The 57,893-nt window shown below is 47.0% G+C and overlaps 1 protein-coding gene across 1 annotated transcript; it reads left to right on the top strand.

Annotated features, from left to right (window-relative positions):
• Positions 1 to 15,781: 15,781 nt before the first annotated feature.
• On the top strand, positions 15,782 to 38,383 carry COMMD7 (COMM domain containing 7). The gene is made up of 9 exons (XM_037043856.1): positions 15,782 to 15,976; positions 23,105 to 23,158; positions 23,258 to 23,360; positions 35,118 to 35,174; positions 35,254 to 35,291; positions 35,758 to 35,848; positions 36,164 to 36,213; positions 37,033 to 37,081; positions 37,616 to 38,383. The coding sequence occupies exons 1-9, from the start codon at positions 15,893 to 15,895 to the stop codon at positions 37,690 to 37,692; spliced, it is 603 nt and encodes a 200-aa protein (XP_036899751.1). The 5' UTR covers positions 15,782 to 15,892; the 3' UTR covers positions 37,693 to 38,383.
• Positions 38,384 to 57,893: the final 19,510 nt, after the last annotated feature.

Genomic DNA, 57,893 nt, shown 5'->3' with positions numbered 1-57,893 from the left:
GATTTTGTTTTTCTGTAATTGAAAAAAAATTTTAAAGGAAAGATGTTTGCTTTTATGTCTGCACCCCCTAAGATGTTGCTTCTTTATTTTTAAAAGGGCATATAGGGGCCCTGGCTGGTGTAGCTCAGTGGATTGAGCACAGGCCTGCGAACCAGAGGATCACAGTTCAATTCTCCATCAGGGCACATGCCTGGGTTGCAGGCTGGTTCCCTGCAGGCCAACTCCCAGCAGGGGACACTCGAAAGGCAACCATATATTGATGTTTCTCTCCCTCTCTCCTTCCCCTCTAAAGATAAATAAATAAATAAATAAATAAATAAATAAATAAAAGGGCATATAGGGCTTACTACATGCACACAAAGGCAGCAGAGAATGTGGAAAGTTAGAAAGAACTTCTGTTTCTAGGTTGATTTCAGATCTTCCTCTGGTTGCGTACAAGTGCAGCAAGTGCAAATTTTTCTTAAAATTTTACTGTAGCATCACGATCATTGTAATCGTGATGGAATCCACATTTATAAAAAAAACAAAAATACTGTCATTAAAGGTCATTTATTTCATCATCCAAAAATTTTTTTTTAAAATAAGAGAATGTCCTTGCTCTTGGGAAATTAACACTGAAGTATTTAGGGGTAAAGGGACACAATATCACCAATTTGCTCTTAAATGGCTCAGAATCAATAAGACGTGTATGTGTGGGAGAGGGAGAATACAAAGTAAATGGGGAGAAAAGTACATAAATTAAGAATCTGGTTAAAAAGACATTCATGAACCCTGGCTGGTGTAGCTCAATGGATTGAGCGCGGGCCTGCGAACCAGACAATCACGGTTCGATTCCCAGTCAGGGCACAAGCCTGGGTTGCAGGCCAGTTCCCAGCAGGGGACTCATGAGAGGCCACCATACATTGATATTTCTCTCCTTCTCTCCTTCCCTTCCCCTCTAAAGATAAATAAATAAAATCTTTCTTAAAATTGCCCCGGCTGGTGTAGCTCAGTGGACTGAGCGAGGGCTGCGAACCAAAGGGTCGCCAGTTCAATTCCCAGTCGGGGCACATGCCTGGGTTGCAGGCCAGTTCCCCACTGGGGGACACATGAGGGGCAACCACACACTGATGTTTCTCTAACTCTCTCCCTCCCTTCTCCTCTGTCTAAAAATAAATAAAATATTTTTTAAAAATCTTTCTTAAAATAAAAGATATTTATGAGTTCCTTGTACTAGTCTTAACAGCTTATCCAAAAAATTAGAGATCATACTGAGTAAAAAGGTGCCCCTCCCTAAAAAAAATAATGTGGAGATGTTTTTGTTCTTCTTGTTTTATTTTTTAAGGCTCACTAGTATCACTTTATTCAGGAGTAATTGTTTAATTAAGTACAATACGGGGCCAACAGTGAAAACGAGCTGTACATAAAACTGTGTACGCCGGCTACATTTTCCAGAAGAGATTCAGTTATTATAGAAGAAAGAGCAACAAGGAGGGTGTCTAAATGACCACAGTGTTTCAAGCAAATGTCCCCACACTCAAGTGAAGACGGCCCCAGGGGGAGGTGGTCCTGTTAGCAGGAACAGGAGGAGACAGTGCCAGTGCTCAAGTGATGCATGGCCCCGCTGAACCCCTGGAGTGCCCCGCGCTCGTTCTCAGGGGCCTCACTGAATTGGGTATACTCCTTCCCCAGCCCTCTTGATAATTAATCAATACACTGATGGACTTACACCTGTGTTGTGATTAAATATTGTATTTGTGTTGGAATATACCATCATGTTTACAGTTCTTAGAGCAGCTGTAGATTTTTTCTAAAAGATTTTATTTATTTGTTTTTAGAGGAGGGGGAGGGAAAGAGAAAGAGAGGGAGAGAAACACCCATGTGTGGTCACCTTTTACGCCCTGCCACCACTAGGGACCTGGCCTACAACCCAGGCATGTGCCCTGACTGGGAATAGAACTGGCCACCCTCTGGTTCACAGGCCCGCGCTCAATCCACTGAGCCACACCAGCCAGGGCAGTATAGACTTTTACTAACACATCCAAAGGGCTTAGCACACTGCCTGGTTCATAAAAGGTATCTCTCATATGGTAGGTATTTTAGGAGCCAGTGACTTCATGTCTCTGTGCCTCCATTTCTTCATCTGTAAAATGGAGGTAATAGCACCTACTTCGGAAGAGAATTACATGAGTTGATACATGTAAGGCATTTTGAACAGTTCCTGGTATGTGGAAAATAGCCTAAAAGTGCTGGTTAAATTAAAAATATACAGTGTTGCCCCGACTGGTGTGGCTCAGTGGATTGAGCGCTAGCCTGAGAACCAAAAGATTTGCTGGTTCAATCCCCTGTCAGGGCACAAGCCTGGGTTGTGGGCCGGGTCCCCTGCTGGGGCGTGTAAGAGGCAACTGATGGATGTATCTCTTGCACATCAATGTTTCTCTCCTTCTCTTTCTCCCTTCCTTAAAAAAAAAGTAAAATCTTTAAAATATACATATAATAAGATATATAATATATAAAAAGTATATGCATAACATGTATACATTAAAACACACATACACACACATTGTTGTCGAAAAACGAGCCGCTCTGCTCTCCTGCCTGCCCCAGCTTTTGGCAGGTTTGGAGAGGTGTGCTCTCCCTACCTCTCCAGGTCGCACAACCCTGTGCCTTGGGCTCCCAGCTGCTAAAGTGAGCCCGTTCACCTCTAGGTCTACAAGCAGTGTCTAGTAGCACTTTATGGCTGAGGACACGGCTCAGCAATGGGAGACTGCAGTTTGCCTGAAAGCTGCGGCGGGTTGGTGGTAAAGCTGGGTTTAGATTCTCGGCTCCCGCGCCACCTCCCCCACCCCCCAGTGTGCTATGCTAAGGAGTTTGAGCCCCAGTCATCTCCCCATCTAATTGGAATGATAATAATAATCGAAATGCCTACTTCCCAGAATGACTGAGGGATTCACAGAGCCCAAGTGTGTGAAAAACCCTCATTGTGAAGTACTCAGTCTTCATCACGTGTCATTAGGGCCCATGTTCATTTGCAAAGTAGGTTCCTCACCTTTCATTTTCAACAGGAATACCCAAACTTCTTTCTGGCCCAGCTGACCAGTAGATGGAATTCTTTTCTGCCTTTTTTTTTACATTTTAATTAATTAATTAATTAATTAATTAATTTTTAATCCTCACCCAAGGACATGCTTATTGATTTTAGAGAGAGGGGAAGGAAGGGAGAGGGGCACTGTTGTAAGAGAGATATATGGATTGGTTGCCTTGATGGGGAACCAAATGCAACCCAGGCGCATGCCCTGACCAGGAATCCAACCCGTGACCTTTCAGCTTACTGGACGATGCCCAACCAACCGAACCACACTGGCTAGAGTTTGACTTATTGATGAGAGAGAGAGGTGGGGGTGGCAGGGGGCACTGATTTGCTGTTCCATTCATTTATACACTCATTGATTGGTTCCTGTACGTGTCCTGACCTGGGATGGAACCCACAACTTTGGGGTATTGAGACCATGCTCTAAAAAACTGAGCTACTCCACCAGGGCTCTTTTCTGCTTTTTTTAAAATTCAACAGTGGCCCATTAAAATATTTGCTTTAAATACGTCTGCCTCAACAAGTGTACAGAGTCTAGCCAGGTGTTATTCATTAGTTATTATTAAAATATGTATGTTAGTAGTAGCTATTGAAAGGATACCATGTGCCAGGGACCAAGGCTGAGTGTTTTACAGATATTATTTCTTAAGGCATTCTTCCTAATGAAGTAGGAAGGAGTGTTATTTTCATTTTACACATGGGGAAACTTAAGCCCACAAGGGTAGAGTAATTGTCCAAAGTCATACTACTAGTAAGTGTGCCCATTGCTGGGATTAAAAATCAAGCTGTGATCTTAACCACTTTGCTATCTCATAAAGTGCTTAGCACTTCGCCTGGTAAGTGCTCATTAAATATGAGCTGTTGTTAGTATCATTATCACTGAAAGGGAGAAAGTTCCTGTGTCAGAACCTGAGGCCCAGGAAGGAGCAGTAGATTGCCCAGGGTCACACAGGAAGTCACCAGAGGGCAGGATTTTGGACCATAAATCTCCCAAATTCCTAGAGCGCTTTGCTAACTGCACGGCCCCACCCACTTTCCTCTGCTCGGCCCACCTGCCTCATCTTCTGGGAAAACTCTGTCCTGAGGCTTAGCTCCTGGCCTCTCCCATCTCTTCCTCCTTTGCCCTCCTCCAAAAAAGAGAAGTCCCTGGGGTGGGGATGGGGATGGGGGTAGGAAGGGACACCCTTCCTCCTCGTGCTGGCATCCCACTCTCCGTCACCTGCAAAACCAGTATGGAACTTCTTTCCTTATTGCCCTCACTGAAGAGGATGCCTTGGTGGAGGAGGGGTGTAGATTTTTCATGTTTTCTTAATTGATTGATTTGGGAGAGAAGAGAGAGTTACCGACTGGTTGTTCCACTTACTCATGCACTCATTGGTCGATTCTTATATGTGTGCTGCTGGGAAATCAAACCCACAACCTTGGTGCATCAGGACGATGCTCTTAACCAACTGAACTACTGGCCAGGGCATATTGACTTTCTTAAACCACATGCCAGGCATTGTGATGAAGACTGGGGAGGAAGCAGAGAAAAAAAAAAACCATACTCAGTCCTGGTTCTTCCTTCTGGGAGCCTACAATTGAGTAAAGATAATAGATATTAATTTTTTAAAGATTTTATTTATTTATTTTTAGACAGAGCGGGAAGAAGGCAGAAAGAGAAGATGAGAAACATCAATGTGCGGTTGCCTCTCGCGCACCCACAACTGGGGACTTGGCCCCCAACCCAGGCACATGCCCTGACTAGGAATTGAACCGGCGACCCTTTGCTTCACAGGCTGGCGCTCAAGCCACTGAGCCACACTGGCCAGGGCAGAAATAGACATTAATTTAGTTTACCTCATGAAGAATTGTGAGATTGCAATTGTGTTAAATGCTAGGAAGAGAAGGGTATGGTATCATAAGAGAGAGGAAAGCTTGATCACGTTGCAGGGCCTGAGAAAACGTTCCTGAGACAGTGATGGTCCAGGAGAGGTCCGAGGGGAGGCAGCAGTTAAACAGGCTGAGGGGTGAGGGGAAACGTGTTCTGGGCAGTTGGAACAGCGCTTGCTAAAGACCTGTGAGACCAGTAGCACTGCCCACATGAGACCCGAGAGGAGGCCCATGTGACTGGGCCGCACAGCTGGAAAGGACGCTGGAATCTGGTGAAGGAGGCAGGGGCCAGTTGTTCTGACCTTAAGAAGCTGAGTCATTGGAGGGTTCCCAGCAGGCAGGTTGGTAAGGTGATCAGATGGGAGTAAAGCATTTAGCCCCCAGGGTCTGGCGCAGCAGCGGTGGCTAGCATCAGGCAGGAGAGCCCTCCCTTCGTTCCGCAGCAGTCTCTGTCTGTAGATAACATCTCACCCCTATTTCTCCAGATATCCAATGAATGAATGCTTGAGGTATTTATTGTTGCTATTAGTAAAAGTAATAATAATATTACTCCTAATTTGCCTCTCCTGAATTTCCCAGGAAAATCATTTAAAAAGATGTAAGGTATGATTAAGGAAACCCAGCCTTCCTGCCCATTGTCCTTATGAGAAGAGCCACCCCCCCCCCCACATACACAAAATAGAGTGTGTGATGTCTTTGTCGCTTAGGGCTCAGCCTGAGCCACTGATTATTTTCTCCATCCTAAGCCTTCAAACAGATAGCATGCCTTACTCTTTAGAGAAATGTCCTATGGCCCCTCCAAACTTGGTGATCGTAAAATGTGGTACCACTTTAATTCCTCTGATAAGTTGCTCCTTGTAGGAAGCTATTTGAAAAAGTCTTGCTTTTACCACCCGTTACCTGGACTGGCAACCTCACCTGTCTTAGCTTCACTTTCTCCATCTGTAAAATGAGGTCTGGGGAGGGTTGAAAGGGCTTGTGCACGTCTTCATGCACACTAGCAAGATCTCAGCCTAGAGTTCTCCCCGAGGCACCATTAACTGGGACAGGGGTGGTGATGGTGACAGGGAAATACAGGTGTCCAGTAACCTGCTTCCTCCACCGTCAAATGAGGCACATGATACAGTGTGGAACGGGGCTCAAAATCTTAGTTTTATTCTTGACTCCTTTCTCTCATGCTTCTACATCAGAGCCATCAGCAAATCTGATAATTCTTCCTTCAAATTAGATCCAAAATCTAATCCCCGGCACCCTTCTGTTTCCACCACCCTGGTGCCAGCTATCACCTTCCTCACTCTACGAAAGTACCGCACCAGCCTCCTTATCGGGCTCATGGCTTCCGTCCTTGCCCCCTAGGGTCTCCTCTTCCATTGCAGCCAGAAGAGTCTTTGCAACCTTTCAGCTGTGCCTGTCTCTATTGAAAGCCTTCCTGGGATTCCCCACCTCACTCAGAGCAAAAGCCAAAGTCCTTCTAATGGCCCCCAATAATCCCCATGATCTTTAGTCATTCCCCCCCCCACCATCCTCAGCTCTCACCACACCAGCCCCTTTGCTTTTACTTGAATACACCAAGCACAGTCCAGTCTTACGGGGGTTGCAATTACTGTTTCCTCTGCCTGGAATTCTTCCTGAAGAAGGCATGTCTTATTTCTTCACTTACTTCATGTTTTTGCTCAAATTAAAGATGTCTTCTCACCTCCCTATTAAAATAACAAGCCTTGTCCTGGCCAGGTAGCTCAGTTGGTTAGGTAGCTCAGATCATGCAGGTTCAACCTCTGGTCATGGAGCATATAAGAATCAACCAATGGCCCTAGTCAAGCAGTTTAGTTAGTTAGAGTGTCCTCTGGCTATGCCGAGGTTGCAGGTTTGATTCCCAGTTATGGCACATACAAGCATCAACCAGTGAGTGCTTAAATAAGTGGAACAACAAATAAATGCTTCCTGCCCTGGCTGGTGTAGCTCAGTGGATTGAGCGCGGGCCTGAGAAACAGACGATCGCAGTTTGATTCCCAGTCAGGGCACATGCCTGGGTTGCAGGCCAGTTCCCAGCAGGGGCCAGTTCCCAGCACGGGACGCATGAGAAACAACCATACATTGATATTTCTCTTCCTTTCTCCTTCCCTTCCCTTCCCTTCTGAAGATAAGTAAATAAAATATTTTAAAAAATAATAATAATAATAAATAAAATAGCAAACCTTCACCTTCCAGTACTCCCCATCTTCCCTTCACTTATCTTCATCTGATACTTATTTCCTTACTTATTATTGTCTACCTGACTAGAATATGCTCTGTGAGGGACAGCTGATTTATCTGTTTGACCACTGCTATATGTTGTTCTCTGAGCACCTAGAATAGGGCCTAGCTCATAGTAGGTGCTCAATAAATATTTATTGATGAGTCAGGGAACATATCTAACACACTTATCTTCTCCAAGGCTTGGATTCCTTCCTTAAAAGGGGGCTTCCAATGTTTTCTTCGTTGTGTTGGTATGAAAGCTACATGGTAAATGGGACTGCATGTTTTCGAATGCTGCCCTGATGTTGAAGGTGAAGGGGTCCTATGGCTTAGAGCATTGGCTTCTGACATCTGCGTGACCTTAGGAAGGTCACTCAGATTCCCTGGCCCTACTAGTATCTGCTTCAGAAGTTTATTGCAAATTTTAAAGAAAAAGCCACGTGGAAAGTGCTCAACACAAAGTTTGACCTGTAGTGATAACTACTGTCATTTTTGTTGAGGGACTGGAAAGGAAGGATTCTACTTCCCAGATTTGCTGTGGATCCAAACACCGCCTCCTCTTTTGTTTGGGATAAAACAGAGGGGATGGGCCCCCTCATCCAGACCTGTCCTTATCTTCTCTGGGCAGGCCTTCTCCCTCAAAGCTTCAGGAAGTCCAAATACACAGTTTTCTGATAACCCTGCCTGCAGACTGGGCTTTGGAAAGTGATACAGGAGTTCCCCGCCTTTACTCCTCGGGGGTACATTCCAACACCCCCAGTAGGCGCCTGAAATCTCCGATAGTACTGACCTCCATTTTGGTATATTTTTTTCCTAGACATACACACTTGTGGTAAAGTTTAATGTATAAGAGATTAACCACACTAACAATAAAGTAGAACAATTATAATACTATACTATAATAAAAGTTATGTGAATGCAGTCTCCCTCTCTCAAAATATCATGTTCTGAACTCAGACTTCTTCTTGGGATAATGTGAGATGATAAAATGCCAAAACTATTCCTGAGTCTTGCAGTAAACGGCTTGGGGTCACTCGTTTCAGGGTATCTCTTGCTAAAGTCTGCACACATGCTCACATGCTTTCTGGCACAATACATTGCCATCCATAGAAACACGTTTTCTTTCTTCTTTTTAATTATTTTATTGTTGTTCAATTACAGTTGTCTGCGTTTAATCCTCACCACTCTCCCCCACCCCACCCCAGCCAAACCCTCCTCCCTCCCTTGCTTCTACCCACCCTTGGCTTTGTCCACGTGTCCTTTGTAGTTGCTCCTGAAACACGTTTTCTGTTTATGTCTTCCACCTACAACTGTAATGTCTTTTCCGCCTTAACTAAGCATTTATTATGTGGTGTGGCTATAACTTTTGAAGTTTGAGGTGCAATAGCAAAACTAGTACAAATTTCTTTTTCCTTATTCACAATTTCACAGATAGAAGCAACCTCTCAGCATATGACTTTTTCACTCCTTATTAAGTCAAGAACTTTGACCTTTTCGAAAAAAAAAATCAAGTTCTTTATGGCTACTCTTTGGCATGTCCTAGTGACCGGCATTGCTCCTCTTGTGCTTTGGGGCCATTCTTAAGTAAAATAAGCGTCCCTGGAACAGGAGCATGGCGGGGGTGCCTACTAAGTGACTAAGGGGTGGGAAGCACGCACAGCCTAGAGACTCTCGTGAAAGAGATGATTCACACGCCCTGGGTAGGATGGTGCAAGATTTTATCAGGCTGCTCAGAATGGTGCACAATTCAAAACTGACGCATTGCTTACTAGAGTTTTCCATTTTGCGTTTTCAGGCCATGGTTGACCGTGGGTAAGTGAAACTGCAGAAAGCAAAGCCACGGATAAGTGGGAACTACTGTATTGGGTTCTGCTGACCTGGGGAGTGATGGGAGAAAGCAGGGTGACATGCCCAAGATCCCAGGGCTTCCTTCTTGACCGTTGTATTCTTTTGTCCAGGGCGGCACGATTCTGCTCAACTTTCATTCATCTCTCAGGTCTCCTTACACCTGGCTTCCTCTCCTGCCCCACCCCCCAGTAGGTTCGAACCTACTCACAACCCCCACTCTCCTTCCTGGCCTTTATCACTCTGTGATATCTTTGAGGGGCTTCAAATATAGTCTGCCCCCCACCCAGATGGTGAGCTGCATGGGGGAGGTGCAGTCGTCTGAGTCGTTCACTGCCGTGTCCCCAGCACCTGGCAAGGGGCCTGGCACATAGGAGCTGCTCAGTAAATATCCGCTGCTTGAATGAATGAAGGGACTCCTTAATCTTTAAGACGATAAAAAGAGTCTACGAGAGAAAGTTCTCCAGCTAACTCCTCCAAGGTTACACTCCCAGGTTGCGTCCACAGCACCCAGCAGCGATTTGCATTGCAGCCTTAATCAGGGCCAGGCCGGCATTCCTGAGGAGAAAAACAAAGCAGACAATAGAGATCTGAGCCCTTATTTTCTTAGGCAAAGGAGTCCTAACTTGAATTTGAAATAAGGGGCGAGATTCCCAAAAGTTTGGAGACATTATCACCTCCGCCCTCAAAACTAGGAACTACCAAAAGGCTCTTTAAAGAGCAAATTTCTAGAGAGGAACATTTAAATTTCCACTGGAGTTTGGACCAAAGATCTGAAAAAGGCTTAAACTTTACTCCAGGAATTACACATCTCAAATTTGTCTCAAGGAAAAAAAATCTTGAGGTTTGGAAAAATAGTTTTAAGCAGGAAAGTAAGTTCATCAGCATATCCTATGTAAAAACCAGCATCGGAACTCTCCTAGAAATTCAGCCATAGGAATTTGTTTGTATTCATTTACCTGTATAAGGATAAAAAAACTAAAAATGGCATTGCCTCCTCTTCCTTGGCTTCCAGGGAGCTCAGAGTCGGCTTGACAACTAATCAATAATCTTACCACAGCTCCGAGTGTTGCTGAGTTTGCGCCCAACCTGGTCCCGATTTCCTATTTCTATTTTTTTAACTCCTTTTTGTTAAAAGTGTCTCATTTCCTCTGCCTTAACAGCCTCCCAGCAGGGGAGTTTTTATCTGGTTCACTGCTTTGTCTCAGCACCCAGCACGATGTGGTGGTGCATAGTAGGTGTTCTATGCAGACATGTTACTTGAACCCTGGCTTGGGTGGATCCGCTGGTTAGAGCATCATGCTGAGCCATCCAAGTTGAAGGTTCAACCAATGACTGCATAAATAAGTGGAACAACAAAGAAATCTTTCTCTCGTTTCCTTCCTCTCTCAAATCAATTTAAAATAATTTTTTTAATTACAAAAAAACACAAAACCCCAGGCATGTGACATAGGTTGACTTCCAATCTTGGTTGACTTCCAATCTTGGGCAATTTGCCAACTCCCATCCAAATGGAAGGTACTGACCTAGCAGTTCCATTCTGAGACCTAGGAACGTCATTCATGAGATATCTGTATGTGTAGGCATGTACTGTCTACCACTGTTTGTAATCGTGAAAACGTGGGCAAACCTTAAGTAATTAAATCAGATAGGACTTATCCATGCAATGAAACACCACTCAGCTGTGAAAAGAACGGGCAAGTCTGTAAATGCTGAAAGGAAGGAGCCCCAAGACAGACTGGGGGAAAAGGCAAGATGCTATGAATGGTGCAGACAGTCCATGTATGAGTCCGTAGTTCAATGATAATAATAATGATATGGAGAAAGAGGTCTAACAGGTCCAGAGTGATCCTGAGAGCAGATCTAGAGGTGCTGTCAGTCCTGCTCCCAACTGGCAAACGTCTGGGTAGCACCTCCCTGAGACCTGTCTCCCTTCCTACAAAAAAACAAGGATGAGCGTTAGGACCTCCTGGTGGGCTTACTGAGGGGATTAAGGGAGGAAAAATGCATGTAAATGGCCCACACTTCTCCCAGAGCGGGCACACAAAGATACATTCATAAAGGTAAAAAATGATTTCCCTTGTGAGAGCATGGGAACGAAGATCATTGAACTTTTCTTAACCCCCTTTTAAAAGTTGTTTTGTAAATACATTCAAATTTACAAAAGAGTGACAGGGAAAAATGTAAAGAATAACTGTATACTGTTTACCCAGAGTCACCAGTTGTTAACGTGGGCCGTGTTGGTACTGTTCCCTTGCCTTTTTTTTAAAAAATATTTAATTTATTTATTTATCTTTAGAGGGGAAGGAGAGAGGGAGAGAAACATCAATGTATGGTTGTCTTTTGTGCGTCCCCTGCTGGGAGTTGGCCTGCAGGGAACCGGCCTGCAACCCAGGCATGTGCCCTGACTGGGAATCGAACCATGATCCTCTGGCTCGCAGGCCCGCGCTCAATCCACTGAGCGACACCAGCCAGGCCCTTGCCTTTTTCATAAAACATTTGGTCTCCCTTTACCTTAAATACTTCCAGCATGTACTTCTTAAGAACGGAGACATTCTCTTACATAACCAGGTATGATTATCAAATTCAGGAATGAAACACGGATACAACATTCTTGTCCAATTTGTCATTGTATTCAAACTTCATCAATTGTCCCAACAATGGCCTTTTTGAAAACGATGGTTTCACAAAACACAGTAAAATTTACCATCTTAACAATTTCTAAGTGTACAGCTTAGTAAAGTATATGCACACTGTTGTGCCAATAATATCTTTTTATAGCAATTGTGTATCTCCATCCAAGGTCACACATTACATTTAGTTAACTTGTCTTGTTTAGTTTCTTTTAATTGGGAAAATTTCCCCAGACTTTCTTTGTTGATAACATCCATGTCATGGGTGTCTTGAAAAGTCTAGGCTACCTGTCATTTTGTATTTTTGTTACGTGCCTTTATAATAAAGGCGCTATAATACAGAAGGTGTGATTAGGATAATAACTGGAAACATGCAAATGTCCACAGTCATTTTCTTTCCAGTTTTTGGTAGTAGAAGAGGACCTGGACTTTGCCCCTTCTGTTAAAATGCCCCTGGGCGACATGGGGGATCCCTCCGCGGCTCTGCTGTTGCCCTGGTGTGAGACCGTACTATATCAGCGGAGCGCATGAGGCCTGTGCAATGAGAGAAACTGAGCGAAGTGTACAGAGATCTCATTGTATGACTTCTTACAACCGTCTGCGAATCTACAGTTATCTCAACATAAAAAGTTCGTCTTTAAAAAACGTCCTTTGGCGTTTTAGAGCGCGAAGGGCCAACCTTTCTCCTCGGGAGAACGTGGCCCCTTGGTGAAATTCCCAGCAGGAATTCTCTTGCCTGAGAAAGAACTTCTTAATGAACTTCTTTCACTTGCAGGGTTGGGGGAGGGGGTCTCCTTTATTTTCCACATGGACATTTTAAAGTGAATGAAGGGAGCAGGGTCCCTCATTAAGGCTGAAATGGGAGCTGCTGGGGGCAGGGGTTCTTTAGAAGGGAGGCCTGGTCCCAGGTCTGCATTTCCTGCTCCAAAGTTATCACATTAACAGTAATTACTGCTCCTTCCTCTGTCCGAGAACGGATTGTGAAGGAGAATGTCGGAAAGACTATTTTTTACCTATTATCTTTTGATAGTTTCGAAGTTCTTGATAAAACTGAAAAATCGTAAAGGCCTAAATAGGCAATCATGGGAATTAGATACGGGCATTCAGTAGAATTAATATATATTTAATTGATTGATTTTTAGGGGGAGAGGGAGAAATGTCAATTCATTGTTCCACTTAGTCATGCATTCGTTGGCTACTTCTTGTATGTGTCCTGAATGGAGATCAAACTCAAAACCTTGGAGTATTAGGATGACGCGCTAATGAACTGAGTTACCACCTGGCCAGTCCATGGAATATCATGCTGTATTTTATGATGATTTTTTGTACCATTTATAAATTAAGCCAAGAATAGTGATGTCTGAGATTTTGAGGACTTCTTTCAGAGCACTTGGACTTCTTCTTGGGGCTAAGGGGATGTGGGTTGTTGGCAGGATCACCCTGCCTGCTGGTCCCTGTTCAGGGTGAAATGCTAATTTCTGGCTGTTCTCAGAGACATCAGTTATGGTCCTGCCTCCCCCTACCTGGAAATTTTGTGCTATTTGGAACCCAGAAACTCTGAACATAGTATTCCTCAACCCTTCTAGGAATTTTACCCAAAGAAATGATCAGATGTGAGGGAAAATATTGTGTAAAGGGGATGCTTTTTACCATGTTCTGTTGAAAAATCAGAATAATAACAAGCATTTTTTAGCACCCTGAGCCAGTTGCTGTTTTCAGTGTTTTACAAGCATTATCTCATTTCATCTTTTCAAGTAGGTTCTATTATTATCTCCGTTTTTACAACTGAAAAAAGAAATGGAGCCCTGGCCAGGTTGCTCAGTTGGTCATAGCATCATCCCCACAAGCCAGGGTTGTGGGTTCAATCCCCAGTCAGGGCACATACAAGAGTTACCCAATGAATACATAAATAAGTGGGACAATAAATTGATTTTTTCTCTCTCTCTCTTCCCCTTTCCTCTTTCTCTCACTCAAAATCAATAAATTAAAAAGAAAAAAGAAAAAAGAATTTTAAAAAAAGAAATGGAGGCACAGAAAATTTAGTTATTTGCCCAAGACAAAATTGCCCCCCACTGCCTTAGTAAGTGGGGGAGCCAAATGTGTAAACAACAGCAATAACTCAATGTGATAAGCATTAAAATAGAAATAATATGAACAATAGGTAAGCAATGCAAACTATTAACATACATGGGGTGTATTTGAGTGTTTAAAAAAAAACCCTGCACGTGGTAGGCATTTAAAAATGGTTATTATTTGTACTTCAAACGTGAATGTAGCCAACAATCACCTGGCGACCTCATTGAAAACGCAGATCCTGAGTCAGCAGGTCTAGGTTAGGCCTGAGAGTCCGCATGTCTAACAGACTCCCAGGTGATGTCCCTGCTGCTAGCTCAAGGACCACACTTTGAGGAACAGAACTTAATAGCTGGGGAGAGCCCTGATTATGTAAAAGCAAAACAAATCACAAGACACCCCAATGAATGGCTTGTCGTATGGAAAAAGACTGGAAGACAGTATCATTACTGTCTCACTACAGTGCTGGCCTTCAGTTTCAAGGGAATTTCTTTCCTGTTCTCTATTTTCTGTCACATAAGCTAATCACATCCCACAAATATTTATAAAGTGCCTCAGCACCCGTCACTGTAGGAGCAGAAATAAAGGAAATCCAGTGGTTTCCTCAAGGATGTTAGAAAAAAAAAGCCAAAGTAATTTAAAGAAACACACTTAAAATGAATACATCTCATTGTATATAAATTATACTTCAACAACGTGATTTAATGCTTAAAGATATGAATAAATATAATTTCCTGTCTGAGATCTTTTTTAAAAGATTAGAAATATTTTAAAATAAAAATTCCTGGATGGTGAATCAAGAAGTCCGAGTTCAATCCCTGTCCGTCTGTAACCCAAAGGTTTACTTGTACCTTGAACTTGGACAAGTGCCCTGGACACATTTTCAAAGTACTTTGTACTTCTTGGCACCAGTTAATGATTTTACACACACATGAATTTCACATGTGTGTGTCTGCCTTCTTGACTAAACTCTCTTCCACCAGGCCAGGCACTGCATCTAATTTTGTCACTGTGATGTCCCAGCACCTATCCTGGCATCCTCCCCATAGTAGGCACTCAGTATTATCTGTTGAATGAATAAATGAATGAAATAATGATTAAAGGTGAGGAGCTTGGCCTATGGATAGAAGATATTTTCTTCAGACCCTTCCAGAGGGATTTTTCCAGAAGGGTAAAGGAGAAAGCTTGGCAGAGAAATCAAGCCAATCCTGCTCATACTCTCTGGCCCCATTTCCTCTAGGCAAAACCTCCATATTCTCAAGCCTGGGCACAGGGTTAGGTGAAGGTCTCAGAGGTCAGGTCCTACATTGCAGGGAGCCTGTCTCCGTTTCTTAATGGGGACCTGGGGAACTCGAGGGGTCCTTTGGAAGAGAACTGGGTCGGGGGAAGTGTTTACGGGCTGCAGTGACTATCAACTATCCCAACAACCTCCCCTTACCAGCTGACCACTGCCCTTCCTGGCACTACCACAGCCCTTGCACTTCTTTCGGTCAGACCCTCCACTCCAGAAGTTCCCAAAGTGTCGTTCCTAGGGAGTTGCTGGAAATGCAAATTCTCAGGCTGCATCCAGGGCCTTTCTAACCAGACACTGGGGGTGGGACCCAGTAATGGGCCTTGGAGTAAGCTCCCCAGAAGGTGCTGATGAAAGCTCGAGTTTGAGACCAACTGCTCTACTCTGATGTAGGCCCTCCCAGGGACACTCGGCCTGACTGAACAACGATGATAAATGACAGCACCTAGCCACTGACTGAGTGTCGGGCTATGTTGCACACAGTTTAGAACTAGCCACCCCAGAGATCATTTGTAGGGATAATGAAACTGAAGTTCGGAAAGGCCAAGCTGCACCCAGAAGTCACCCAGCGGGAGACCAGGTAGAGGATCCCGCGTTCCTCTGGGACCGGCCCTGGGCACAGCGGCCGCGCATGTCCGTGGGGTCCCTAGGGCGTCCCGCCGGGAAGCCCCACCCACACACCCGGGCATTCCTGCGTGTCCGGGGCTCCTCGGGAGTGCCCCGCCCCGCTCTCGCGCTGGCAGGGGGAGGAGCGCGGCGGCGGCGGCGGCGGCCCGTGGCGAAAGTGCGGCTGCGGAAGCGCGGCGAGACGGGCGGAGGAGGAAGCGAGGGAGACGGCGGGAGCCGCGGGAGCCGCGGGGCCGGGACGACACCATGGGCCGCCTGCACTGCACGCAGGACCCTGTGCCAGAGGCGGTGGGCGGCGACATGCAGCAGCTGAACCAGCTGAGCGCGCAGGTGGGCCTGGCGGCCTGGGCGCGCCCGGCGATCGGGTCGTGGAGCCGCGGGGCAGCGGCCGGAGGTGGTGCCGGGAGGGCTGAGCAGGAAGCTGAGAGGTTGGGCGGAGGGCCACCTGGGGTCGAGCAGTGCTTGGGGGGACCAGACCTAGCGGCGTCCCGTGCGCCATATGGGTTGGGGAGGGGGGCGGTTCTGGGAGGGCCCGAGCGGAATTGGGGTCTGAGGCGACTTTGGGGAGGTCGAAGGTTGTCGGAGGCCTAAGGGCAAGTCGAGAGGTCTCTCGCAGGGTTTGGATCTCAGAGGTGGGGCTGGGGGACTGGCGGGATCAAGCAGTTTGAGGGGTCTCAGACGAGGGACTGAGGAGCGACTTGATGAGACTGGGGGCAGTTTGGGGAACTAAGTAGGGGGCTGAAGGCTTTGGGAGGCCGAGGAACTGTGGGGAGCAGTGGGACTTGGTGGGCCGGGCAGGGCTGAGACCTTTAGTACGGAGGCCGAGGGTCTGGGCATCCCGAGGATAGCCTAGAGTGGGGCTAGGGAGTAGGGGGTCCTATGTGGGCTTACGTAATAGCCAGGCCAGAGAGATACTCTGTGGGCCCGAGGGCAGAGTCTGGGGCGAGGCTGGCGATGACATCCCACCCGCCCACACCTCCAGTTAAGGAAAATGCAGCCCTCCTAGCCCTTAAAGAAAGACACCGTATATTCTCTGTACAGGGTAAGGCCCGGTCTTCATGAAGTTGAGCTGGCAAAGCTGTTTTGTCCCCTTCCAGGCCACAGGTGCCAACCAGTCCGCCTTGGAGGCTTTCTGTCCCTGTACTGGTTGGGATGCCCCTTGATGCCCCCAAGGCAGACAAAATAGATAGCTGAAAGTGACGCCTCTCACCCCCGCCCCGCAGAGTTCTTTCCCGCGCTGGGTTGTAACTTCCCAGTAGCTGGGGCCCTCCCTTTCATTGAAGCATCCCCCACGACCCTCTGTGTTCTCATTAAGTAATGGGGATAGCGATGATAATGACAGCCATCTTCTCAGGCTGCAGCGTCCAATAGAAATAAATTGCAAGCCACATGTCTAACTTTACATTTTCTAACTGCCACATTTAAAAATTAAAAAGGAATGGGAAGTTAATGTTTTCTCTAGCCGCCTATATCAATATATTATTTCAACATGTAATCCACATAAAAAGATCAGTAAGATATTTTACTTTGTGGTACTAAGTTTTCTGGTTCTGGTATGTATTTTATATTTATAGCAGGTCCCAGATTAGCCCTTTTCAAGTGCCGTAGCTACACGTGGCTAGTGGCTACTGTACTAGACAGCACAGTTCTAAGTGCTTTTATGTATATTAATGCATTAATGCAACCACCCTCCCAGGTGAGTACTATTATTAATCCCATTTTACAAATGAGGAAACAATCACAGAGCAGTGAAATGAAAGCAGCTCTGATTTATTGGGCATGTGCCATATGCCAGGCACTGTCCTGAGTTCTTTATGTGCAACAACCTTAAAGGTTAGGTGCTAACTTTATTCCCATTTTACAGAGAAGAAAAATGGTTCAGGGAAATAAAGGGACTGGGTTAAAGCCAGGCAGCCTGGAAGTGATGGAGCCAGGAGTTCAGGACCAGATGTCTGAATTTCAGGTCCTAGGGAATTAAACACACTAGAACAGAGCTTTGTAGATGATCTCCTTGAACGAGGTAGCTTACATATTTCTTGTTTATGTGTAGGCATTTTCTGGAAGACTTCCGTTTGGAGAATAAAAAAGATTCCGCTGCAGAAAAACTTTAAGCATCCACCTGAAACTAATGTAATATTACATGCCAACCGTATTTGAATTAAAAATAATAATTACTGGTCCTGGCTGGTGTAGCTCAGCAGATTGAGCGTGGGCCTGTGAATCAAACAACCACGGTTCTATTCCCAGTCAGGGCACATGTCTGGGGTTGCAGGCCAGTTCCCAGCAGGGGATGCATGAGAGGCAACCAAACATTGATGTTTTGCTCCCTCTCTCCTTCTCTTCCCCTCCCCTCTACAGATAAATAAATAACATCTTGAAAATACTACTAATAATAACTTTACCCTACTGGATTGTATGATCCTTAAGGTTACCTCCAACTTGGAAAATACCAACCATTTCCTTTAAGATCAGAACTTGACCCATTTTCTTACCTTGAAACACATTCTAAACCTTTACCTTTGTTTTTAACATGGAAAGCTTTTTCCTGATAAGCAACTTACCCTGGGTCACCTTGGCTCCCTTTTTGTTGGGTGATCAGACTTTCCTGAGTACCCACTCTATCAACCGAGTTTATTTTGAACCTAAGCCTAAAGGAGAAGAAAAATCATTGTATTAATGTTGCCATCACCATTTATTGCTTATTGGGTAGGTATTCATCTGGATGCCACTAAACCCAGTGGGGTTTACAGAGGCTTCGTGGACACAGCCTGTTGCGATCTGCTGGAGCAGGGCAGACTGGAGACACGGCATAGTGTTCAGTGTACCTGCATGTGCTCCATGCTGCCGGTGATGAGTTCTAGGTACTGTGGAGCCTTGAAAGTGGGTGGGGTGAAAAAAATAATCATTTTTAGGATGGTCATGAGAGAGGAAATTCAGAAAAATATAAAGAACAAACAGTCTACATGCCTCTCATTTAGATATAAACACAAAGCGACACAAACAGAAAATTCAAGCATTATCTGAAGGTATAAAATGAAAACAAAATACCTATTTCTCTGGTCCCCAGAAATAGCCATTTAAATAGTTTCTTATGTATCTATGGAGAAAAGCTGTATCTGCCATCATGTATAGGTGGACTTTAATTTTTTTTTTTACATTAAAGGGAATTGTTGACATTCCTTGAAGTTGTTTTCAGCTTTTATGAGCACTGCTGCCAATGAACTGTTTTGCATAAATGCGTCTGGGATTACTTTGTTGGAACATATCTAAAGGGTATACTTGTAATGGAATTACTAGGTCAAAGTCATTTAAAAATTAGATGCAGGTTGCCAAATTGCCCTCCAAAAATGTTTCTCCAGCCCGTCCATTAATCACCTGTGTCAGCAAGTCTGTTTCCCTTTACTTTGACCAGAACTGATGTCATCAAACTTACTTTTTAACTTTTTCCCAAGATCTGATAAGTGAAAATAAAACAGTCTCCTTGTTTTACTGATTTGCATTTCTTTAGTCTGGAATGATCTTCAGCATCTTCTGTTACGTTTACTGGTAAGAATGGTTTCGATTTTGATCTCTCAGGTGGTCACAGGCAGGTGAGCATTCCAGGGAGCAACAGTTATGCAGGTACAAAGGCAAAGAATGGGGAAATGTTCAAAGGACATTTATTCAGCAAATACTGTGCCCTCACAGTAATTAAGGTGCTGAGACAATACAAAACCTTACAAGGAACCTTCTTTGCTAAGGCTTGTTCTTGTTCCTTATCAAGATTGAAAATTCTAAGGGCCCCCAGGCAAAGTTCCAAGAGGGATCCTCAGAGGTTAAGAATCTGGGTAGGTCCCTTTCTTGTTGGTAGTTTCCTGGTCTCTTGGCCTGGGCTTTGAAGGACAGGGAGGGTTTGGGAAAGTGGAGATAGCTGGGGGTCTGTAACAGCCTACAGACCAGGTTAGCTTGAGGCCCCTCTTGAGAGGAGAGGTGGGGGATGAGACTTCACAGGGAGGTTGAGCCCGAATTCTAGGCTGAGGCCTGGACATGAAATAGCAGTTGAAGGGCTTCTCAGCTGCCCCCCCCCCCTTTTAAAGGCCCTGGGTGGCATAGGAAATGCACTTGGCCAAAGATCTGATAGTTCCAAAGGTTTGCAGCAAAAAAATGTAAAGAACTTTTAAAAAAACCTCACAAATAGTTGAGTACATTCTCAAGCCATTCTTCACTGTCATTTTTACTACGTAGGATCAGCAGTTAGGCAAGGCTAATACCCAATATTGTAAATACTGCAGAAAGACAATTCGGGGATCACACTGGTTCAAATGTTCCTGGGGGGTAAATCTGTGCAGCTTCTTTGCAAGGCAGTTTGGCAGCATTTTCTCAGAATTTAAAATGAATATATCCTTTCACCTAGATTTTTTTTAAAAATTATTTATTTTTAGAGAGAGGGGAAGGGAAGGAGAAAGAGTGGGAGAGAAACATCAATGTGTGGTTGCCTCTTAAGTGTCCCCTCACTAGGAACCTGGCCAGCAGCCCAGGCATGTGCCCTGACTGGGAATCGAACTGGCGACCCTTTGCTTCACAGGCCCGTGCTCAATCCACTGAGCTACACCAGCCAGGGCTGACCTAGACTTTAAGAATTTATCTTACATATGTCAAAAAGATATATGTAGAAGGACAGTCATGGTGGCATTGTTTGTAATGATACCAACAACACACGCACACTAATGTTCATCTCTAGGAAGCTAAATTATACTAACTGTACAGTCAAATGCCATGCAATTGTTAAAAAAGTTGGGTGGGGCCCTGGCTGGTGTAGCTCAGTGGATTGAGTGCGGGCCTTCAAACCACAGGATCGCAGTTCGATTCCCAGTCGGGGCACATGCCTGGGTTGCAGGCCAGTTCCTGGTTCTCGGCAAGGGACGAACGAGATGCAACCATACATTGATGTTTCTCTGTCTGTCTGTCTCTCTCTCTCTCTCCTTCCCTCTAAGATAAATAAATAAAATCTTAAAAAAAAAAAAAGCTGGGTAGGCTTACATCTGCTGACATGATTGATTTCTATGACAGAAATGAGTGGGAAAAAAGACAAGGTGCAGGGAGTGGGTTCAATATGATTCCATTGGTATTTAAAATACATGAAAATAAAATGATGGGAAAGCCAGCCGTATTAGAAGTAACCACCTGTGGGGAGTGGGACTGAGGTGGGGACCACGTAGAAAGAGAAATGCTTTATTTTGCAACCTTTTAATACTAGTTGGGCCTTTGCAAAATCTTGCACATATATTGATTTTATGTTTTCAAAGGCTAGTTTTAAAACAATACATTTTAGAATAAAGTAACAGAGCCATGCCAGGAGTTGGCCTGGAATTTAGTGGGTTATAGCAAAAGAGCAGGTGCGCTTGACCATCATATTACATGTATAGCTTTGGCGACTTTAGGCTTAAGTATTTGTATATAATCTTTTTTTAGTGTTGTATTGCTTCAGAAAGTGGATCAAATGGTACAGTGACTCTGATTATGGCTATGACCATTGCTGCCGTTTTTTTAGCCTCTAGCCTGGCACAGTGCTGGAGGCTTTGCATTTGTCACTTTTGAATATGTTCTGGAAATGGGGACTGAGACAGGGAGGCTGAGTAGCTTGTCCAAGGTCATGTGGTGAAGTAAGTAGGAAAACCCTGTCTCACACCTGGGTCTTCCCAACTCCCATGTCTTAGGTTTTCCCACTGCACCACACACTTTCTATCTATGGGGAGGGGACACGGGAAAGCAGTGACATATGTCTCAGTCTGCTTGGGCTGCTATAACAAAATACCGCAGACTGGCTGGTTTTAACAGCGAAAATTTATTTCTCACAGTTCTGGGGGCTGGTAAAGCCAAGATCAAGGTGCCAACAGATGTAGTTCCTGGTGAGAGCTCTTTTCCTGGCTTGAAGATGGCCTCCTTCTCATGTGTCCTCACATGACTTCTGTCATATAGAGACCTCTGGTGTCTCTTCCTCTTCGAAGGACACCCACCCTATGGGATTAAGGACCCCACCTTTATGACCTCATTTAACCTTCACTACCTCCTCTCAGGCCCTATCTCCAAACACAGTAATAAATTCAACATGGGAATTTGGGGGGACAAACATTCAGTCCTTAATAATACAACACCAATAAAGAGAGAGTTTACACGCACAAAATAATAAGAGACTGGTCTAAGACAATGAATAATAAAGTGTTAAACTTTACTGTTTTATGCATATGTACACACAGGAGGCTTTTTAAAAAGATTTTATTTATTTATTTTTAGAGAGAGGAAGGGAGGGAGGAAGAGAGGGAGAGAAACGATATGAGAGAGAAACATCAATGGGTTTCCTCTCGCACATGCCCTGACCAGGAATCGAACCGGTAACCTTTTACTTTGCAGCGTGGATGCCCAACCAACTGAGCCCCACTGGTCAGGGCCGTAAGAAGTTTCTTATGGGGGTAAAACCCCCCAGAAAATATGGGTAGATGAAATAGAAGAAAATAAAAATCACCCAAAATCTTGCTCTGCAAAAGTAACTGCTTTAAAAAAGCAAGGTACAGAAAAAGTTTGTATAGTATTTTACCATTTGTGTGGAGGGGGGAGGAGAAATTACATATTAGGTTGGCTTATGTTTGAATAGTAAATATGTAGAAGCATAAACTAATACACTAAACAAGTAACTTATTAATGTTCCAGTGAATTTCCCTTTCAGGCCATGAGTGTATGTGTGTTCTTGTGTGTATTTAGACTCATGAGGGGTGTGTTCGCACATGTGCTCACACTTGCAGTCAGTCTTTCAGTACATATCTCCCAAGTATCCCAATAAAATGTACACGTGTTTCGCCCTGGCTGGTGTAGCTCAGTGGATTAAGCACGGGCCTGTGAAGCAAAGGGTTGCAGGTTCAATTCCCAGTCAGGGCACATGTCTGGGTTGCAGGCCAGGTTCCCAGTAGGGGACACATGAGAGGCAACCACACATTGATGTTTCTCTCCCTCACTTTCTCCTTCCCTTCCCCTCTCTCTAAAAATAAATAAATAAAATATTTAAAAAAATATACAAGTGTTTCAGACAATATATTGATACTGGTGGAGGTTTTATGAGTATTTGTAACTTTAAGATGATCAAAACAGCCCTGGCTGGTGTAGCTCAGTGGATTGAGCATGGGCCTTTGAAGCGCATGATCGAGGTTCGATTCCCAGTCCGGGCACATGCCTGGGTTGCAAGCCAGTTCCTGGCAGGGGATTCACGAGAGGCAACCATACATTGATATTTCTCACCTTCTCTCCCTCCCTTCCTCTCTAAAAAAAATAAATAAATAAAATATTTTTTTAAAAAAAGATGATCAAAACAGGTATCAATACCTGTGTGCTGTTCCTTTCTCTCATAATGGTCTGTGGCTGGATGGGGTGTGGGAACACTGGCCAGGAGTAGGGTTTCACTGACGTCCTGTGTTACTCTCTTTGCAGCAGTTCTCCGCCCTGACAGAAGTGCTTTTTCACTTCCTAACTGAGCCGAAAGAGGTAAAGTATTTTGTGAAAAGAAGAGTTCCCGAGTGTGGGTCTGTAATCCTGAGACACTTAGAAAGTGAAGGCCTCGTTTGTGCTGTTCTCTCGTTGCAGGCCGAAAGGTTTATGGCTCAGCTCTCTGAATTTGCCACCGCCAATCAGATCAGTCTTGGCCCCCTCAGAAGCATCGTGAAAAGCCTCCTTGTGGTTCCGAATGGTGAGTAGCCTGTCTGAGGTCAGAGACAGCCCTTCGGTCCATAGAGTCAGCAAGGGCCCCAGACACGGAGCCAGGACAGTCAGTAGTGCGTCAGGCACCGGCGGGACTGGCATTGTAGGGAGAGAAGCCAGGTCGGTGGGTGACCCTGGCAGGGTATGATAGAGGTACACTTCGGAGTGTAGTCTGCACCCTGGCTTCAGTGCCCAAAATGTTGTCTGGGCCTTTACCTAGTACACACAGAAACTGAGAGTAAGCATTTAGAAATTTTTATAGCAATTTGACAAAGTCTCTTTAAAATCTAGTAATTTTTTAAAAATGGTGCTTGGTTGTTTTTTTTTCTTAGTGTGGTAAAATATATGTAACATAAACTTTATTATTTTAATCATTTGGGGCTTGTATTTTGTATGTGTTTTTTCATTTCCTATTCCTAGGATTAATACTTTTTTAAAAGATTTTATTCATTTATTTTTGAGAGAGAGGGGAAGGGAAGGAGAAACATAGGGAGAGAGAGAAACAGGGAGAGAAACTTCAGTGTGTGGCTGCCTCTCACATGCCTCCAATTGGGGACCTGGCCCACAACCCAGGCATGTGCCCTGATTAGGGATCGAACCAGTGACCCTTTGGTTCACAGGCATGTGCTCAGTCCACTGGGCTATACCAGCCAGGGTGGATTAATACTTTTTGATTCCCAGTGGCCTGAAAATCAGAAAGGTCTTTCACTACAGGTGGTTTGAGAAGCATTTGCCCCCAGGAGTCAGGCAGCTTCTAGCCAGGAGGGAGGAGATCAGGAAGGGGTCACTGTAGGGATGACCACTGGGCGCTGTATAAGATAGGGGGAAATTAGAAACAATCGGATTGTCCAGCAACTGGAGATTGGGGTAAGAAGCTGTGCTCCATCTTTGCCAGGGGATATTCTGGTGGTCAAGAATTCACAGTTCTGAGTTAGATGGACCCGGGTGTGAAACCTGGTCTATCCCTTGGTGAGTGGTATGACTTCGGCCGGGTGCCCATGTCTCTTACCCCAAACAACAACGCCTCCGTAGCAGTCCCTCCTGCATCTAGGCGCACTGTGTGTGTGTGTATATGCGTGTGTATGTGCGTGTGTGTGTGCGTGCGTGCTGAGGGGAAGTCTTGTTTGAAGATTGAGACAATGTAAATAAAATGCTTAGCACAGCTCTGGCTGGTGTAGCTCAGTGGATTGAGCACAGGCCTGTGAAGCAAAGGGTCACGGGTTCGATTCCCAGTCAGGGCACATGCCTGGGTTGTGGGCCAGGTCCCCAGCAGGGGACACATGAGAGGTAACCACACATTGATGTTTCTCTCCCACTCTTTCTCCTTCCCTTCCCCTCTCTCTAAAAATAAATAAATAAATATTTTAAAAAATGCTTGGCACATTACCTCCGTCCAAGGTTGCTCTTGTGTATAAGTCATGCAGTAATCTTAAAAGGTGATGTTGAGGAAAATGTAATGATACGGAAAACCTTGCACAATACACTGTTTAATAAAAATAGTTTACAAAACTTTATACCACAGTCCTGTTTTTGGAAAGAAAAGAAAGAAAGAAAGAAAAAGAATGTTAACTGTGGCTATATCTGGGTGATAGGTCCTCAGGTTGTTTTGTTTTATTTTTGGCTATGTATCATCTAAAACGTTGCTAGAATTAATTTGGCAATTTAGTTAATTTTATCTAAAGAGAGGCAACATTTGAGTCTAGTCTTTTTTTTTAATAGAAAGAGGAAGGGAGAAAAAGAGAGAAAAATGCCGATCTGTTGTTCCACTCGTTCACACACTCATTGGTTGACTCTTTTATAAGTAAGTGCCCTTACCAGGGATCAAACCCAGAACCCTGGTGTATTGGGACAACGCTTCAACCAGCTGAGCTACCTGGCCAGGACTGAACCCAGTCTTAAAGAATCAGTAAATGTTGACAAGGTTGAGAGGAGGTAAAACAGCATCCCTGGTTTGCACATTTTAAAAATCAACAATGCTCTGACTGGTGAGGCTCAGCTGGTTGAGTGTCATCCTGCAGACTGAAGGGTCACAGGTTCGATTCTCAACCCAGGCACTTGTGTCTGGGTTATGGGCCTGTTAGCTGTTTGGGACACCTGTGAAAGGCAGCTCATAGATGTTTCTCTCCCACATTGATGTTTCTCTTTCTCTCCCTTTCTTTTTCCCTCCCTTCCCTTCTCTCTAAAAATAAATGAATAAAAAAAAATCAGCCCTGGCTGATGTGGCTCAGTGGATTGAGTGCTGGCCTGTGAACCCAAAGGTCATAGGTTTGACTCCTAGTCAGGGCACATGCCTGGGTTTCTGGCCAGGTCTCTGGTTGAGAATGTGTGAGAGGCAACCAATTGATGTTATCTCTCGCACATCAATGTTTCTCTCCCTCTCTCTCCCTCCCTTCCCCTCTCTCTAAAAATAACTGAATAAAATCATTTTAAAAATCATTAATAAGCTGATCTTCCCAGGACTTCAGCCAAATGGCGCACTAAAAGTTGGGAGCTTAAATTTATTTGCTCCTGTTGGCTGTCTTCTCATGTCTGCCCTGTCTGGTGCCCTGTCAAGCTGGAGACTTGAGTCCGAACATCTCTGAAGTTTTCTTTTGCATTTTTTAAAAGATTTTATTTATTTATTTATTTGATTGTTTTTAGAGAGGGAGAGAAAGATCAGTGCAAGAGAGAAACATCGATCCCACACACACCCCCCACCTGGAGCCCAACCTGCAACCCAGGCATGTGCCCCAACTGGGGATTGAACCAGCGACCCCTCGCACTGTGGGACGATGACCGCCCAACTGAGCCACATGGGTCAAGGCCCCTGAGGTTTTTAACGGAAATTTTATGACCCTCTGTTGGTGTGCCTCTTGCGTTCTTTGCCCTCATGGAAGGTTAGAGGCATGCAAACCACAAGGCTGGGGGGGAACCTGTGGTCTTATGAACTCAGGAATAAATTTTCCTGGAAAACTTAAGCAGTGGAGAGCTGTGGAGAGTCCCTTTTACTGTCATCCCACTGTTTAGAAATAATCACAATATAATTTTGAAGTGTGTCTTTTAATATTTTTACATACTCTGACAGACTTACATGCAGTTTTATTTTTCGTAAATGATAGTAAACCACAGAATAGCTATACAGCTTGCATTTTTTCATACCTAGTGCCTCGCGGGGATCTCTCCACGTCAACTGCATTCTTGTGGTGACTGTAGTGTACCCGGGACTAAAAGGAGCTCCTCCTTGTTAATCCGTTGCCTACTGCCTGACGTCTGAGTTGTTCTGACTTCTCACTCAGAAACAATGCCACAGTGAACTTCCTTAGGACATTTGTGTACTAGCGTATGTGAGCATTTCTGCAGGACGGGTGCCCAGAGTGAGGGTCTTTGCTCTCATCCTCAAGCCCACACATGTGGGACTGGGTTTGTCTGCTGGTGGAGACCTGTCTACCCCGAGCTGTCATGGACACCGATTTTCTGCAGACCTCTGTCTGGGGTCCTGCCTGCCCTCTTTCCCATCTTCTTTCTCATCTCTGCTCCCTGCTCCGCTCCATCCCACCAAACTGCCTTCAGTCCTCCCCAGCTCCGGAGCTCAGGCCACTGTGCGGCCTCTTTCAGAAAGCCTTCCTAAACCACTCCAGTCTACAGGGACCTCCCTTCCTGTCGGCAATTGAGATCTGGTTTTTCTATCTGCAGCTCTCATTTTGAACCATAGTCATTTACTTGTCTATTGTCCGTACTGCTCTGTGTGTGTCTGTCTCATGGCTGGTTCCCTGAAGTCTTTGACGTCAGGGGCAAGGCTGTACTTCTTGCTGTAGCTCCAGTTACAGGTTAGCTAACGACATAGAGCAAGTGCTTGGTCCATGCTGGGTGAGTTGAACTGAATTTGGGGGAGCCAGTGACCCTCCGGGGGGATGTTGGGTGTTTTTGTAGTAGGATTGTTTATAGAAGGTCATTTTCTGTAGATGCAGAGAACATTGAAAGTGCTTAGCATGCCAGTCCAGACTTGGGCTTTGGAGGCTCACCGGGTTTGAGTGCGTTCACATCACCGAGAGCAGTTATTCGACTTGGATACACCAGCCTCTTGGAGGCTCAGTTTCTTATCTGAAAAATGGAGTCATAAGAGCAGTTTATGGCAGTGTCACTAGGAATAAGTGGGTGAATATATGTAAAGCACGTAATACAGTGCTTGCTAAACTTTAGCTTTATTTGTTGGTAATTCAGTTCGTTTTAGCTCCCATGCCACAATATCAGGTTACAAAATAAAATATTCCTTCACCTAATAGAGAGGATCTGAATTTACCTCCTGACTATGTAATGCCCCAAAGCTTTCAAGCTTTTCAAGTTCTAGAATTGAAGGCCCGGGTTTGCTGTACGTGTCTGTTCTCAACCGTTTATTTTATTCTTTTTGTTCCCATGCAACTGGCTTTGGTCTTCCTGCGGAGTTTTCCTGTTTGAACTCTCCGTTTCTTTTTTTTTTTTTAAGATTTTATTTATTTATTTATCTTTAGAGGGGAAGGAGAGGGAGAGAAACATCGATGTATGGTTGCCTTTCGTGCATCCCCTGCTGGGAGTTGGCCTGCAGGGAACCAGCCTGCAACCCAGGCATGTGCCCTGACTGGGAATCGAACCACGATTCTCTGGTTTGCAGGCCCGCACTCAATCCACTGAGCTACACCAGCCAGGTTGAACTCTCCGTTTCTTCTAGAGTGTCTCCTAAGCATCTGACATGAGGCCTGTGAGTCTCTTGACCTCTTCCTCATTTCTTGGTCTTGTGTGTCGCTTTCTTTCCAGTCTCAGAGGCTGCCCTTCCAGAACAATTCTTGGCCCTTTGAACCTTATTGTGTCAGCAACATCTCCACTTCCAGTCTCCCGTCCCAGGTTCCAGTGTGGCCTGGAGCACATGTCCGCAGAGCAACTTGGACCATGCTGCTCCTTGCAACTATTTACTTTACATAATGAAGCCTCTAGTCCTTAATTTGGTATTCAAGGCCTTTCCCTATCTGAAATGTGAGACTGCAGCCTTGTTCCGCTTCCGTCATCCTGGTTCTGCCCTTGCAGTTAGACCTCATGGTGGAAGCAGAAGTCATTGGAGCTAAAGGGGCCTCAGAACCCTCCAGAACAGATCAGTCTTCCCCAAAGTCCTGTTATCATTCAGAAAAGGCTTCAGTGGGGAGACAGTCAAAAAATATGTCTCCCCACCTGCCCAGCCTCGGAACCTTGGAGATTCACACACATTTACATAGCTTAGTCTCTGAAACCTGCTTAACCAGTATCTGTAAAACAGTGAATCAGGGAACTTTTTTTTTTTTTGGTCAGTTGGCAGGGTGGGGGGTGGGGAGGGTTGGGCAAAAGCTTTGTAAAGTGCTGATTCAGTTTAATCTTGGTCTTGGAGAAAAGGAAAGAGCCCTAACAGAAGGGAAGTGGCCCACTTGAGATCATCTTGCAGTGGAAAAGCTGAGGCTAGAACCTCCTTTGATTGAATCAAAGCCTAGTAGATTTTTTAAATGTTTGTTAAAAATTACAGCCCTGGCTGGTGTAGCTCAGTGGATTGAGCTCGAGCCTGCGAACCAAACAACCACGGTTCCATTCCCAGTCAGGGCACACGACTGGGTTGCAGGCCAGTTCCCAGCAGGGGACTCATGAGAGGCAACCATACATTGATATTTCTCTCCCTCTCTTCTTCCCTTCCCCTCTAAAGATAAATAAATGAAATTTAAAAAAAAATACCACTTCAACAGTCTATCAACCCACAGCCAAATTGCTTCATCCGTATCCTACTGACTTCTCACCACTCTCCAAACTGGATTATTTTAAAGCAAATCTAAATCATTTAATGAATGAATTCCTAAATATCTACTTATGTATCTCTAAAAGGACTTTTTTCTATCTCCTGTCAAACCACAATGGGTTTAACATGAAAATATGCAGTCAGTGTTCAGATTTCCCCCTTGTCTGCGTTTTATTTCTAGGCGGCCCTCACATTGCATTTGCTTTCTGGGTCGTTGTTGTAAGCTTACTTGTCATTGTGGCTGCTTAATGGCCCTGAGACCCTGAGCCAAGTCACGTAACCTCCCTGAGAATCCGTTTTTCCGGGAATGGAGCAGAGCTGATACTAGCAGCCCCTACATTGTTCGAAGTGTTAGGAGAATGGAGAAAGAGGGAGGATGTGATGTGTTCACTTCAGAAAGCGGTGGCTGCACCACTGACGATGCTGTGACTGTCCTTATCATAAGGAGCGACTGTCTCCTGGACAAGGTCACAGATGACTCGGCAGCAGGGCCACACTTTTTTTTTTAAAGATTTTATTTATATATCTTTAGAGGGGAAGGAGAGAGGGAGAGAAACATCAATGTATGGTTGCCTTTTGTGCGTCCCCTGCTGGTAGTTAGCCTGCAAGGAACCGGCCTGCAACCCAGGCATGTGCCCTGGCTGGGAATCAAACCGCGATCGTCTGGTTCGCAGGCCCGCGCTCAGTCCGCTGAGCTACACCAGCCAGGGCCTAGGGCCACATTTTAAGACTGCTTTTTATTTAATACTTTGCAAGATGTCTGGTCTTTGTAGGTGCTGATTTGTTTGTTTGTTTTAATAAAAGGTGATAACTCTCTTTTCCCACTCCAAATAGAATTCTTTTTTTTCTGGGGGGAAAAATTAGCATTAAACAATAGTTACAAATGGTATTTAATCAACTGTTGAACTAAGTTTCCCAGGACTTACATGCTTAACCTGCTCTGTTACTTTTCTCTGTGGCACTTTTCACCTCGTAATATCCATGGCTTACTTACTTGTTACATTATAGTTACGGTTTTTTCCCTCCCGATAGATTATAAGCCTAGTGAGGGCAAAGGTTGTTGCCTGTTCGGTTCATTGATGTTTCCCAGCATCCAGCAGAGTGCTGGCCTATAGCAGGCGCCCAGTAAGTCCATGTGCAGTGGCCCTGCCCCTTGCAGGGGTGGATTCAGCCGGTCAGACTTCCGGGTCTGCAATCACGGAATGAACACAGCTCACCGTCCTTTCCCATAACCCTCCAGGAATTTTCACCAGGGCTCAGTTCTGTTCCTTGGGTTGCCCTTATGACACTGAACAAGCCTTATATAGCTTTTGGGGTAGAATAACAATGTTTGCTCGTGTTTCAACTGTTCCGTGGCAAAATTTAAACCCTCCTCCTCACATATACCTCTGTCTTGTCCACCATACTGTTTGGTGGCAGTGACGTTTTGCCTGAGGTTACCATTCCAGTGGAAATTGGTGCTCAGACTTTTTAAAGCATCTCAGATGGTTATCTGTGTTTAAAGGATATTCTCAAATTTCACCAACTGATGTGTCCTGGTGGTTCCAGCCCTGGAGCTCACACAGTTTTCTTGTCTGTCGTAGGGTCTAGACAGGCTTGTCTTGTGCTTAGTGCAAAGGAGCCACCAAAGGAAAAAGCTAAAAAGGAAGTTAAGAGCTATAGTCAAGAATATGGTGTAGGCCCTGGCTGCTGTAGCTCAGTGGATTGAGCTTGGGCTATGAACCAAAGGATCACTGGTTCAATTCCCAGTCAGGGCACATGCCTGGGTTGCAGGCCAGGTCCCCAGTCCCAGTGCAGGCCATGTGAGAGGCAACCGCACATTGATGTTTCTCTCCCTCTCTTTCTCCCTCCCTTCCCCTCTCTCTAAATAAATAAATAAATTAAATCTTTTTAAAAAAACAGAAAAGAATACTGTATTATAAACTCCAGAAATGCTAAGAGACTAGATCTCAAATATTCTCACCACAAAAAGGAAATAATGCCCTGGCTGGTGTGGCTCATTGGTTGAGCGCCAGCCTGCAGACCAAAAGTTCTCCAGTTCAATTCCCAGTCAGGGCACATGCCTGGGTTGCAGGCCAGGTCGAGAGGCAACCACACATTGATGCTTCTCTTCCTCTCTTTCTTCTTCCCTTCCCCTCTCTCTAAATAAATAAATTTAAAAAAATGTTTTTTAAAAAGGAAGTAATTATGCAATGTGACTGAAGTATTAGCTAATGTTATGGTGGTAATTATATTGCAATATATAAATGTACCTAATCAACACCTTAAATTTACACAATGCCATATGTCAGTTAGAGCTCCAATAAATGAAGGAATGGAAGGGAGGAATGGTTTAAGGGCTTGAGGCCTAGCACAATGCAGGTGTATTTTTTAAGGAAAGAAGAGAAAGGGAGAGAGGGGAGGAGGGAGGGAATTAGTTAAGGACTTGAGGCCTAGCATGATACAGATACTTTATTTTTAAGTATGGTTCCCACCTGCCAGAGGTGATGGAAGGATGGAGAACTTGCCCTTTGGTCCCTGTAGTTCAGAGCCTTTGTTTCCAGTCACTGTCAAGGCCTTGCCTGGTGGTGCTTCCCTGGGACAGCATCTCAGAATGACCTGATGTAGAAAGAGCTTCAGTCTGGGAACAGTCTGGCCTATAAGCTACTTGTTCCTGCCATTTTCCAGCTCTTATGGCCCTGGGGAATTCATTTAACTGCTTCTTTTTAAGAGGCATTTATTGTTTTAATTATAGAAAAATACAAGAAAGGAAACAAGCCCTGGCCAATAGCTGCGCTGATCAGAACATCGTCCCAATATGCCAAGGTTGCGAGTTCCGTCCTTGGTCAGGGCACAGACAAGAATCGACCAGTGAATGCACAGATACGTGGAACAGCAAGTCACTGTCGCTCGCTGTCTCTTTTCCTCCCCCTCTCTCTGAAATCAATGCATAGAAAAAAGAAAGGAAACAAAAACAGCTCACAATTTCACCCCCTTTACATTAAAAAAACCCCTATATGCAAGTAGAAAATTCTAAAATGACAGAAAGGAAGAGAAGGCCCCCCCCCAACCCCTTTACCCAAATATACTCACTCTTAAATTTTTTTTGGATATGTTGGGAAAAAAAGTGCCTCACATTTGCCTACTTAGCTATTGGATAGGATGTAATTAAGGCTATACATAAGGATATTATACCATCTTTATTTTCACAGAAGGAATCACGCTGTGTAGATTGCTCTTTCCTTTTATTTTATTTTATTTTTTTAAGATTTTATTTATTTATGTATTTTTAGAGGGGAAGGAGAGAGGGAGAGAAACATCAATGTATGGTTGCCTTTTGTGCATCCCCTGCTGGGAGTTGGCCTGCAGGGAACCAGCCTGCAACCCAGGCATGTGCCCTGGCTGGGAATCGAACCGCGATCCTCTGGTTCGCAGGCCTGTGCTCAATCCACTGAGCTACACCAGCCAGGGCTGCTCTTTCCTTTTAATTATATTTTGCAAACTGGCACATTGAGAGCTATCACCTTTTTAAAAACTGCATAGTATTCCATTGTAGGGATTCTTTCATTCAGAATGTTTTTTAAAAATATTTTTTTTTATTTATTTATTGAGAGAGGGGAAGGGAAGGAGAAAGAGTGGGAGAGAAGCATCAATGTGTGGTTGCCTCTCATGTGTCCCCTATTGGGGACCTGGCCTGCAACCCAGGCATGTACCCTGACTGGGAATCGAACCGGGCGACCCTTTGCTTCACAGGCCCATGCTTAATCCACTGAGCTACACCAGCCAGGGCTCATTCAGAATGTTTTTGTTTTTAGTGCCAGACATTTGTCTAGGAGCTGGGGCAACAGCGATGCACAAAACAGACCAAGTTCTTATCAAACTGATGTTCTAGTAAAAAATCTGACCATAAATATCTAACAAAATCGGGTAGTTATAAACGCAATGCAGAAAAGTGCAGCGGCTAAGGGTCCAAGCAAAGAGCAGCACCACTTGGAATAGAGTGGTCAGGGGAGCCTTTAAGGGGCAAGATTCCAGCAGAGGCCAGAATGAAGAGAGGGAATGAGTCGCGCAGAGTTGAGGAAGAGTGTTCCCAGCAAAGGGAACCACAAGGGCAAATGCCTGGAGGTAGGAACCTGCCTGGGCTCTCCTACCAAAAGCAGAGTAAGGGAGGGAGAGCGGAGGGGTTCTGGAGGAAGCTACTGCATGCCGGGCATTGTAAGGACTTTGGATTTCAATCCAAAGGAGAGACAGGAGAGACATGGTCTGAATTAAGTTTTAACCAAATCACCTTGACATCCAGGCTGCTCTGTGGATGCACCAAAAGCAGCCCACTGCTTGGACCTTTCATCTTTAGTGACGTCAGTGGCGTCACTAAAGAGCTTCCCACATGTATCTAAGTATACTTTTGGGGTGAATCTATTGGGTGAATTCTTGGCGGTGCAATTATTGACTATACAATTTCTAAATTTTCTCCCCCTGAAAGCGTGAGCTGGTTTCCTAGTTAACTAAGTTTCCCGGTTAGTTAAAAGTTTTGATGATAATGCCCACTTCAGAGTACTTTGGGAATCACCAGGCAAAGTACTGTTGGGTTTGAACTGGATGTACAGGAAGGAGTTGCACGTGTGACAGTTTGGGTTCATTGGATTGGCTGTGTGACCCCCTTCGTGGAAGTCCTTTATGGCCAAGGTTTCCTGGGGTCCTGCCTTTTTTTATTTCCCTGTGGTTTCCTTACTCCCTCTGATTTTGGAGATAAAAGACTTCCTCCCTTTGTTGACATGGTTTATTTTGCAGGACAACAGCGGTCGGGTCGGGATTGTTTCTCTGGAGTAGGGTGGGGGTAGGGACTTGGGTTCAGGGCATTACTTCAGGGCCTTTCCTGGATGGTGGTGGATGGTCTTCCTATTCTTTAATTAGTCATCTTCTGGAAGACTAAGATGTGGAAAAATTTAAAGTGGTTGCCAGATTGTGACTCCTGGCTGTAGCTGGCAGGTTAAATGTTGAGAGGCCCAGATCACTGGCAACACTGTTTTCAGGAATCGGAGTTTGTGGGCAGAACAAAGCAGCCGCCGCAGGGGAGTATTCCAAGGCCTCTGAGGGGAAAGTTCGAGGCCCTCCTTGAGAGGGACTTGTAAATCATAAAGGCCACACTGTTAGTCCATCTAGGTGTACTTCCTCAAAGCTGATTTTCAAGGGCAACACTATCGAATAGCACTTTCTATGGAAATGGAAATGCTTTATCATTTGCACTGTCCAGAGCTGTGGCCACTGGGGCCATGTAGCTACTGAGCACTTGAATTAGCTTGTGCGACTAAGGAACAGAATTTATTTATTTATGTATTTATTAATTATTTTATTTATCTTTAGAGAGAAGGGAAGACAGAGAGGAAGAGTGGGAGAGAGACATCAATTGGTTGCCTCTTTCATACCCCCAGCTGGGGACCTGGCCTGCAACCCAGGCGTGTACCCTGACTGGGATTTGAACTGGTGACGTTTAGGTCTGCAGGCAGGCACTCAGTCCACTGAGCCACACCAGCCAGGGCCTAAGGAACAGAATTTAGAATTTAATTTAATTTAATTTAAATAAATATAAATAACCACATGTGTTTAGTGGTTAAGTATTGCGCGGTACAGTTCTAGGCTGTTGCCCCTATGCCCAGCCTAACCTTGAACTTCCCCCACTTTGTGCTGGGAATCTGTGGCCTTATTCTTTCCTCAGATCAGGTACCCCTTTCCTTGGGTTCATAAAGTCTTTTCTCCTGTCTCTAATATCTTCCATACTTTGGGGGAGGGGGGCTGGGTAAACACTTGTGCAATAAACAAAATGGTCTCTCTTGCCCTCCACTTGTCTCAAATGTGCCATTTCTCCCCAGGTGCATTGAGATCTTCTAGCTCAGGTTTCCATATTCCTGTTGTCATCTGTATTGTATAAGTTGTGCCTATTAAATGCTGTCAGCTGATTGATTTGTTTGCCCTTCTTAACTGGTTTCTGCCTTTCCCCAGGGGCCTTGAAGAAGAGTCTCACAGCCGAGCAGGTCCGGGCTGATTTCATGACTTTGGGTAGGTCACCATCACCGAGGTGCTCAGTAACAGGCCTTGCAGCTCTTTGTTATTGATGTCTCCCTGCGTTCTCTTGTAGGTCTTAGTGAGGAGAAAGCCACTTACTTTTCTGAAAAGGTATCGTAATTCCTCTTAATCAAGGTTACAATTGCTCGCTTTTATTTCATGACAAGAATCAAACAGAAAATGCCTCCTAATGAAAAGCTGTCAGTCATCATGTGTCATTTCCCCAGCTAAATGTTTTCCATTTGGTTTCACACAAATGACATACATCCAGCTTTCAAACTGAACTATTTAGTGCATCTGTAATTTTTGTGCATTTTTTTAGTGCATGCCTCTGGTTTGACTGAATATAACTGTCATGCAATTGTTGTTCCAACATGGATTAAATCTTAGAATGAAAGGAAACGCTTATGTTGCCCTCTGCCCCTCTACACTCCCCCACCCCCCAGATCTGTGCACAAAGACCAGCCCTTCGTTCTGCACTCCGCCTGCTGTGTGAATAGCATTGCTGTGTTGGGGGAGAATGAAGAGGGGGAGATTTTTCCCATTTTATAACTTTGGCTTCTTGCTCTTGTTCCAGTGGAAGCAGAATGCCCCCACCCTTGCTCGATGGGCCATAGGTCAGACTCTGACGATTAACCAGCTTATAGATATGGAGTGGAAATTCGGAGGTAACTAGTTAAAGTCAGTCTTACGCCCTTTGGGTGATAGAGGGTTGGGTTGCGGAGGCTTCTGCATAGCTTCTGTAGGGAAGAGGTGTCCTCGGTCCTCAAAGCCTGTTGGGGCCAGCAGCTGCCTCTCTCTCTTGCTGTCCACCCAAGAGCAGTTTCTGTCCTTGTCTCTTAGTATGTTGACTTCCTGAAAAGCACATTTTGCTTTTCCTCCTACTCACCCCCATGTGGCTTTTGCTGCAATGATCTGCAAGATTGGGGTCTTCGAGTGAGTCCCCAACCAGCCACTGACTAGTTTTCTCTTCTGTGTCATAGTGACTTCTGGGAGCAGCGAGCTAGAAAAAGTAGGAAGTATTTTTTTACAAGTAAGTCTTCTCCTCATCGTTGCAAATGTGTAGATTTTTGACCTGGTTAAAAGTGATTAAACCTACATTGGGTGTCTTTAAATATCCAATTAAATGGATGTTCCACTGAAGTGTCTTATATACCTCATGGCAAGGTGGTGAGCCAAAGACATGCTCACCAACGTGCTCACTTTCAGATTAATAGTATCTGGGTATTATTCTTAATATTTGGTTGTTCCTCTGGTCATGGGACTTGTTAGAAGTTTTGGTGGACAATCAGGACTGTTCCTATATAACTCTGAAGTTAGAACTGGGTGCTTTGCCCTGGCCGGGTAGCTCAGTTGTTAGAGCACTGACCTGATATGCGAAGGCCGTGGGTTCAGTCCCCGGTCAGGGCACATACAAGAAGCAACCAATGAATGCATAAATAAGTGAAACAACAAACTGATGTTCTTTTTTTCCCTTTCTCTCTCCCCACCTCCTTCCCTCTCTTCCCCTCTCTCTAGAATCAATAAATTTGAAAAAAAATGTAAATTAAAAAAACTGGAGGACAGTGACCGGAGGAGAGAGGGGAGGGAATTTCAGGAGAAAAAGGGGAAGGATTTACAGGAACAAGTATAAAGGACACATGGACAACAACTAAGGGGGGTGGAAATAGGAGGGAGGTGGGGAACACGGGGTTGGTGGGCTAGGATGGGAGTAAAAGACAGAAAACTGTACTTGAACAATAATTAAATTTTAAAAAACTGAATGTTTTGATGTTTAAGTGAAAGTTCAGGTTTCAAGAATTTCTTTATCCAGCCGTCATTTTAATTTAAATTTTTATTTCTTTTTAACTAGTTAAAGTTGGTGGTTAAGAAAGGAAATCAGACTGAAAATTTGTATATAGGTGAGTCCAGATTCCCATTTGAACCTTTTCACTTTCTCTTATGTTCTCTTCACTCAGTGGGCTCATGTAGCCCACCACAAATCATTTCTTCCAGAAAAACAAAGCCCTTGCTGAGCTGTATTGTAACTACTGCCTTTCCTCTCCTAAAAGATGATACAGAGATTGTTAATAAGCCATTGGCAGTTGGAGACCCCAGAGTTGAAGAACCGTTTGGGAAAAGGGGAGAAGGGACTGGGAAGGGTCGAAGAGCGAGACACTCTCGCTGTGGAAGTCACACGGAAACACCCTACGTAATGCTTTTTTGTCCCCGTGCCCTGGCGTCGGGCCATTTTAAACCCCTCTCCTTTTTTACGGGACTGAGAACTTCCCTATGTCCAAGGCTCTCAAGTTTTTTATTATGATCAATTACCCATCAAGAGCTACTGGGTGGTACTAAGCCAGGAAAGAAAAAAAATGTCTAGGTGGAAATTAGTTTTCTGGGATGATTCTGTGGCGTGGGGAACATTTACCTGAAGCTGAATTTTCTTCCCCCAGAATTAACCTTGCCTCAGTTCTACGGCTTCCTGCACGAGATGGAGCGAGTCAGAACCAGCATGGAGTGCTTCAGCTGACTCTGTCCCCCCGCATCTCCGCCTTGCCCCGTCCCCTGCCACCTCCTCTCCTGTGGGTGACGGCTCTGAGAAGCACCTCATTCACAGGCCTCACTGTGGGACCCTGATTTGGCCCTGCTTGCCTGTTGGGTGCCCAGGTGCAACGTTTCTGAAAAACAACAGGGTTAAGTACTTAAGGAGCACTGCACAAGTATCCTGTAAATTCTTTGTGTAGGGAACCTCCACCACCTATCTCCCAGGACCCTTGTTAGATATTCAGAAAGGCCATTGCGTCTCAGACTCAGGGAGGAAATAAGTGAGTCACCACCCCATCAAAATTCCAGGATGAACAAATGGTGCTGTCGCTAAAGATATGCGCTCACCTCCCTCCTGCCCCCAAAGCTAGGGCTTGTTTATGGCTGAGGAGGAGGCCGACTCTGTGAGTAACAGGCACGTGGGGAGCCCCCGGCAAGATTTCTACACTGTATGACTGTGGTGGTGGTGCACTGCTCATCAGTTTTTAGTGAGGCATCTCTATATAAAAATATGTTTGGTTTATAATGAAAAGAACTGAGGCTGAACTGTTCATTTCTGGTTTTGCCCTGTTGTGTTATAATGAGGCTGGTCTTTTGGGGGGTTGTTTTAGCTTGTTTTGGGCCAAGCTGACCGCCTCTGTTGGTCAGATGATTGATAAAAATGGTTCCAAAGAAAAGTCTGCGTCCAGCTGCTTTTGTGTGTGGATGGGAGAGCCGTCTGCCTTGCCGAGGGCTGATGCTCTGCTCTCCAGAAACCACCTCCCCGGTTTGGGTGGCGGCCCTGGGTCTTCAGTGAAATTAGCTTTTTTGGTCCAACATGGGAATTTGTCAGCAGCTCTGGGGAAACTCAGGTTAAAAACATGAAAAGCAGAGCATATCTCAGCTTTGTGTTCAGATGACCTTAGCCCCCGCCCTAGCACTTAACTTCCTCCTACTTCTCCTCTCAGAAATTTTAAAAGTTTGGGCTCTGGCTGGTGTAGCTCAGTGGATTGAGCTCGGGCCTGTGAACCACATGATTACGGTTCGATTCCCAGTCAGGGCACATGCCTGGGTTGTAGGCCAGTTCCCGGCAGGGGACTCATGAGAGGCAACCATACATTGATATTTCTCTCCTTTCCTTCCCCTCTAAAGATAAATAAATAAAACCTTAAAAAATTATAAAATCATTAAAAAGTTTTTAAAAAAAAGAAATTTTAAAAGTTTGGGAATGTACCCATGATACAAAAGATACAGTTAAAGTCATTCCTTGTCACTCCTCTGTTTTCCAGTTGCCTGGGTCCCCTCCCTGGAGTGAAATACTGCTGCTAGTTTATTCTGTGTTCCTCTGCAGATATTCTATGCATTTGCAAATACACACGCATAGAGTCCGGCGTTTCCCCGCCCCACGCACACAGGGTGGCACACTGCGCACACAGAGTCCTGCACCTCGCTTTTTCCCACTTAACTTGGAAATCACGTCAGAACAGAAAGCAGCCTCACTTGAAACACAAGTGCCGTGTTCCTTCAAATGGATGGTTTATTTAACCAGTTCCCTGCTGATGAGTGTTTAAGTTGTCTCTATTCTTTTTCTCTTGTAAGAAGCGCTGCAGCTGAATGTTTTTGTATGTGTGTCCTTTTGCATGCATGGAAGTACATTTATAAGGCAAACATGTGGGTGGGGAATTGCTGGGTCAAAGAATACATTTATTAAAGAGCATTAAAAGGAATAAAGCGAAAAGGCCCCTCTGCCGTGTTCCCATTTACTCGGTCCCCTGTGCCCTCTGCCAGCAGGTGACCCTGCTGCCAGTTCCTTAGGTGCCTTCTGCGGGGTTTTCCCTGACGTAAGCAGTAGGGATTTAAATGTGCACCCATTTTTTTGTTGTTTACACAAATGATTGTGCACTATACACACTACTTTTAATACACCCTGGTGATCTTCCCTTCAGTACACAGGGTCTGCATCCTTTTTACATCATATTCTCATATGTGAGCGGGTCATAACCAATATTTACAATTTTGCTAAATAGTGCCAGTATTAGAATTAGGGTTTTTAGAGAGAGGGGAAAGGAGGGAGAAAGAGAGGGAGAGAAACATCAGTGTGTGGTTGCCTCTCATGTGTCCCCTACTGGGGACCTGGCCTGCAACCCAGGCATGTGCCCTGACTGGGAATTGAACCGGTGACCCTTTGCTTCACAGGCCTGTGCTCAATGCACTGAGCCACATCAGCCAGGGCTGATTCATTTATAAAGCAGTGGTTCACATGATTGTGGAGGCTCTGTAAGTCCAAAATCTGCAGGGGAGGGCAGTCAGCTGAAGACCCAGGGAGGAGTTACAGACCCATTCCAAAGGCAGTCTGCTGGCAGAATTCCTTCTTGCTGGGGGAGGCTGAGGAGTTAGTCTTGGTTTGAAGACCTTCAACTGATTCAGGAGGGGCCCACCCCACATTATGGAGGGGAATCTACTCAGATTTGAAAGTCCCACAAATTAAATGTTAATCCCACCCAAAAACACTTTCACGGAGACATACAGAATAATATTCGACCAGATATCTGGGTATAGTGGCGCACTCAAGTTAATACACAAAATTAATCATCACCGACCTCCATAGAGTTTGTCCAGTTTATGTGAGATTACTGTCCACAACACCAAAGAGGAGCAAACTGGTGCTTTTGGACAAAGTGTCCAGGAGTGTCCATGAGGCTTCTGAGGGCTTCCTGTGCCTGGTATCATGACAATCTAAAGTAAAAAGAATTTACAGAATGTTGGGACAGGGTCTAACTGGAGTGGCTCAGCTGGTTGAGCGCCAGCCCTCGAAGCCAAAGGTCACCTGTTTGATTCCCAGTCAGTGCACGTGCTTGGTTTGTGGGCCCATCCCAGCTGGAGTGCATGTGAGAGGCAACCAATGGATGTATCTCTCATACACTGATGTTTTCTCCCTCCCTTCTCTTATCTCTAAAAATAAAAATAAAATCTTAAAAAATATATCAGAACAGGAAGGCACCTAAAATACAATCTAGTTAAATTCACTGGTTTTACAGATGGGGCAGTGAAGATCTGGGGACTGAAACTGGGTCAGCGCCGCCCACGAGCCACGGGGTCCTGCTTGGTTCAGAAATGGAATTCAGAGTGACCTGAAGTGGATTCGGCCTAGCAAACCGTCCAGGGTTCCAGTCAGGGTCTCGGTAAGAGCTGCACCCAGCTGGCCACTGGAGAGCTTGTGAACAAGGAGCTCCTTGCGCTGCCCAATTCAGGCCCTCCTGCCCCACCTGGATCACAGCAGTGGCTTCCTGATGTCCCCAACCCCTGCCCCAGTTTTCAGCTTCGCAGCTTCTACTGTCTGCCTATGTCTTGCGTGAGCATTCTGGGCAAATCTCATGGCAGTGGACAGGTCCACTCATGTCTCATCATGGTGTCCAGGATAAAATCCAAACTCAGCACACCAGGTCTGACAGCGTGGCCCTGCCTCCGTCTTCCACCACCCCCATTTCTTGTGCCTCCCAGAAGGTGTCCTGTACTACAGAATCTAGTCTCCCAGATGCTAACAGCCACCACACCATGAGGCTACTTGCTGCTTCTTCCCCAGGGTCTGCAGTGCTTCCCCACGCTTCAAGCTGTACTGTCCAGGGCACTTCGGAGGGCCCGCCGGACAGCTCTGTGCCATAAAAACACCCCCTGGCCTCCTTCGGACCTCTCCTGTGGGGGCCAGGAGTGGAGGCTCCAGACTCAGGCTGCTTGCGTTCCAACTCTGGTGCCTGTTACCAGCTGTGTGACCTCAGGCAGGCTCCTGACCCCTCAGAACCTTGGTTTCCCCATCTGCAGGCCAGGTGTAGCTCTTGCCTCATAGGGTTATTGGTTAGGTCATTTGGCACAAAGCTTGTTCGACCAAAGGTGAGCTCTTCCTTATCACATTCTGATGATAATTACTGATTTTCCAGATTCTCTTCCCCACTAGCTGGAGGGCTTCTTGATAAGAGATTTGTTTTTCAGCTCTGGAGCTCCAACACCTGGCATCAGTCAGCTCCACTCCTCCCGGCCCCCACCTGGTCATATGCCCTGTCGGGAGTGAAAATGAAACGAGGCTGCGGGTGGACCTTCCTGGGCAGGACTGCTAACTAACCTGCCTGGTGTCAGAGGAGCAAATCTGTGCACGTCGGTGGGACTGTTGCTGTGTCTCAGCACAGATCATAGATGAGTCTTCAGTGTAAGGCACTGGGGGCAGACACAAGGCCCACAGGCCGAATCCGGCCCCACACCTTGTTTCTACCTAGTGGCAGCGTCGAGTTCTCACTTAACTGTTAAGGAGTAGTTACATTTATACAGTCCTAAAATTACATTCGGCCCTTGGAAGGCAGCCATGAGGCTGATGTGGCCCCCAGTGAAAATGAGTTTGACACCCCTGGTGCAAGGCAAGCTGGCAGGGCACCCGCCTTCCATGAGCAGTAGAGTAGAGCACTTTGCTCCCTGGCTCACAGCCACTCCTGGGAGCTGGGTGATACACCAAGTACACGGACAACCAACAGTCTGTCTTTTCAGGGCCCCGTTTCTGTCGGGAGGAGATTATATCCTCACCCCCATTCACTATGATCCAGATCCCATCATGAACTCTAGGGACTCTTCCAGCCTTCTTTCACCGCAATGTTGTCACAAAAATGGTCTATTGTATGAGGAGCGCGGGTCCGGCCCACAGACTGTCAGACAGGGACTTGGTCTCGGTGCTGGGGGACTGGGGCGGGTGCTTTCTTACTGTTAGCGCTTCGTCTTGGCTCCAGTTCACTCTTGCCCCTCTTCTTCTTAGAAATCTGCTGTTAATCTGGTCTTTAGCTGGAGGTTACCTTATATTTTATTTGCTTTTGGTGCATAGTGTTCCTTAAGATGGCGATTGTCAGGCCAGGAGAAGATCAACCCGAAATGCCTGTGTTCTTTCCCTGGAGGAAAAAGGGCTGTCTGGTGGGGGTTGGAGGAAATGCTTACCGTTCAGGTCAGACAATGTTGTTTTTTAACTCTGCTCATATTTTTTAAAAAGAAAAAGAAGCCCTGGCTGGTGTAGCTCAGTGGATTGAGCGGGGGCCTGTGAACCACACAATCGCGGTTCGATTCCCAGTCAGGGCACATGCCTGGGTTGGAGGCCGGTTCCCTGCAGGCCAACTCCCAGCAGGGGACACACGAAAGGCAACCATACATTGATGTTTCTCTCCCTCTCTCCTTTCCCCGTCTAAAGATAAATAAATAAATAAAATATTTTTTTAAGAAAAAGAAAAGCAGGTTACACAGTCCAGGTGGTCGGCCGCTCTCCAGTGGGGCCAGCTGCTTACACACAAGCATTTGCTGGAGAGTAGAAATGGGCTTTTCCAAAGACAGATAACCAACGAAACAACATTTTCCTAAGCATATTTGGTCTTTTCCAGGTTGCATTTTTTTTTTACAAATGTTATATTTCATAGGCATTTCAGAATTTCTGTGAAAAGCGGCATCTATAATGCCTGATGGATAATACCTTGTATTTGGCAGCTCCATACTTTAGTCGGGGGAGTCAAGTTGATGAAGGCACACTTCACACCCAGGAAAGTCCACCCTTTTGAAGGGTACAGTTCAATGAGTTTTGATGAATGTGTAGTCAGGTAACCACCACCACAATCAAGATAAAAAATATCCCCCTGGCTGGTGTAGCTCAGTGGATTGAGCGCGGGCCTTCGAACCAGAGGATCGCAGTTCGATTCCCAGTCAGGGCACATGCCTGGGTTGCAGGCCAGTTCCCGGCAGGGGACCCACGAGAGGCAACCATACATTGATATTTCTCTCCCTCTCTCTTTCCCTTCCCCTCTAAAGTTAAATAAATAAAATCTTTTTAAAAAAGATATAAAATATCCATTATCCCCCAGAAAGATCCCTCATGAGACTTTAGAGTCAGTCTGTTCCCTTCACCCCCAGTGCTGGCAACCACTGATCGGATTCCCGTCCCCACAGTTCGCCTTTTCCAGAATGTTGTATAAATGGATTCATTCATTATGTAGTCTTTGTGCTTAGGTTCTTCCAGTAAGCATGTTTTTGAGATCTACCTATGTCATTGGTAGGTTTTTTTTTTCCTTTTTAAACCTGGCTTGTATTCTCTGGTATGGATACATTCCAGTTTTCATTTTTTGTCTATTTTTTTAAAAGTGGTTACTTATTTATTTTAGAGAGATGGGAAGGGAAGGAGAGAAACATTGATGTGCAAGAGATACATTGATCAGCTGCCTCTCGCACACCTCTAACTGGGGACCTGGCCCCACAACCCAGGCTTGTGCCCTGGCTGGGAATCGAACCAGCGACCTTTCACTTTGCAGGATGACACTCGACCAGCTGAGCCACACTGGTGAGAGCAAGATGAACCTACTCTTGTAAAAAAGATTTACATTGAAAAAAATAAGTGGATATAAAGGAAAATGTTATTATAGCAAAACTATGGGCCATGGATTTGCAAGTTTTTAATTTTTTTCTTTTGCTTATTTGTAGTTTCCAATTTTTCAGCATACGCATAAATTAGCTTGCTCTATTTATAGAGACAATACCTAAAATGTCCACAATGAGACATTCCGACAGAACTGAAAAAAGATAAAAGGTTCAAACAACTTCCTTCTCTGCCCCACAGATTCCTAAGAACATCTATTACTTCTGTAAAAAAATGTCTTCCCAACCAAAACAATGGAACTTCCTCCACACCAACCACCTGAATCACTTCTGGATGCCTTGTTCCTCACAGCGCCATGATGGTTCCCTAGCGCTGACCCCAGCCCCCACCTGAGAGTCTTCAGTGGCTCCAGTAGGTGGTCCCACTTCTCTCTGGAGGACCCTCTGGAACCAGCTCCTTACCATGTCTTTGCGTTGCCTGCCCCATCTTGACAGTCAACTCTAGATTCAGAACAGCTTTAGCTGTATCGCTACTTTCACAAAATCCCAACGTAAGAAAGAAAGAGGGAAAGGCAAGGGAAGGGGGAAAGTAGAGAAGGGAGGGAAGAAAGGAAGGGAGAGAGGGAGGAAGAAGCTTTAATTCTTGTCTTCCCAGAGCTCGCATTACCTTTTATTAAAAAAAAAAAAAGACTTCCGGGCAAGATGGAGGCGTAAAAGATGGAGGCATAGGTAAATACACTTTGCCTCCTCGCACAACCAAAAGAAGGTCAACCACAAGTTTAAAAACAAAAATAACCAGGATTGCCAGAAAATTGAACTGTGTGGAAGTCCGAAAACCAAGGAGTTTGAGAAGAATCATTCATTCAGACCGGTAGGAGTGGCAGAGTCGGGCAGCTGGGTGGAGAGGGCGGTCTCACTTTCATCTGAGGATAAACTGGGAGGAACAGCTGGGGAGCCAGACAAGGTTGAGCAACCCAGGCTTCTGGTGCCAGGAAAAAGAGCCTCAAAACCTCCAACTGAAATATCTATGGGGGATGCGGTGGTGGGAGAAACTCTCAGTCTCACAAGAGAGTTCGTAGGAGAGACCCACAAGGTCCCAGAACCTACACAAACCCACTCACCTGGGAATCAGCACCTGGAGGGGCCCATTTGCTTGTGGGAAGTGGAGGAAGTGACTGAGCCGACTGAGAGCTGAGCACGCACCATTGTTCCCTCTTGGACCCCTGCCCCACGTACAGGGTCACAACGCAGCTACGTGGGTTGCCCTGCCCTTGTGAATACCTAAGGCTCCGCCCCTTACTACATAGCAGGTGTACCGAGACAGATACATGTTTTTAAAATATTTTATTTATTTCTTTTTAGACAAAGAGGAAGTGAGGGAGAAAGAGGAGAGACCTCCGTGTCAGAGAGATGTCAATCTGTTGCCTCTCATACACCCCCAACTAAGGACCTGGCCTGCAACCCAGGCATGTGCCCTGACTGGGAATCGAACCGGTGACCCTTTGGTCAGCAGGCTGCCACCAGGTCCACTGAGCCGCACCAGCCAGAGCTATGTTACCTTTCTTAATGCTTCCTGCTAATGTAGAATGAGTTTGAGTTTTAAAGGCAGACTTGGGCTGAAGTCTGCCTCTTACCATCTGGGCTCACAAACGGCACTCATTCGATGAGAGTATTGGCCACTTGCTGTGTACCGGCTCCGGAGCTGCTGCGCGTGGTCTTGAGGAGGGCCGTTTCGCGTCTCCGCACCTCTGGGGTTCGTCTGCAAAGTGGAGAGAGTGTCTGCCTTACGGGGTAACTGTGCGGATCNACCTGGCCTGCAACCCAGGCATGTGCCCTGACTGGGAATCGAACCGGTGACCCTTTGGTCAGCAGGCTGCCACCAGGTCCACTGAGCCACACCAGCCAGAGCTATGTTACCTTTCTTAATGCTTCCTGCTAATGTAGAATGAGTTTGAGTTTTAAAGGCAGACTTGGGCTGAAGTCTGCCTCTTACCATCTGGGCTCACAAACGGCACTCATTCGATGAGAGTATTGGCCACTTGCTGTGTACTGGCTCCGGAGCTGCTGCGCGTGGTCTCGAGGAGGGCCGTTTCGCATCTCCGCACCTCTGGGGTTCGTCTGCAAAGTGGAGAGAGTGTCTGCCTTACAGGGTAACTGTGCGGATCGAAGGAGGTGGTCTGTGTGAGCCACCAAGTCCGGTGCCTGCTGCAGAGTGATGCGTCATCACCACTATCACCTATCTTTGCGTGGTTAGTTTTAAGCCACAGCATTTGGAGAAAAAGGAAAGTGAAACATAATGAAATTTTCACCTCAGGACTAAATGAATGGCCAGACCAGTGGTTTTCAAAGTGTTGGTCTCTAGACCGATAACATCAGCACTACCTGGGAACTTGTTAGGAACGAAAATTCTTGGGTCCCACTCTAGACCTACTGAGTCAAGAACCCAGTGATCAGTTTTTTTCAACTTGTCCTTGGAGGGTGGTTTCCATGCGTGCTCCAGTGTGAGAACCACTAGGCTCCCTACAGCATCCCCTGCCTTAGTGAGGCCCGCTGGCTAGGCCTTTCATAAATACAGAATATGGCCAGCCTATGGGGACCCTGCCGAGATTCTACGTCTACCAGAGATGCCCTTGGACGGTGGGCTGTGCAGCCTGGAAATCGACCTGAAGTTAGGGACATCCCTGAAAGCACCCTGGCTTTCCCCGGGAGCACCTTGTGACTCGGTCACCCTTGAGTTTAGTGAAGTGTTTTATTTATTTTCTTGAATTAGGGGGTTCCTCAATGTTTTCTCCTTGCTGAATAAACAGGGCACATTTGAGACTTCGTGGAGTGCTCTGCGCAGGTGGCAAAGGGAGGGACTTCTTCCCGTCACACCTGGTACGTTCAGCTTCACCAGTGGTGCTGTCAGCGGCTCACAGCCAGTGACCGGCAGCCTCAGCATCAAATACTCTCGGTGTCGAATACTCTGCCCCTGGTCCCTTTGAGGGCCCTTATTATACTGGTTAGATCTTTTTCATGGGTTTTTGGTTTGGAAATGCTTGTCCCTGTAACTATGTACAAGACTTGGTGCCAGGGTTGTGGGGGCGCAGTGAATTAGGAGGCTTGGTTGGCCTCTCGTCCTTGAGGAACTTGAAGTCAACTTCAAGAAACTAGAGCAACACGCAGGAAATCGTAAGTTCCTGTGGACGGGCTGTGAGTGGCGGATGAGGAGGATGCGGGGTTACAGTGCCCAGTGAGGAGAGGGAGGGAGTGGTCCAGGAGGCCTCACCGCAGGCCCTGACAGCCCGAAGAGGGGGAGACCCAGAGCCACGCTTCTCTTTCACCTGGCCTGTGTGCTGAGGAGATCAAGAAGCTGCCTTTGGCCTCTTTGGAGAGACCCCTTTACCTACTGTTGACTAAATAAAGGCTTAGAGAGGCTTATGGAATAAGGCGGCTTTCACATCAAAGGGCTCTTACAAAACAGCCTGGTGATGAGTTAAGTACAAATGAATCAGAAACAGATGGACTCAATTTCCTAGGAAATACCCCTGGGCTTCCACAAGAAGAGGGAAAGTGTTCAGCCAAAGGCATTGTGGGTTTTTGCTGATCCTCAAATATGCTCAGCGATTTTTGCCTGAAACAGGGCCGAGATACTGGGACTCTCTCAGGCTCCAAGGCTTTAGGAAGCCCAGGCTGGGATCCTGCCAGCCCATCAGCTGGTTCCTGGCAGCCCTCTCCCCAGCTCTCACCAGTGACCCTGACAGAGACCCCCAGCAACTCCGTCCTGCTCTGGCTTTACAAAGGTCAGACAGAAATGCCAGCGGGACCTTCCTATTTTCCGTGTTGGCTCCCGGGCTATAAAATTCGGGAGTTAATTTAGATGATCTCCTAAGGCCTTTTCAGCACGCGTGTTCCGTGAGTAATAATAGCAATTATTGCCAACGTTCACTGAGTGATTCCTTATGCGAGGCCCTGTGTTAAGTGCTTTACATATATTAGCATGCTTTACTGCTTTTAGCAACCCTGAGTCAGAACTATAATTATCTCCATTTTATGGATGAGGAAACTGAGGCCCTGAGAAATTAAATAGCTTTCCCAAAGGCCCACAGCTGGTGCACAGTAGAAGCTAGATTTTAACCAAGTGATAATGTACCTCTTGGTAATTCTAGACTGTCAGTTCCTGGATTTGCGTTCTTGTGTCAACCTTCTGGTCCTTGTGTTGGTACCAAACAGCCAGTCACCTCTCCGATTGCCCTGCCTGAGGCCCTTATTGTCTCAAAAGTTTTCTGCACCTGGCCAGAGGGTAAATCCTTGCTTACCCTCTGCGCCCCCAGATTTCTACGGGCCTGTGTTTAGATGCCAGGAACACACAGCCTCGCTCTCAGGGAGGTGGGCATCGACTCCAGGGCGCTGTGACAGACGCCCACCGGAGCAGGTGTGTGGGAGCCCAGAAGGAACACGTCTGGCTGACTGCGGAGGGGCCCCAGCGTGGGGGACACCAGCAGGCACCACGGGGTGGTGGTACCACTGCAGGGGCGAGTGCTGCCTGGCAGGGAGGTGGGACGAGGCATGCACTCGTGGAAGAACTAGACATAGAGTAAGATGACAAGGGCTGTCTGGGGTGAGTGTTGGGGAAAATGGCAGGACAGGAAGCCGGGAAGACAGTCAGGCGCCAGACTGTGCTAGGCCGGCCTTAGGACTTGGTCCCAAAAGGAATCACGGGCAGGCATTAAGCAGGAGAGCGACAGGAACTCTCCTGTGCCCTTCCTCTGGTCTTGCCCTTCTCCTCGCTGACTCCCAGCTCGAGTGGGAGTGAAGGCATTAAGGGCAGCGGGTGCGTCCAGAGCCCCCCATAAGAGGAGCTCAGGCAGGAGGGTTCACTAACAGTGCTGGTGATGGCAGTTGGGTGGCCTTGACCCTGAACATCCACCTCCAAGATGACTCAGGTCCTCTGAGCTGAGACAGCTAGAATAGTCCAGAAAGCAAGCATCTGGGCAGTGGTCCCTAACGCTGGCTGCACCGTGGAATCACCTGGGGGGTGTTTGAAAAATGCGAGTGTAGGATTCTGGTAGCGGAGGGGTCTGGCACTGGTGTTTTCAGAAGCTCCTCAGATAGTTCCAGCGCGTGGCCAGGGTCTGGAATCACCGACAACCTCTGGTGCGCCTCAGAGCCTCCCTGGGCGCTTGCCTTACCCAGCCCAGACCTGTGAGACCAGCCCAGAGTGGAATGGGGGTGGGGGGAGGAGTCAGGGAAGCTGCAGGGTTTTAAAATTATTTATTTATTTATTTTTAGAGATAGGGGAAGGGAGGGAGAAAGAGAGACAGAAACATCAATGTGTGGTTGCCTCTCACGTGGCCCTCACTGGGGACCTGGCCCGCGATCTAGGCATGTGCCCTGACTGGGAATTGAACCGGCAACCCTTTGGTCCACAGCCCATGCTCAATCCACTGAGCTATGCCAGCCAGAGCGGAAGCTGCGTTTACAATATTGAGAAGCCTTGATCCTATCATTTGGATTCATTTGCCTTGGCTTCCTATGTAGTGAGTCCTGGTGGGGGTGTGGTGAATGCTGATTACAGATTGATTAGAGAGGTGACCCAGACACAGTTTGAAACCCTTCTCGTGACCCGGCAAGTGTTGGCTCCTCCACTGTTGGAGGAGCAGAGAGCAGAGCTAACGGCAGTTTGCGGAGTGTCTCACTGGACGCTCTCCTACAGCATCCACAGCCAGCGCCCTTATCTGGGCAGGAGAGGCAGAGCAGCCCTGTACCGGGCTCCAAGCTCCTGGCTCCACCCCCACCCTCGTGCCCTCCTGAGCCTCTCTCTCCTGAAGAGGATGCATTTGATCATTGAACTGGCTGACCTGGTGGTGTGGTCAGAGGACAGAGGGACGTGAGTGCCCGCCTGAGGGGTTCTGATCCTGTACAGTGAAAAGTCATTCAGTTTTCACACAACAAATAGTCCCCGAAGGTCTGCTTGCCACCAGGCATGTGCTGGGCCTTGGGGGCACCTTGTGAGCAAAACCAACCCCACAGGATTGCTCTGCATGTGGAGATAGGCAAAGAGGTATGTAATGAACTTGTTGTGGGTTAGGATAGGAACTATTTTCATGCAAAGATAGGGGATGTGTGGAGGGGGCTTCTTATGGTTGTCAGGGAAGGTCTGTCTGGGGAGGTGACCAGGAAGCTAGTCCTGCAGGATGATAGGAACCTGATGTGTAATGAATGGAAGACAGACAGGGGTAGCATGTGCAAAGGCCCTGAGGCACGCTGGGTGTGTTTGAGAAACAAGGAGGCCAGAATGGCTGGAGAGGGTGAGCAAGGGGAAGTGTCACGAGGGTGGAGGTGAGCAGGGTCCAGGCACGCTGCTGGGCTGGTTAAGGAATCCAGTTCTTTAGCAGGAGAGCAACCCACATTTTATCCCCCAGGTAAGAGAGTGCATCAAAGGTTTGAGTGGCAGAGAAGGAAAAGAACAACGTGGAATATCATCCCCATTTCAGGGGCACGGGTGTCGAGTGTGACCTCACATGTGGCCTGGGGCAAGTCATTTCCCCTCTGCACCTCCATTTTCCATTGGGCCAGTGACCTGTGTCTAGCGAGGTGTCCTGAGAGCCTTTAGCTGTCTCCAGCGTAAACTGAAGATGAGGAAGTGCCACCGCTGGCGTGGCCATGGCAGCAAAAACCTTTTGGGAGTCTTGTTGCTGGCATTCGCTCATAACTGAGTGGTTGTTGGTCCCCTGAGTCTGCTGTTGTCCCCAGGGCAGGCGCCCGGTCAATACTGATTTACAGAGGCTGAGCTGGCCTTATTTCACATGGGCTCATGCTTCTTTATCCCAGGGGAAAAGTGTCAAGTGGCTGGGGGAGAGAGGAGAGGGAGGGGGCAGGAGGCAATGTGCCTGTGGAGCTGGCTGGGGACAGTGGTTGGGCTGAGGCTGGGAGCTGGGTGCTGGGAAGGTGTCATATTTTATGAATGATTTCCTGACAGGTAGAGAGGCTGACTCAGCTGGCAGCCTCCCGTGGGCTGGTGTGTGGGGCCTGCTTTTCCGGAGCCAAATACTAATCTGCCTGGGGCAGCTGGCTCGGGGAAGGAAGGGCCTCCAGCTCAGTGGGGAGGACAACTGTGCATCCTGGGCGGTTTTTCTCCCCGGAGCTTTTCTTAGCTCCTCTGGGGTGGGCTGTGCGGGGTGGGGGTGGGGGGGAGCAGAGGGAGCGGGACCCACCTGGCCTCTCCCCTCCTCCCCTTTCTTTTCCTCCTCCCCGCTCCTCCCCGCCACGCTGCTCCTCAGAGGCCTGCTGTCAGCAGCTTTCAGCTCCATTGCACTCCATACACACAGCACTGCCTTCAGGAGACCTGTGTCTGTGGGAGACGGCGAAGACTGCTCCCCAAAGAACCCCTCTGCCCAGTTAGTCTCTGCACCCAGGAGGCTGTGGGGGTGGGGGCTGAGCTCCCAGCAGCGAGGGAGGCAGAAGTGAGGGGGGATTCTACTTTCTGCATCCATGAACCAGCCCCCCGGAGCTCTCTCCCCAGAGAACTCCCTCGCTGGCTGCGCCATCTCCCCCAGGTCGGAGAAATCATTTCAGAGAGAAGCCGGGGCGGGAGGGTTTCCAAGCCTGTCTCAAAGCCTGGGAAGAAGACATGTGTTTCTGAGCATGGGTGTGTTTGCCATCAGAGAGGGAAGGGAATCTGTGGAATGAATGTCCAATGACCCAGCAGGTATCAGCGAGGCCTGTCACCTCTTGCTAGAGGCCCCGGGTGGAATTTTCCATTCCGTAGGGGTTTTTCATTGCGTTCTCACTGCAACAGAGAGAAGCAGTTATTATTTTGCCCATTTTCCAGATGGAGAAACAATGTCAGAGAGGGGAATCCCTAACCCCAGCTTTGCCTGGAAGAGTCTGCATGACCTTGGGGAAGTCGCTGGTCTGCCTGGGCCTCAGAGAAAGGGGTCCGTGACTCACATCCCGCCCCAGTCCTAAGGGCTCAGGGGAGATAGGATGCTGTGTGCTCTGGGACACCCAGTTGCCTCCCTCCTGAGTGGTGATTAGATTGGGCTTGCCGTACTTATCAACACTTGCAAGCAATTTGCAGGCGACTGCAGGTGGTGGGAGCAGAGGGGAGGAGGACGCCTCTGGGGGGCTAGGAAATCTAGTTGCTAAGGAGCATCTGGGTCAAGGTCTCCTCCCAGGACTGTCTGCAGGCAGAGTCAGGCCTGCCCAGCCATCCTGGTCTTTGTGCCTCACCCCTGGGGAGAGGGATCCGAAGTAGCAAGGGTGGCTGGTGACGCTAGAAAGAAGAGGGAACAAGTCGCGGCCAGTGTACACACACCGGGTCCCTGGCAGCCCCTGTCATTGTCACCTTGGAACCAGCATGTGGCTTTTCCTCCTTCCGGACCTATGCTTACTGCCTGGGGGCCCATGGGCAAGCCACTGACCTCTCTGTGCCTCAGTTTCCCTATCTCTGAAACGGGAGCAGAGCTGACTCTGGAGCTGTTGGAGGAGTACGTGGAGCTAGTATGTGCTCTTGGCGCCTACTGTCAGCCGGTCACTGACAGCCGTCACTGCTGGGTGGCGGTACAGTCACTGGCCTTACACCTCGCCCATCCCACCTCTGGCATTCTTTTGGACACTGCCCTGGATGGAGGTGACTGTCTCCTTTGTCACCTGCAGTACCCTGATGGGACTTTCACCTGAGCACCTGACTGTACCTGAACTGTGCGTGCTTCTTTGTGCGTGTGAGGGCTGTGCGCCCCACGGCAGGTGCCAGGCATTGTTGGACGGGCGTTTTGTTTTTGTTTTTTTAAGATTTTATTTATTTATTTTTAGAGAGGGGAAGGGAGGGAGAAAGAGAGGGAGAGAAACATCAATGTGTGGTTGCTTCTCACTTGCGCCCCCACCCCACCAGGTACCTGGCCCAAAACCCAGTCATGTGCCCTAGACCAGGAATTGAACCAGCGACCCTTTGGTTCGTAGTCCAGCACTACAAATATACGTTGGTATGTTGGGATAACACTCTAACCAACTGAGCAACCTGGCCACAGTGACCCCTTTTTTTAAAAAGTTTTTTTAAATTTATTGATTTTAGAGGGGGGGGGAGGGAGAGACACATCAGTTTGTTGTTCCACTTACGCATTCATTGTTTGATTCTTATATGTGCCCTGACCAGGTATCAAACCCACGACCTTGGTGTGTCAGGACGACGTTCTAACCCACTGAGCTACCCAGCCAGGGCTATGTGTTAGCCCTTTCGATGTCTTTCTCTCCTTAGCCCAGAGTTTGACACTGAGTCAGTGAGGAATGAATGAACGAATGAATACTGTAATTATGTGGATACAAACTGGAGTTAAACTGACGTGAGGACCCAGATCCCATGGGCCTTGCTCACCACAGAAAGCGCTGCTCCTGGAGGGTAGGAAGGCCGGAGGCCGGAAGGATCTTAAATGAGGCACCACCACCACGACCAGAATTGTGTTTTTAAAAGGCCTTCCTGTCGCCTCTGGAGGGTTGAGGGGAGAGGAAGGCCGGAGGAGACCAGACTAGCGGCTGCTACAGTCTCTTTATTCTCGCCCTCCTTCCTCCCTAGGCCCTTCTAGAACCGTGTTTTGTCAGCTCAAAGCCCAGGTCCTTGTGGACTGTCATTGTACACACCCTGGGGACCAGGAGAGTGTTTCTTTTACATTTTTAATTCTCTTCTCCTCTTTGAAAGACTAGCTACATGGAACGCTACTGCACTGGGGATAGAGAGGGCAAAAGTTCAGTGCGTCCGAGGGAGAGGCCTCCCAGTGCCTGGGGCAGCCCCATGCACCGCGGGGCAGGTGCTGGCGCACAGTGTGGTTGAAAAGCAAATGTAGTATGTGTCCCCACGCTGCTTCCCGTCAGAGTGGCCTGGCCCTGACTGGAGGGGAAGGCACTTCAGGAAGCCCACAGGCTTTTGAGGGTGGGGAGCAGAGCGGGGGTGGAGGGGGGAGGAGGAAAGCCGAGGAGTGATTGGGTCCTGTGAGGTGGCATCCTCACTTTCTGCCGTGGGTGGGGGAGTCAGACGGACCCTCTGGGCAAGCCTCGGGCCCTGCTGTTAACATCCCCTGCTCTGCACTGACCTCAGTGTCCTGGCCACGCCATGGGTGGGCCTTTGGGGGAAGGCGCCAGGGCGGGAAGGACCTGCTGGTAGATGATGTCATCTAAGCCCCTCCCACGGGAGTGAGGCCTCCTGGCCCAGACTCCTTGAGGTGGAGACACAGATCCTGGGGGGTGGGGGGCGGGGAAGAAGAGGCCAGGGTCGCCCACCAGGAGGGTCCCCAAACCTGAGGAGGACAGAGCCAGGGTCCTGAGGGAAACGGATAAGTGGCAGGTTCCCAGGAGGTGGGAAGGGAAGCTTGCATTTAGGGATGTGGAAACAGGCGAAAACGCAGAGAGCCAAGGAGGCAGCTGGAGGAGTTAGAGGGCCAGAGGACTGGGACTGCACCCTAAGTGTGAGGTCAGCACCTAACTCGTTCACTTTGTTTAGGTTACTCTGGGACCCCGGTTCTGCCGTGGTCTATTTTACGGCCTAGGCTGTGTGGGACCTCAGTCTCCTCACCGGTTTATAGGGTTTACCAGAATAATAAGATTTACAGCATCAGTTTGTCAGAAGCCCACAAAAGACATTGTACAAGTTCCAAATTCTAACAAACTGAATTTTGACTGAGGGGCTTTGAGAGAAGACGCGGACAGAAATAAGCCCAGCAGAACAATGTAAGGCTTTAGGAGTCAGAATTACCTGATTTTGGTAAGGGGCATTGTTTGTGAGGATGTAAAACATGCAGATATTGTCTATCACAAAAGCTTGGAGTGGGAGATAATGTCTTTTGAGTAGGGCTGGGTGTTGGTTTTTGTCTTTTAAACCACAGTGTGCTGGGCTAACCTGATGGATGCTCGACCTAAAGGCTCCCCCTAGTGGTTAGTTCTAAGAATACTGAATGTTCTTTAGCCTGCTTTTTCTGCCCTATTAAAACGATATATTGTACTTTATTCCTCACCCCACCCCCGCCCCGAGTACCAAACAAATAACTCCAAATACAACATGTTTTCTGTAGGAAAAATTCCTAGAAGAACAAGGCTGGATTGGTGGACACAAGCATTTTACACGTAGGCAGGTTATATCTAATTTTCTTTCCAAAAACACTTTGCACCCATTTGTTCCCTTTCTGGCTTATTTACGATACATGCCAAGATGAGACTGGATGGGTCACTTCCTCAGTGTCCTGTCCATGAAATGAAAGAGCTGGGTTTAAAATAGAAGAAAATGTTACAGAGCCAGTCTCTACTAAAGATATGAGCCCTGCTTTGCACTCCCAGAGTGGGGCTGTGGTCAGAGCCCTGGCTGAGCTGGCAAAGGCCAGGGAGACAGCTGCGGGGAGACAGCCCAAGGTCACACAGCTAGTGGGTCTCAGCTGGCTCTGCCTGCCAAGCCTCTCTTATCTCCAAACCCTGGGCGGGCCTTACTCTCCCACCCCCACCCCCACCCCCAGCTTCTTCGTTCATTCCACCAACAAACAACTCTAAGCAGCTACTGTAACCAGTCTCTCTCCTTCATGTCGGGGATGCGACAGTGAGCAAAAGCAGATGTGTCCCTGCGCACTTGGCGAATCTCACAGACAAATGTGTAATTGCAAGTGGAGCCAAATGGCCGGCTGGCATGAGCGGTACAGATGAGTGCGGCGTGCGGGGAGCCTGCCATTGGCCAAGGCACCACCTCCATCTGCATCCTGAGAGCACATAGTGACCGTGAGGAGTTCGAAACTGGAGCAGGAAGATCAGTGTGTGCTTCTGAAGTGGCTAGGTCTCCCAGTCCCTCACAGGCCCCATCTGGGCCTCCTGGCCCACAGGACCTGCTGTGGCTGGGATTTCCCAAATGTGGGGAGCGGGTGGCCGTTACGCCCACCTCCAGCAGCTAAGTCTGAAGCCCTGGCCACTTCCTCCCTTTGCTCTCCTTGTGGTTTGCTGGTAGGGCTGAGACCTCTCAGGCATCTCAGTGTCAAAGGGAGAGGAAGGGGACAGCTGGACTGTCCTAAGAGGGCCATGGATGTCCTAACTCTCAGTTTGTCCCTGGTTCTGAAGGCCCAGCCCAGCCTCTTCCTACCATTTGTCCCAGCCTTGGTCTTATCAGGAGGGAATTTTCCAGAGCTTCTCCCCAGCCCCCTCCCCGGTGTCTCTCAGCCTCCTCCTCACAGGCTGTGAGGTGAAACAGCAACCATTTGGTTTGCAGGCTGGCGCTCAATCCACTGAGCCACACCAGCTAAGGCTGTTGTTTGTTTTTTATTGTGGTAAAAAGCATAAGATGAGATCTGCCCTCTTAACAACACTTTACGTGTATGGTACAGTGTTACTAACTAAATGCACAGTGTTGCACAGCGTCCCCCTGGAACTTACTTGCCTTCATAACTAAAACTCTACGCATGGAACAACAGCTCTGTGCTTCCTCCCCCTCCAGCCCTGGCCATCACCATTACGTTTCTGAGTCTGACTGCTTTAGGAGCCTCCTGGGCGTGGACTTGCGCAGTGTTGTCCTCCTGCGACCGGCTTTTCTCACCCAGCACAATGTCCTCAGGGTGCATTGTGCTGTAGCCCGTCTTAGAATTTCCTTCTCTTTTATGGCTGAATAATGTTCCACTGCCTGTATACACCACATCTTCTTTACCCACGCATCAGCAGATGGACATGTAAGTCGTTTCCACTTGCTGGCCGCTGTGAATAACGCGACAGCGACGTGAGTGCAAACGTCTCTCCGAAGTCCAGATTCCATTTCTCTTGGATACGTACCTAGAAGGGGGATTGTCAGCTCCCAGGTGGTTCTACTCCAGGCTTTTTTGGAGGGACCCTTATACTGTTTTCCCTACCAGCTGTACTGTTTTGCATTTCCACCAACAGTGCGCAAGGGCTCTCTCTTCCCCATGTCCTTCGATACTTGTTAACGTTTGCCCTTTTGACAACGGCCATTCTCACACGGGTGCAGCGCTGTCTCACTGTGGTTTGCACCTGCATTCATTCCCCTGGTGACTGGGGTGTTCAGCCGCCTTTTCCCGAACCTCTGGGTCGTTCGTGTCTTCTTCGGAGAAATGCCTTTTCAGGTCCTTCGCCAATTTTCTAATCAGGTTGTTTGTTTTTTGTTTTGTTTCATTCCCCCCCCCCCCCCCGTAGGTTCCCTTTCCATTTCGCTGATTGTTTCATTTGCCGCGCAGACGCTTTTTGCTTTGGTGGGTCCCACTTGTCTGTTTTCGCTCCTGTCGCCTGTGCTTCCGGTGTCACACCTGAGCAGTCACCGCCAAGACCAATGTTGCAGAGTTTTTCTCGTGTGTCTTCTTCTGGGAGTTCTATGGTTCCAGGTGCTGCAGTTGAGTCTTCAACCCATTTTGAGTCCGTTTTTCTGTGTGGTATGAAAGAAAGGTCCGATTTTATTCTTTTACATGTGTGTGTCTGGTTTTCCTGGCACCGTTTATTGTTTGGTGTTCGGGACCTTTCTTGGCAAAATAACAAAATTTCAGTCGTTTGCGGTTCCCCAAAGCTTCTTTAAAAATGCTACTTATCTGTGAAATATTGTTAAACTTTATTATTTATTATAATAATAACTTTATCTTTATTGTAGTGACAAAATATGTTTTTATTTTTATATTTTTTAATTTTTAAAAGATTTTTATTTATTTATCTTTAGAGGAGAAGGGAAGGAGAGAGGGAAAGAAATATCAACGCATGGTTGCCTCTCGTGCATCCCCTGCTGGGAACTGGCCTGCAATCCAGGCATGTGCCCTGACTGGGAATCGAACCACGATCCTCGCAGGCCCGCGCTCAATCCACTGAGCTATGCCAGCCAGGGCA

The sequence above is a fragment of the Sturnira hondurensis genome, unplaced genomic scaffold (assembly GCF_014824575.4).
Source record: "Sturnira hondurensis isolate 20B ecotype Veracruz unplaced genomic scaffold, ASM1482457v3 Scaffold0004136, whole genome shotgun sequence".
Classification (NCBI taxonomy): domain Eukaryota; kingdom Metazoa; phylum Chordata; class Mammalia; order Chiroptera; family Phyllostomidae; genus Sturnira; species Sturnira hondurensis.
The sequence above is the reverse complement of the archived record's forward strand: the minus strand, read 5'-3'. Positions and strand labels throughout refer to the sequence as shown.

What these genes read in the sequence shown, in the direction of transcription:
- COMMD7 (XM_037043856.1), top strand. Translation starts at nt 15,893, where the DNA reads ATGGGCCGCCTGCACTGCACGCAGGACCCTGTGCCAGAGGCGGTGGGC. An exon ending in TCCTAACTGAGCCGAAAGAG is followed by an intron (nt 23,159 to 23,257) that starts GTAAAGTATTTT and finishes CTCTCGTTGCAG; the next exon opens with GCCGAAAGGTTTATGGCTCA. An exon ending in GACTGAAAATTTGTATATAG is followed by an intron (nt 37,082 to 37,615) that starts GTGAGTCCAGAT and finishes TTCTTCCCCCAG; the next exon opens with AATTAACCTTGCCTCAGTTC.